The following is a 55,764-nucleotide window of genomic DNA, read 5'->3' as shown; positions in this document are numbered from 1 at the left end:
GTGGGAACCCTTCACCCCTGGTGGGGGAATATTCATGAAGCTGTCAGCTTATGTCTAATTATATAGGAATATATAATCCATTTCTTACTTTCGAACATACAAGGTTCAACAAAAATGAGAAAACTTTTATATCGGACTTCCGAAGAAAAAATAAAAAAATAAAATAAATACATGACCGTGTTTATTATATATAGAATTCCCAGTCACGCCCCCTTTTCAGTTTTATTAAGAATAGAAGAAGAAGTAAAGAAAAGAAGAGGAAAATAGGATAGGAGGAGAGAAAGGAGGGAAGGTGTGAAGATAAGGAAAGAGGGAAACTGTTACTGGATATTTTGAGAAATGTGGTAAAGGAAAGTGAATAATTATCGAATTGGGATTACTTCCAATAGCTATTGGGTGAGTATTTGGTATTAAGGTGATCAAAGGTAGACACATGTTAACCCATACCCCTCAGACCTAGATCCATTTAACCCCAACTACCTAATTATCCCAATCTAGCTCTGAGATAGATAACAAAGTTTAATTTGACAGTTTATTCAATACTTCCGAAAGTTCTTGACAAGTATCCAGTACTTGAAGTATAAATGAGGAAGTTGACGGCATGCTATAATTGACCACGGAGAAGAACAAAAAAATCATAGTAATACACATATTTGTCGAAGATTTTGACTTTCAAATTCTCCCATGATGATCATTCGTTCAGGCTATTTCTGTCCCTTTTTGCTTCCTTTATAGAGCCAACTTAAATTGAGTTAGTATTGACTTTCAACGACTTTAATTGTGAACTATCATTAATTACAGTAAGTCACACATATATGTCAAAAGAATTGGTGCACTTAATACTTAAACCTACATTTCGCTCACACACACATTCATACAGGACAATGTATACTTCAGGTTGCATTTAGTTGAATTAAACTAGCCTAACTACATTTCTATAGACATTTATTACATTCCAAGAAAACTTAGTTTGACATAACAGGAAAAAGTTTGATACAGGAATTAAAAAAATGTAATAATAATAATATGGTTCATAGGCATGCACAGAAAATCTGTTACTTTCAACAATATCGAATAATACATTTCTCTTTGTATATACATTAAGAGTTGCATTACATTTAAAAAATCGACAGAACGAAAGGCGAAGAAAAAAATCAAAGATCAACATTGAACATATTTAAGATTCAGTACAAAGAATACATATCAATGTGGAAGAAGAAAAGAAAAGAAAAAATATAATTTGTTAATCATTTAAAAAACTTTAGCAGCATTTTTATTGTGTCTCTGTCCCAAGAGGAGAAATTTCGACAATTTTATGAGTCCTTTTCTCACGTCGATAATAACTCCTTTATCAACTCTCTTTATGCACTATGATTGGCGTCCATGAGAGTAGTTAGTCGTTTATCTTAGCTACAGACAAAAAATAGTTGCTTCACATTATATATATTTTCCATTTAGTAACTTAACGCACTTGGTATGAAATTTCCAAATTCCTTGAGATTTAAAATAGTGAATCTAGTCCCCAAGCATTGGGAACATATGTCTATTATATGATATTTCCCATGGAGCCAGGTCTCTGGACCTATCCTAGGTCCTGTATTTACGTTACGAAATTATTAATCAAATTTCAGTTCAATTTAAGATCAGTAAATTTTATTCCTGGTCTAGATCGTGGAGTCAAGAGATTCGAGTCACTGAACTGGCGACTGACAAATAGTTATGTTCTAGTCATAGTAGGATGATTTAGGGCACACTGTTTCATAATTCACTGATTTTGTTAGGGTTTCACAAAAACAACTTTAGATATGGATTAGGGTTATTTTTTTACGACCTGTTACTTGTTCTATTTACATGCAACATTTATCATAGTATTAAAAATTTAATAGTTACGAACATTAATAATAAATCCGTAAGGTGTTATTTATTACAAGTTACGCGGTAATACTCTACAATCACAACTAGTTGGTCAGTATCGGGTGTCAAAAATCTATGGCAACCTAAAACAACCAGGTTAAATACCGAGCCCTTTACGCACATAATCGCTCTTATATATATATATACATATATATTCATATTACTCAATATAATAAATTTTATTCTAATATCAATCTTAGTATTTCGTCGACACTTAACTTTCTACATAACCTTTTCGTATTTAATAAGTATTCACATTTTCTTGGCTCAAAACAAACAAAAAAACCCTGACTAACAAATTTCTTTTTCTTTTAATAAGGTTGCAACATTGAAATGTATATGTATATATAAATTGTATATAATCAATAATAATTCAATTTACTAAGATCCGCGTATAGAGAAATTGTTGATATTATTTAATAAGTTGACACAACAAGTGGAAATACAACAAATAGAACAGGCACGTAACCTTTCAAACTATGTAAGCATACATATATAAATGTATATACAGAGAAAGAAAAAAATCAAGATTATTTGAAATTAGTGGGCCCAAACTACTAATACATACACACTATATAACCAATCAATAGAAAGAAACCAGAAGTCAGTAATCAATGGGTATAGTTTGTACGATCGATGAACAATAATCAAGTTTTTGGGAATCTGAAATCGTAGTGTACCCTCTCGTCAGTCCTTCCCATGGTGGGTTGAGTATCGTGAAAAACGGTCATTAGTTGTTCTGAAATACCGGGAAATACCTCCACGAATTGTATCCCTCGATGTCTCAGTTAGTAGATACGATCGAAATAAGTGATATGAACATTGTATGTTTTCATGAGTTTCAGAAACAGTGGGGGGAAGGTTCAAAAAATTTTGAAGAAAGAAGGAAGAAAAAGACAAGACAGAGAAAGTGGCGTCAACGAAAGAAGGAAAATTAAGGTACTACTCACTACACAGACAAGTGATCGAATTTAAGTATATAACAACTCACAGCCAAAAATATTCACATATGCCGAAAGATGGTGACTTACTTAAATACGTAGTCTCGGGGGCGTCCTGCTGCCAAGGATGCAAGTCTGTGTCCATCAGATCCCAATCCCACAAGAGTTTCCTTGTAAGATTGAAATCTGAGCCCCGTATCCGGCCCAGACCAGCAGGATAAAAGGAGAGGGGAAAGGGACCAGGTAACTGTGCCCCCAATTTTGAAATCTCTAAGAAAAAAATATTCGACCCCTCTGAAGAATTAAGAAGTTTCAAAGACAGTAAAGAAACTAGAGTAAAAGTAATAGCTAAGATATCCCTAACTAGTTATTTGCCAAAATAAAAAAATTAAAATAAACTAAATTTTGGATCGGTGATTTCATTGACCAACATCACCGATGGCTACCCTGCGCAGACATGCCAAGGTCTGGGACGTCGTTAATTTCCGTCATCTAATTAAACTAAGAAAAGAAACGAAAATACTTAAGAGACTAGGGGTCGACGTCCGGGTACGCAATGGACCTAGATATTAATTTAGTAGCGGTTGATTTAATTGGATAGCCCTATCCGATCCATTAGCTATATGAACACTGTACGGTAAATAATGTAAACAACGTAGGAAAAAAATCTCGGAGAGTCAATGAATGTTAAAGGTACAAATGACCAAACCTGTACTTCTCGATGATTCCAGGATATAGCAATTATTTTTCTTAATTATCATTTCTCTAAACCTTCAAAGGTTATTCCTACATGATGCTACCCTATCTGATGAATGGCTTAAGAACCGGGGCTGTTAATATGAGGTACTTAAATGTGAAGTAACATATAATTCCCAACTACACATTACTATCCAATAGCAAACTCGGTTAAAGGAATGCATTGGTGTAGAAGTCAAAACGCGAGAGATTTTCAGTAAACCAATTCATATTCTCGATATATATATATTATACACTGGGCCTACCCATTTAGGTACAGGTGTCTTATAATCTCATTCATTTTATATTCTAATCGTATTATTACTATATCATTACATTTATTCATTATTTACTCATTTGCACACGAAGTAATATTTTACGGACACCCTATTACATACATTTACACGCAGGCCATACACATATTACATTATGCACTAATAAATCTATAATTATCACAATCCGTCACGCTTAAACTGCTACACGATAACATTCATCCACGGTACCACGGACTCTTTGTTCCGAAACACCAAATTATATTTACTTCGCAGTTTTGAAAATAAAATTCATAAGTGCATTCACTGAAAGGTAATTGTCAACGATTATTTTATTTCTGATTTGCTGATAGAACGAAAGCAACAATGGAATATCTCTACAGCAACGGAAAAAGAGGATTTAATATTGCATTTTGAAACAAACAATAACATCATGTATTCTTACTTCTATTAAGAAAATAGGCATTCTTGATTTCAGTGGATATTTCGGTTTCTAATTGACATAGCAAGCTGTAATTTTCAGAACAGTAAGATCTCATGCTATTTCATTGAAATGTGTACTCACATGAATCGAAATCCATGTCCACGGGATGCAATTTGAGAATAAGGGGCCAAAATCAAACACCCTAAATCGCTAACTCATGCAATGACGTAATGTCAACAAACAATTGATTACCGAAAACGGACACGATGGCGCTGTAGTAGAGAAATAATTTACTGTGTACTAAAATATACCCTTACACTTATTAATCAGAACTCTAATATTTACTCTTGTTTAGTATACTTCGAGTTAGACAAATGGTACTAAATTAACGCATGTTAAATACACTGTCCTCGCAGTAAAATCACGCATTCACACAGAACTACTAACTACATACACCACTATAAGTACTACACATACAAACTACTAACTAAACAAGCACCATTTATTTTAGGCATATTAAAGGTAAGTGCCTTCAAACACATTACTCCTTGTCGGTATCTAAAGTGGGCTCAATTGAACTTTAGGGGGACAAAATGAGAAGGGTAACCCTAGATCCAATTGACCTGGCCAATTATTCAAAACATATTTACTAGAGTTTGACGCCCTGGGGGCACCTTAACAAGGTTTATTGAGGGACCTTTCCCCTGAGAGGGGAAAAGGCCCTAAAACAAACAATAACTAACATATTCCCCCGCTAGAAATGGTTCAATTCGGAAAGTGAATAGGAGCCCTTTTAGTTAGCTTAAGCTGCCATCATGATGATTAATGTTACGGGTATGAAACCTACTATGTACATGCAGTTATTGATTAATAAAAAAAATCGCATCTACCGAATACACGAACAAAATGCACTAAACAGGTTGTATTGTCCCTAATCCCTAACTGAATGTGAAAGGATCAAAAATCACTCTCCTTTCTGTCCATTCTATCTTGGCAGCAACATGGCGTCCTGCAAACCGAAATCCTGATCTTTCTTATTTCTTCTTGGTTTTACAGTTCTTTCAACAAGAATGTAGGTTTGCTGGCTCCTAAATAATCATGTGGCGTTTATTATGAGATTTAATCTAACTTTTACCTGGTTTTCACTCGAAATGGAAATGGTCCTGGAAATGGAAATGGAAATGGAAATGGAAATTACCTGGAAATGGTCCTTCTCAGCAGAAATGGAGCAGTTGATGTCACAAGCTGTGCTGGTAGAATCGTACGTGATGAGAATGATAACATTGCGCCGAAAACGACAGGGATAGGAGGATTCCTCCAATCAGGGCGAAATCTTTCAGCCTCGGAAATTACAAAGCAAATATAAATTGGTGAAATCCAGATATAACCGGATCTGAAAGTGACTATGGACTAGTGAGAGGGGGTGAGGGAAGGTTTAGTTACCTGGCCAAATTCTACATTGGTCTGAAATTAAGAAAACGTATATCCAATGGCGGAACTATGTTTCGATATGACGTCAGAATGGTAAACCTTATAACTATTCAACTTGTATATGCGAAAATGGAATTTACAATTAATCAAAATATAAATAAATATGTTATTCCGTGAAAATATGATTCCTAATGAGACCTTTCGATTCATTACATTTAATTTGAAGTAAAAAGGATAAATACATCGTGTGATTAAACCGAAAACGAATAAAAAAAATTCACTAGGTATGGGGTGAGTAAAAAAAAGTTGCCATTACTCTCAACTGTAGTGGTACATTACATATGACATACGTATTACTAGAAATGCCGTCTTTTACACGAACTAAGTTAGTGTAACAGTTTACAAAGGTCTGCTGTCCCAATGAATAATGTGGACTACTATGGTCACATTGATATATAAATTCATTCTTTTAACTACAATTGTATTGTGTGTAGGTTATAACATAATGTCATATTAATAATGCTATATACAGAATAAGTCAAAATGATGGACCTGATTTCAGAAATGTATTGTGTGAAATGTAATAAACGTATGTTATTACGAAACATGCTAAGAATGGTAAACTGTCAAAATCTTCTTGGAACATATTCATAAATTCTTAAAACATATTCTTAAATGTTCTGTGTGTGCATCTCGCGTAACACGGCACACATAAAGGTGATAGTCCATCTCCTGCCAAACCTTTTCCAGCATGTTGCGGTCAATATCAGCAATGGCTGCCGTGATGCGGGCACACGGGACATTCAATGTTGTTGGAAGTAGTGGTACGTAAACATGATCTTTTACAAAACCCCACATGAAGAAATCACATGGAGTCAAAACTGTACACCAACCACAGATTTGTTTACATGATAATGAAGCACACAGAGAAAGCTCTTTGCGCTCCATTGAAGGCCATTGTCCTTACCTGCTCGCTGCTAACTCTTAGGGGTAGAAAGTGGAAACACTGCATGTAAACTAAACTTTAAAAGTTAACCTTTCGAATGTATATTAGATTTCATAGAATACATTTCTGAAATCGGGTCCATCAATTTGACTTGCCATGTTGCGTAACATATTGACATATCTAATTTCATGTTATAGCAATCTTCCAAAGACTAAATTATGAGTCTGAACTTCGTGTTTGTAAAGAGTTTTGTAATGTGTTGTTAAAGTTTTAAAATTATAAAATGCTGTAAGTTGATCAATATGAAGTTAATAAACGTATTTAGATATATATTAGCTCCATAAAGTTATATATAGCCTATATTAAAACTCCCAAAATGGAGACATTTTTTCGCTGAAAAAGAAAGCTAGACATATAAAGGGCGCTATTACTTTCAATAGCTTAAGTGTCCCATCAAGCCTGAATCCGGTACTGAGTCAGCTGTTAATTATATCAGATGACATCCGCTCAATCATAGTTTCGCGAGTTTATTGAAGATATTGGAGAAAATGACTTACCATATTATATTGCAGTGTGTTGGCTTAGCTGTGGGAAAAGTTTCAACATGTTTTCTTGAAATCTGAACAATAATTTAAATTTTCTTGAATGTAAAGAATCATCTTCTGGCTGAGTGGTTATTTTTTTTTGGCAACACCAAGCCTGGTTGCCTCCATTTCATGCTGGAGCGCTTCGACTCCGGAGAGTAATGATGTACCCAGTGTATACACATTACTCATTACCACAGTGGTTATCTTTGCAAGAAAGTTCTTGCCTTCTCTATGAAATTGCTGCAAATACTGAAACGAGACGTTTTCCCTACACCGTTTCTGGTCGAACGTGAGCATTTTTGGGGCTCATTTGGCTGTGGTTTTCCTGAAGTGCAGGTGTACGTGGATGATAGTTTCCACACTTCACACACTCATGTTTGTTTCTGCACTCAAATCTCTCATACTGATAAGACGATTACTCACAATGAACTGCTCCACCTGTCAAATGTTGGTTTCGTTGACTACAGTCGCTTGGTGTGGAGTACGGGCCACGCTGAGATGGATTCTCTTCCTGTCTTGAATTTTGAAGACTATTCGTACACTTGCGACTGAGAGAGAGTTCGTTCGCCATATTGCGCACTTAATCTCCTGAAGATTCCAGCAGGTTTCGCACCTTCCTTCAGGAGAACCTTGATTATACAATGCTGCTCCATTGTGGCCGCCACACTGCCAGGCTTATTGTTATAGTCCGTCGCCGCTCTCTGAGATTCTGTTTTTTCAGCTGCCATCTGTTGCAGAATAGTTTCAGGACTACCTTATCACAGGATGGGACATGGACGCCAAGATGCACACAGCAGCACCTGAAAAAAAGGAAATTGCTGTTATAAATTGAACGTTCCTCGTATTAATTGCTATAATCCATTGTAATTTCATACCGTGGAACGCAATTCGACGTTGCTGTGGAGTACAAAAAGTCTTGCAGGATTTGTCCAACTTTAAACAAGTCAATAAATTGTTTATAAGGGAGACAAAAGAAAGGAAAGAAAAAGATAAAGTATATGTAACAGGAAAAGCACACAACAAAAGGAAAGGTATTGCTTACGCAACATTGACTGAAAATATTATTGGTCTTTGAATGAGAAACCCATAAAGCTTCTTTTTTCCCTTTCGAACAGGGTTTACGAAACGATCTTGCGGTTCTTCCGAACTCAAGACAATAAATTATGCGTTGGTCATTGTTTTAATTCAATACATATACGAACTCACATACACACGCGCACAAAGCCATGCGAGGTTTAAAAAAAATAAAATGGAAACGTTACAGTTAGAGCCTTATTTACTGAGATGGTCGTTTCCGTGAGACTTTATTTATTGTTGTGTAAGAGTAGTTGTTCCTTCCTTTTATGTGCTTTCATTGTTGTAAATGGGGAAAGTTGTATCCTATTGTCTGTGTGATTTTCTTGCGAAATCCATACAGCTTTGTTTTGTTTTTGTTGTTCTTTATGATCGAACAGTTGGCAACTGTATTCAATGTATTTTTGAAACACTATTCTAGGTATAGATTAAAGCAAATTCTTTGTTTACATACCGGTAACGCATTTACACCGTGTGCGTGGGTTTTCTCGGGGTTCTTCCGTTTCCTCCCACTTTCTTCATTCCACCATTTCATTCATTTCTCATAATCACCGTCTCCTTTAGCCTAACCGGCATAACCGTGGGACGTAAAACTCAAAGATTTCATTTCATTTCCGGTAACGCATTAAACATAATCCAAAGTTAGTTTAGAACTAGGATGTGCATCCAGTGATGACATTAGAGGGGGCAAAGGCGTAGGTGCCCCCCTGTAGCTTCGACTGCCCCAGGCACGTAATGTAATGCAAGTTTTAGCTGTGGCATAACTAGGGAGTCAAATGGGACTTGTGCCCCGGGCGCCGGATCGGGAGGTTGCAAAATTGGGCAAATATTTGGGGAAGCATTTTGTCTTGGTTGGTCAGGGGCGCGCTAAGGCGAGTTCTTGCTCCGGGCTATAACTAGCGTATTTATGTCATTGAAGTAGAGTAATATAAAACTTATTCTCTCTATACAAGAAAAAGTTACCCCCAAATTCTCTGCCCCCTTGTTTGTCTTCTTCCCGAAAGAAATTAAAGCTGGCGTCGTCACTGTGCGCATTAGTCTTACGTAAAAACAAAGCGATTAGGATTAGGAATTAGATCCCCGCACTTTCGCCATCCATGGTCATATTAACCGGTCCTACATATAGTTGGGGGGCATATGTAATTCCGTGGGATTTTGAATGAAGCAATTCTATGATTGGTGGCGATCAATAGATAATGAGCTGTAGAATCATGTACTATCGTGTGTTTTGTGTCAAAGTGTGGCCGAGCCCGTTTATGACGTCATACTTCTAAGATGGCCGCTAAAGCCTACATTGATGTCTTTTTAGCGCTATATAGGCTAAAGTTCTCAACCGATTTTCATGGGAGGTGTCTCAATTTATTTCTTATGGCTGCCGCATGTGCCTTTTGCATAGATATTTGCCAAACAAATAGTTTCACTACTTCAAAAATTAAGAAAACTATCAAAACTATAGTAAAATTAAATAGCTTTCTCTAACTTCAATGAGAATACAGATTAAACTAGCGAATGGGTTTTGATAAGTGTCTCATTTTCCTCCATGGCTGTTATTTATACATATTGCATTGATATTTGCTCAATAGATAATTTTATTTATTGACAAAGTTAATAAAAAATAGGCAAATTGATTTAAAATTGAGTCTTTTTTTGTGAAAGATATGCAGTCAAATATTAAAACTAAAAATGATGTGATGTATAAAATGTTAACAAATCATTATACCGATAAATACGTTAAATTAAACAAAAGTTTCCGATTATAGGGTAATTCAAATATTTTGGATTTTAAAAGCAATTGCAGTTTGTATTCGTACAGAAAAAAATCACTGACAATTGTCTGTTCTGCAAGGTGTACTTTCATAAATCTTGTTCAGCAATGAACGTCTGACTGTCTTGATACCCCAGTCTGTTTGTTGGACAGGTACAACATTTGTAACGTTAAAGCTGACCTTACTTACTCCATCGCTATGCTGTATTGGTGAGGTGAATTTCCCACTAAATGTCAAAGGGAACATTTCACTAGCACCAACATAATACTATTTGAAATGTATTCAACAAGTTGAAAGTTGATACACTACATATTATTAATTTATGAATATTACATTCTCTATCGCAACTAACATAGCTAGATAATTATTTCAACTTATCGCAAGTAAGAAGTAATTTAGTAGAAAATAAATTTAATCTATATTATAAAATTGAAAGTGACTATGTTTGTGACTTAATCTCTTGAACCGCCCAACCGATATTGATCAAATTTTCAACGTAGATGCGGCTCTGGCCTGGGAGTGTTTCTAGCTATTTATTTTGACGTTACAACTTAGGGGAGGGGGAGGAGGGGACAAAAAATAAATAAAACTTAATAACTCTTGACCGATCTTGATCAAATTTTCAATGTAGATGAGGTTCGGAACTGGAATGATTTTTATCATTTCACTTTGACGGAGCAACATAAGGAAAGGGATGTAGGGGAAGATATACAAAAATCAATAAATATAAAAATAAAAGTGACTATGTTCGTGAATTAATTACTTTTGAACCACCCGATCGATCTCAATCAAAATTTCAACATAGATAAGGTTCGGACCTGGGATGCTTTCTTCATTTCACATTTACAATGTAACGAAGGGGAGGAGGAGGGGGAGAGATATGTAAAAAAAAAAGTAAAAATAAAAGTGACTGTCTTTGTGACTTCATTACGCTTAAACCACCCGATTAAAAAAATCAACATACATGAGGTTCGGGAGGAGGGGAAGGGGAGGGGAGAAATCTATAAAAATAAATGAAAATAACTCTTGATCCACCAGACCTATCTTAATCAAACTTTCAACATAGATAAGGTTCGTGTCTGGAATGTTTTCGTTACTTCCTTTTACAGTGGAACCTAGGGGAGGAGGAGGGAAAGATATATATGTAAAAAGAATAATAATAAAGTGACCGTCTTTGTGACTTCATCACGCTTTAACCACAGGACCAATCTTAATCACATTTTCAATATGGATGAATATCAGACCTGGGGTGGTTTTTGTCATATCACTTTGACGGTAGACCTTAGGGGAGGAGGTAGGAGGGGAAGATACATAAAAATAAATAAAACTTAATAACTCTTGAACCATCGGACCGATCTCGATCAAATTTTCAACATAGATTAAGTTAGAACATGAGATGATTTTTGTCATATCACTTTGACAATGTAACTTAAACGAGGGGAGAGACATTTAAAAATGTCCGATATTAGTGTTGAATGTATAGTTTTTAAGGTCGCTGAGATGAATAATGACACTTCTGATGCCATTTAAATCCAAATTGAGCCCCGCAAAAATTGAGGGAGGGGAGGGGATATATATATAAATTACCAATACCAGTGTCAAATGCATACTTTTCGGGGTCGCTGAGATGAACAATGACGCTTCCTGATGCCTTGGCCCGCAACATGGGGAAAAGAAACAATATAAAAAATCATCGAAAATCATCAAATATCAGAGAGCACATTTGTAATAGTGAAAAAACGACTAAGGAAATATATTACTATTTGATTTTAATTTAACCAAGCGATGCCGGTAATTGGCACTACTAACTGCTAAACTTCCTGCGACTAGTGTTCATAGACACAACTCGTATTCAATTTCGATCAGACAATTTAAATTAAATTTTTGATTGGAGGAACTTCGAAAAAAGTGCAACACCTTATATACTAACAGCTAAAGTTTTCTTCGTAATTAAAAATAATACCTGCCCTAAATATACCAAGAGATCAGCGGCCATCTTGTGAGCCCATTTATCGTAATCTCTTGTACTACAATACCTGTGAATCCTATAATTTCCATAATAAAATTGACAGTAATTATTTTTAAGGAGTTACTAACTGCAGAAGCGGTATTAGTGCCGTATCGCCGGACTACTTTGAAAACTGAAAAAAAACCCACCAAAATGCACTGCATTCCTTTGTATTTTGTTGGATTACATTAAGTTACTTTAGAGGACGTTACTTTATGTTAGTGGCATATAAACTACTGTCCAAAAACAAACCAACCTGTGCTAGGTGGCCACTAAAAGCACGAATGCTATCTAACCGAGTCAGGCCAGGAGAGCAGCAGACGGGCCCGAGTTGAGCGAGGGCGGTGCGTTCGAAGGAAGCAGGCGCGTCAACGACGGTGGGTATACGCGTAAACGAGGATAGTGACAACATGTGGGTTTTGGCCGTCATAAAAATTTTAATAGTACCTGTCATGGTTTCATACTTGCAACGCTTCACTGTTAGCATACAATACAGCTTCTGTACACTGTGCAGAAATACATTCCCGTTCAGTTAGAAGTCACTTACCTTCAAAACTGAGGCTTGTAAACTTTTCCAATTTCAGGGAAAAAAATCATGTACAACAATTTCCTCGGGTTTCTTTTCCTTTAATAAATACTCCGCTAAATAGCCCTCGAAATGCTCTTCCTTCTTCCCCAACGCCATGCCTTTCGTGCTACTATATCATAAGAAATGTACCTCTCCGCGAAATAGTCCTTGACCCGTAAATTTCCTAAAATTGGTCCGGCGATACGGTACTTAACCCGCAGAAGCTCACCCATGGATGCCCTCTGGGTCCGGACATCACCAAAAACTTGATAACTCAATATACATTTGTACACTTTCTCAGTAAAACTATATTTGTTTAACAGAGAAATTATGGATGTAGTATAGACATTTGATCTTACACTTCATCTGTTTTGTTTCTCTTATAAAAACAACCCAGTTCTATTATTTTGTTTTTAAAATATAATTTAAAGTATGTTACAGTTACTTATATTTTTTTTGGGTGCAGAATAATAGACCGGGCAAGCCAATGTATTGCACAGCAATCCCCGATCCAAGCCTTGAGAAATTGTTGCTCAACCACCGGCAAACGTTCACACTAAAGTGCGCTGGATCCCATCATGCGTGTACCACTTGTTGCGGCGAAATGCTAGGGGAACATTTTCGAGTATTTCGTGCAGTGTATTCTGCAGAAAAGTCAAATATTTTGCTCCAGTCAGTCTTCGGGGTAGCATGTATCGAACAATCTGTAGAGCATGGTCAATACCACACCATACATTGAGTACAAATTGGTGTTGATGTTGAGTGACAACCGTACCATGGGGGTGTTCATCTGCACACATGTGTGTGGTATCCATCTTGCTGATACCATCCCTTTCTAACAGTACTGATGCTTGAAACAGCATGATGATAGCGGTCTGTTGGATGAATGCTTCACGTCTTAGGAATTTCGCTTCTGTTAGTCCTTGTACCCTATGTTAATGTGAGTACAAATCATTTTCAAGTAACACACGCCACATAGTCATATGACTAACATGCATTTCACGGCTAAGTTCCCTCGTACTTCCATCTGGCTCATTGTCTGCAGATTCTAATATACGTGTGTCCATAACAGATGTTCGTACACAACGGATTCGACCAACATCCACATGAGTAGCTAATACGATCCCTGTTTCACACACGCGAACATAAAACGATGATAACATCCACAACGATAGTTGGCGTCTGTTATGACCGTATATGAATAGCATTTCGGCTGTTCGCAGTTTGAATAACGCACCATGCTTTAGTAGAGCATTGCCACTTGTCTTATTCAGTGCTTGTAGCACAATGACCGCACTCTTGTACTGTACCGTCTTAAACACAAGAATCGTCTGCAATGTCACAATGTTGTTGGTCACCAGCACAAAGGTAATGTTGAGTGAGACGTGATTGCGTGGGATGTGGTATATAATATATGGGTCGGGTTGTAAAATAGGAGGTGGAAAGGCACAATGAATTTTGTTTTAAACTTGGAAATACAGCTACAGATATGTACGAACTGTTGCAAATAGCTTTCGATAATACACCAATGAGTCGCAAAACGATCTATCAGTAGTTTGCACATTTCCGAGTTGGGAGAATGTCTGTTGAGCACGATCGCGGTGCTGACAGTCTGTACATGAGTCGGAATGAGCAGCAAATTGATCAGGTGAGTGCACTTGTGAGATCCGATTTTCGACTGACTATTCACGAAAATGCGAGGGAGTCAATTGATCCGTTACTAAATATTACTCAAACACTTAGAGAGAGAGAGAGAGCGCGCATTAGAGAAATTCGTGGACATTTCGTTGGACAGTTTAAAGAGAGAGAAATTAATCTTTCTTCTGTACAACAGGGTATTTCAAATTTTGGGAGGAATAGTGATGTGATAAGAAAACAAACTGATTATGACAGAATGAAGGAAGTACAGACTACAAAGAGAGAATCAAAAATGGGAAAAGTGACTGCACAATTACAATAGAAAAGTATACTAAAAAGTGCGAAGCTAAAGCCCTGTTTAAGGTCACAGCACAGTTTGTGGCAAATGTGTTCTTCCTAGAGAAACCGTAAATAAAGTATGCTTAAGTTACAGGTTTTATTGTTTATTATTTTTTACATTTAAAAAATGATATGATACTTAGTGTTTCATAGTTAGAGTTATATTGATTAGTATGTGGGTCCAGTTTCTACCTTCTATAATCCGATATATATATATATATATATATATATATATATATATATATATATATATATATATATATATATATATATATATATATATATATATATATATATATACTAATGTTTTTGAGTAGAGTCAATGAAACGGTCTGGGATAAGATCTTCACCAATTTTATTATTAAGTTTATAAACTATTTACAAAATTTCCTTGTAAATACAATTTATAAGTGTTTCCAAGTTGAGTTTCCTTAGCTCATAGAAATGGTTTAGGATAATTAAGGTTTTTAGTTAGGTATGTATGGGAACCCCATAACCCATACCAGCCTCCAGAGGTATGGTTGTAATTGGGATATCTCCTTAGCCCAGCGCAGACTCCAGAGATAAGATACGACCTCAAGAGCAGGTGCTGTAGATTAGTTGATCAATTATGTACTGATCACTCGGTCCTCTTTTATAGGTTTCTTCTGGGAGATTTGTCCATCTTCGGATTCCACCGTATCGGCTTCGTGTCTTCCTGTTTCCTTCTACTATTGTTTGCTTGTAGCTTTGTTGACAAATAATAGCACGTGCTTACAGTTTTGACGTGTGTTCGTAGAAGAAACATACACTTGAATGTCGGGATCCATACAATATATATAGGATGTCCCACCAAGAAAGTGTCATATTTTGAGGAATGAAAGTATGGGTCACAATAAGCAAAAAAGGTCTATGTAAACCGTGGGTCCACTCCGTTTCCTTTTCGAAATATCGATGAAAAGATCACTCTATTTCGTATGCATTGCTTTGAAGGCGTATATCTCCGGAGTCATTCAAAAACAGGTAGGTAGCACACGTAATAAGGATTAGATATGTATCACATTCGTTACATTGACGTACCCCAGTATCCTGGGCAAACTCCCGAAATCCAAAAATAAATCTGGGTATCGAAATCGAATATCTTAGAATGTAACGAGAAAAACTGACCAATTTCACCATTTGATATACGCTGTAATGTGCAGGGTGGCCCAAAAGTAGGTATACAGTACCGTACTGATCAGCGCATTGCATTTTATATAATTTCTTACTGTTATCCATCAGGTAGACTTAGTTTCTTTCTTATTTGTTCTTAATGTATTTTTACTTAAATTTTAAGCTCGGAAGAGCCAAAGAAAATAAACCCATAAACTAGAATGTTATACTTGATCAATGCAGGAGTGTATACCTACTTTTGGGGCATCTTGTATATAGGGTCTAAAGTAAATAGTTAAAATTGTATTGTAATACGACTAGTATTGTAGGAGATACACTCATGTCCAAAATTATTGTCGCATGTCTATAAGTATATTGTTGTAGAATATAATTTGATAACAAATTCGGCCGGTATTTCTTATAATGTTAGTAGGTGTATAATCGGCAAAGAACATTTATTGGCAAATTTCATGTCAAAAGAGCAATAAATAAGAACAATAAAACGAAAATAAAACTTTCTTGTCCATTTAGCTGCATTTTGTTTTACTCACTCTACTTTTCGTATTTATAATTCTTTTCCTACGAAATTTACAACAAATATACATTTGCCGATTATACACATAGTATCAGTATTAAAAGTACCCTGCAAAATCATTATCAAATAATATTCTTACTAGAAGACAGTTATAGGTATGCGACAATCATTTTGGACACAAGTGTACATCGAACTATTGCATCATTTGAAAAGGTAGTGTATCAAAGGAAACGGAGGGTTGTAAGGTAAACAGAATTGGCTATCAAGTGTATTAACATAATATTATTCAATGTGTAGTGTTGGGAGACTTTTTATCATCAATAACAACACAATATGTTCTCATCCATACATAGTTTCTCTTGGTTCCCAAGATAGGACGAAGCTAAGAAATATATAAATATAAAGTATATTTCTTATTTACCAGAAACGGAATTTTAAGAAGGAACTATTCTCACTTCTTGGAATTCAACTGTCAGTTATAAAATAAATATTGGTAATTCCTATAGTTTTAGTTTCCTTCATCTGCAGAATTAATCATTAATTGTTATGAATAATAGTTAATGATTTTTCATTTTTCTCATTCACTGTTCATAGTTTCTTCACATCACATTTACATTGTTATAATACTTTTATTCATTCTTTGATTACACTGTTGCTTGTTGACATTAAATGAACGAATAGTCCAACATGAATCGAATTAGACTCAATAAGTTAATGTTCAAACAGGAATTGTAATTCTGAAACTTAGGGGTGGGGGCAATTGCCCCGTACCCAGTGATGAAAATTTTCCGGAAAATTTTGAAACGGAAAATTTTCCGATTCATAGAAACATACTCCACTTATTCCTACATGGTTGTATAGCCGTGATGTGAGGTGGAAAATTTTCTTCTATACTTTTCCGGAAAATTTTCCGTTCTTAATAAATATCAGTGATCAAGTAACAGTTCCTCAGTATTCATAAAATTGATTGAAATCATGTATAGAAATGTTAAAAAGTGAACGATCGTTTAAAGAATTTGAAAATTTTCATGGCTCACACAATTTTCAGTACTATTTAGGAACAAGTGAAGTAATTTTTCATGAATCGAAGAATTGTCTGTCCTGTACAGCGATGAAAATTTTCAGAAAAATTTTGAAACGGAAAATTTTCCGATTCATAAAAACATACTCCACGCATTCCTATATCGTTGTTTAGCCGTGATGTGAGGTGGAAAATTTCCTTCTATATTTTTCGGGAAAACTTTCCGTTCTTAACAAATATCAGTGATTAAGTAACAATTCCTCAATATTCATAAAAATGGTTGAATTTATGTATAAAAATGTTAAAAATTGAAAGATCGTTTAAAGAATCTGAAAATTTTCATGGCTCAAACAATTTTTAGTACTATGTAAGAACAAGTGAAACACTGTTTCATAAATCGAAAGATTTTGTGTCTTGTATGGAAAAATTGAAGAACTTTTTATGAGTGGGAAAATTTTCATCATTTTGAAGCAAAAACTAAAACAACTTTTTGTGAATCGGAAAGTTTTATTGCTCTGTAGAAACAAATGTAAGGAATTTTCATGAATCGGAAAATTTTCATCACGATGTAGAAAGAAGTGAAAACACTTTTCATAATCCGTACAGTTTTGGATATTATGTATAGTGATGTTAGGTGGAAAATTTTCCACTATATTTAACTACACACTGAGATATACAATTCCTTTAGAGGAAAATTAGACAGCAACAAATTATAATTTTCCAATTAGATTTCGGGAACCAGAAAATTTTGTAATATTTCAAGTTGGGAAGTAAAAATTTACATAGTGTTTCTCTCTCTCTCTCTCTTTCTCTTTTTATTATATCTACTTATTTATAAATGTTGCAGTATGTAAACCTGTAAAAGTAGTAAAGCTATGAGAAAACCGTCTTATGTGTATTAAACTGACAAAATCTAATATTGTAAGATGAAAGGTGGATTCTGAGGGAAGAACGCATTGAAGTTTTTGAAACATTCTTGAAATGAAGAATTGTTAGATTTTCACTTCATGAAACTTTTTAAGACAATATTTATTACCAATAAACTTTATGGCTAAACAACGATATAGGAATAAGTGGAGTGGTTTTTATGAATCGGAAAACATTCATGACTTTTAGCAAATTGAAATTTTAAATAATAGAATGGTATATTTGTACTCTACGAACTCATGTTCTCCGCACTTGGCATACACACACAAAAAAAAAAAAAACACACACACACACATAGAGAGAGAGAGAGAGAGAGAGAGAGAGAGAGAAAGGAGTTGAATTGAGTTGATTTTGAGTTCAACGTTCCTTTTAGCAGTGATCCTATGTAAGACGGGACCAACTGATTAACGTGAAATCCGAACTACATGAGCTCCCGCTGGGAATCGAAGCCAGGTCTTCCATGCCAAAGGCGAGTATGCTAACCGCTTAGCAACGAAGGAGCTCGCAGATGAAAAGAGAGAGAGAAACACTGTGTAAAATTTTACTTCCCAACTTGAAATATTAGAAAATTTTCCGGTTTCCGAAAGCTAATTGGAAAATTATAGTTTGTTGCTGACTAACTTTCCTCTACAGAAATTCAATTTTGTAGCTGAATGTGCAGTTAAATACAGTGGAAAAATTTCCACCTAACATCACTATACATAATATCCAAAATTGTCCAGCTTATGAAAAGTGTTTTCCACTTGTTTCTACATCCTGATGAAAATTTTCCGATCTATGAGAATTCCTTTCACTTCTTTCTACAGAGCAATAAAACTTTCCGATTCACAAAAAGTTGTTTTACTCTTTGCTTCAAAATGATGAAATTTTCCGACTCATAAAAAATTCTTCAATTTTTCCATATAAGACAGAAAATATTTCGATTCATGAAAAATTGTTTAACTTGTTCCTACATAATACTGAAAATTCTCTGAGCCATGAAAATTTTCAGATTCTTTAAACGATCTCTCCTTTTTTTACATTTCAGTACATGAATTCAACCAACTTTATGATTACTGATGAATTGTTACTTGATTACTGATATTTTTTAGAACGGAAAATTTTCTACCTCACATCACTACCCATACCCTTCCCAAATGACGTCTCTGGGGAAGCTGCAATGAAACTTTCTCCGAGTTCTGGATATGAACCTGCTATCTTCTTGATGAATACACAGCTGAGACAATTGAATACAGAAAGTACAATTAGAACCAGGAGCTGCTGCAAAACTGTGACAAACTGTCCCCATCAGGATCCTACCACCTACAGTCGGACAATTTGTCCATGCCGACCAGATGCCAAACTGGTAGTTGCGGTAATGCACTAATTTTACACTATGTGCAGTAACGTAGCCCGAATTCTGAATTTAAGGGGCATATTTGCAAATGGAAACAGTTTTGACCCCCAAATGTAGTAAGTTTACAAATATATATATATATAGTAAACTCATGACATTTGGGGGCAAGCTAAATTTTTGGAGGACAAGTGCCCCCATGCCCCCTATCTACATCCTTCAGTATATGGGTGATTGCTTCCAAGATCGGGAGAGGGATGATTATGTAAGCGCCAGCTTTTGCTTTTTAGACATGTCCCCTATCACTTTCATACGAAAGTATACTGTCTTGAAATACATCATATCCTGGTACTGTTGCTCTTAAGCAACACAGTTTTCAAAGGCGTAATTACTACTTTAGTAAGTCAGATATTGCCACAATATTTTACATAAATATCAAGTGAACCTTCACCTAGCGTGTAGTCAAACAGCAAAACGAAACTTTATTTCTTCAGTGTTGCACACAATAAAACAAACAAGACGGAAACGCAAGGCGCCAAACGTTGGACACTTCACACAAAAGAGATATTGCTTGTAGGCATCATCACCAATTAGATAACATACAATAATATATGCTCGTGAGGAAAAATGTAGAACTTTCGTATTGCTAAGGAGCAACAAGGCCAAATAAAGGGCTATACTCGTAAACAAACTAAAGACGAATCAATAGCCGTGTTGTAATCGTGGTTCAGTGGTCAAGACGCTTAACTAATAATCAGAAAGTTCTTGGATCGGACCCACGAGGAGCCGATTTTTTTTTTCAGAATTTTTGGTAGCGATTGATCGGCGATGATACACGTTTTATTATTTTAAGATATTTGAATACTCGGATGTTTCAATACTTGAACTATCAAATGTTTAGGAATAATTATAGTAATAATAATAAACTAATAATAATCGATGTAATAATGACATCAATTCAGAAACAAGACACCCAGCGAATGTTCCTCACTGAATGAGTAGCTCTAGATAATGAAGTTCAACACGAACTACAGCCAGTTTCTGCTAAATTCAGGCACTCTGTGGGAAAGAATTGACGGATATTCTTACCAGAAATTGGGGGCGCGGTGGCTCAGTGGTAGAGCGTTCACCTCTGGTGCTTGGGGTCCCGGGTTCAAACCCAGCCCCCACCAAGTGAACTTTGTGGTGGACAAACACCGTGCTCGTGGGTTTTCTTGGGGTTCTTCCGTTTCCTCCCACTTTCTTCACTCCACCATTTCACTCATCTCTCATCATCACCGTCTCCTTTAGCCTAATCGGCATACCCGTGGAACTCAAATATTTCATTTCATTTCTTACCAGAAATTCCCGACTACAAGACAATTGAAGCAATGAGAAGATACCTTGAAGATAAAAGATACGGACTACCACACTCAGTGGCGTATTTACGATTTTGTTTCGGGGAGGGCTTTGCTAGCTTTCGGGGGGCTTTGCCTGAAAATGTGAAAATTCTGCAAGATATTTCATATACTTTACTATAGTAAGTAACATTTCGGGGGGGCTTAAGCCCGGAAGCCCCCCCTAAATACGCCACTGACCACACTTAATTTTCTCCTTTCCATGTATTAAATCAAATCAAGTTATGTTGCAGCTATTACTAAAATGCTCATTTCAAGGGTAAGGGGAAAAAGAAGGAATGTCCCAAAACTGCATTTTCCGAGAAAACGGCGTTTTAATATTGAAAACCGCGTAAAAACAATAAGGTAAACGCCCCTGAATTCGACAAGTACCCGAATTCGACATACCTGTGCTTAAATGTTGTGAAATAAGCATAAGATGTCATCCCTGCAATCGTGAATAGAAGTGGCAACATTATGGGAGTGTCTTTTCTCGTGTCAAAAACACTGTTACAGTAGATGAGTCATATGTATGGAGAAAAGAAGTACATTGTTGTGTGTGTGACACACTCTTCGAGAAAAAACACATAATCTTAAGGAAAACATAAGACTGCAAGTTATTTTCCTAAGATTTTTATTAAAGTTAGGTTTGATTCAAGCAAATAGTAGTACTTTAATGTTGTAAAGGAGTTTCAATCAGTGCGTTTTGTGTTCTTCTGTGAGGACAAAGGTTGTGATGGAACATGAACGAGGGGTTGTCGAAAACACGAGCCTTTATTCGTAACGTGAACCGGATTTCGACAAGATTGTCGAATTCATGTTCAGTAGTGCAAATATAATTTTAACTGAATATCTAAATGTACAAGTATGTTCAAAGTCTTTCATAAAGCTATTTGTTGCATAATTCTCCGATACTTGTAATCTCAGTTCGACATGGGATGTCGAAATCAGGTTCCAGCGTGTCGAATTGAGGATCATCGAAGTAACTACTCAGTTCAGAAAATTTAAGTTGTGTTCTTTCGTTCGTCTGATTGTTTCTGCATAATAATAAAACAATATTTGAAGCTGAGAAAAGATTACTATTACTAATAATACAGACTTAATGTTTTACATGGATATAATTGAAGGTGTCGAATTCAGGTACCGCAACTGTCGAAACCAGGTGAAGTGTGTCGAATTCGGGTTCCATTGGCGAGTTCCAGTTTCATAAAAATTTCTAACATTAACATTTGAACCTTGAAGTGACTTTTAGTATTAGTAGGGACTGTACAGTTCAAGGAAAAAAAATGGGCCAACACCGACCAATATTATGGCCACAATAGGCGATTGATTTTTAAAAAAGTCCTTAAGCTGTTGAAATCCGGTGCGTTTACCTTAGGGTTAATTAAATCTTTTGCCCCTTTTTACATGGACATTTTTACATCTACTCATGTATGGCATATACAGTCAAATACTACCAATAGTCACCAACAGCTAGGACAAAGCACCCGAAAAAGCACATAAATGGAAAATCCTTGTTTTTTCCCCCTTACCCTTCATTTATGAAATTTGCAGAAGGGTAAGGCTTCTTTTGTATCTTTTCTTACTTCAGACTTTTCTAAATCCATGTGTGTTTCGCGCCATTAATAATTACCGTCATTCCACTCGGTTTATTAAATTTACGATATCATTGAGGAACTATCAAGAAATTTGTAAAAAGAAAATACTGTATCTATCTCTCTGTCATGCGTTTCTAGATGCTTACATTTCTTCATCTCATATTTTCTTCAAGGGAACAAACAAAAAACTAAAATAAACAATTTTTTTACATATATCTAGAGAGGATAGTCAATTTTGTTTCGAAAAAGATCTTTTCGAAAACTGTAGTTTTCGAAAACGAAAAATTTTGCAAAAAAATTAAATATTTTCGAAACACAGAAACATCTTCGAAATAACGAAAAATCGAAAAATTGGTATTTCGAAATAGGCCATCAATAATCTAGATTGTATTTGTGTACAGCACACAGTAATGTATTATTTTCTAGGGAGCTAACGAAAAGTTATAGGGGGCTTGTCCACTATGGGGGTGGTCCTGCCTGTATATCAAGTTTTTTTTTTTTTGCTTCATTTTGACAACATTGTGGATATAAATTCATTGTTGTATTCTGTAACAATTAACATGCTTAGTTACAGCGTTAACAAGTATGAGTTTGGAGTGTTAGAATTCAAATTCGAGATGTGAAAATGCCAGGTAAGTATTACTACTTGGAATTTTACAATTGCTTTATATTATACTCCAAAAGTGATACATTAGATTTCCCACATATCATTTAACGTATTAATCAATTGATGTGCTAAAATATACAGCAAAACTTGTCTATATTGGCCAACATTAGTTTCATTGAAACTTGACCAACATATACCGATATATATACATATATATTAAAGTTAAAATAAGTGTATTTTGAGTCAAAAACTATTATAGATTATAAATATACTTATTTCTAACGCTGAGGTACACTCATGTTCAAAATGATTGTCGTATAACTGTCTTCCTGTAAGAATATAATTTGATAATGATTTTGCAGTGTATAATCGGGAAATGTATATTTGTGGTAAATTTCATAGGAAAAGAATTATAAATACGAAAATTAGAATGGGTAAAACAAAATGTTGCTAAATGGACAAGAAAGTTTTATTTTCGTTTTATTGTTCTTATTTACTGCTCTTTTGACATTAAATTTGCCATATACACGTCTTTGCCGATTATACAGATACGAACATTATAAGAAATACTGGGCGAATTCGTTATCAAATTGTACTCCTACAACAATATATTTATAGACATGCGACAATAATTTTGGGCATGAGTGTACATTCTTTATTCATAGTTTCATATATTTCACTTATGACGATAGATGCAAATAACATTGTCAATTTAAGGATATGCTAAGACCATCCATCCATTCTTGCACCGGTAAAAAAAAAAAAAGTATTTTTTTTCGCAAAAATCTAAAGAAAGAATCCTTCACGCACCCCGGAAAGCTGTGTAGAAGAATTAGCACATGAAGTAAACCTTCTTCCCTCAGCTTGTATCAATAAAATATCAATTTGCACCCATGTGATCCCTTTCAAGAGCCGCAATTGGTCTATAATTAGACCAATTAAGTAATCATTTTGTAGACATGTTGTATATGACTTTATTCCTTTATCCTCTGTTGTTCTATATTTCTTTATACCTGTTACCACAATATTCTAATAGATAAATGTCAATGTTGGGATAAATATTTAGCCGCACACCTTGACTGCTCTCCGCCTGAACCAATGATCTATTTTCTCATTTAAAAAATGCGCCATATTGTATTACAACAGATGTGTTGTGTTACATAAAAATTGGATTTCTTTTTCAGCGGAAGTTACTCGGAAATATCGTCTGACATCTGAGATAAACTCACTCAGATATCCCAACTGGCTTCAACTACAAGAAATGGCTTTAAATCTCAACGTTTAAATGACATTAAAATTCGTGCGGTTGGTTGTTCACTGTAACTACTGAGTGAAATCTGTCTATGTTGGCCTCCATCGGTTCCATTGAAAAGTGGCCAACTTAGACAGGTGGCCAACTTACAGAAAATAAGTGTGATTGGTGTATTTTTTAGGATAGGGTTTCTAGTATTAGTTGATTGTATAATTTAAATAAGCAATGGCACAACGGATACTTTTAAATAACTTATATAGAGTATTCATAACAATACCAATACTAGAAAAATTACTACAGTATATTTAGTATATGTATCTTCCTCTTCCTGAAAACTAGTCTGGTACACTGAATTATTCGGATTGAAAACACAATTACATAAACAATCATAAAATCGAAACATATGTACGCAGTTTATTGAAATTGATATTGTAGCACACTGAGTTATTCAGATTGAGAACAAGAAAAGCAAAATTATAGATTGAACAATTTATGTGCAGTTTATATGATTTTTTTCGGCAGTGACAAATATTTTCTGTAGATACCTTTTGCAAAGTAGCAAATCAGTTATTAATAACAAATTTATTCATAGTTGTTCATTCTAGACGTATGTCTTTTATACTTTTTGGTACATATGCACATCATAATTTCGTAGTTAACTACCTTTTGTTAATGAGCTACAAGTGTTCACCTTGGAGAGAAAGATGTTTTGAGAAAATCTTAAAGGAATTCATATCTCAAAACTTCTTCTACCTTTCGACAAGCCGTCAGGTGCCAATTGATGACAATTGAGATGGTTAGCTTTAACTTTGATAATTTTCCGAAATTACTAAAGCTTTCCACTGATGAAAGAAGCCGATATAGCTAATTGTTCTACCAAAGCAGACAGGATAAACAAATATGTACAACCATTTCCTGAATTTCTGAACGTTCCTTTCCTTATTCACATCTTTCTTCACCACCCCTTTATCAGGGTAGTGTTCTGGCCATTGACCTCCAAGAACAAATCGCGGGAATCTATGCTTCTCTGTCTCCAGTAACAAACACAGAACATTTGGCTCTCATATCGGAATACGAAAGAGTTAAGAAAAATAACAGAACGTATTTTGCGTGGCCAAGATACGCAGGTAACTTTGTCATTATCGTCATAGGATAAACATTGTTTCAATGCGGCCAACTTCCAAGATAGACAGGTGGCCAACTTACAGAGTAATAAGTAACGAATGTCTTACGGAAAAATGCAGGTTCAAGACGAACCAGGCCAAGATAGCAGTTGGCCAACTTAGAGATGTGACCAAGTTAACAGGTTTTACTGTAATACGCTTCATACGCCAGAAAATATCGACGAGTGTCCGTTGAAAAAACAGAAGTACAAATAGAAGATTATATATTTTCAAAGTACCATATACAAATGAACTTTTTTAGAAACATACCCAACATCGATTTGTTTTTGACAACAAAGCAGTTTTTTTAGCTACCAGATTTACCGTCTTCCAAGAGATTCTTAACATAATATGTTCATATCTTCAACTACATGGTCCGACTCAAAAAAGTCAATTTCAGCAGTCATATTTGTCCGTCCTAAAGACTTTTCTGAATTTGTACCAGTACTTCTATTATGTAATCCTTCTGTGATTCAAAAATAGGCTCGAGTCGGTAGTGACCAAACCAAGTACATATACCCATATTTCAAAAAGAATAACCTGATTTCGAGCGGTAATAATTACGGAACATGGGAATGAGTGTTGTTTCAATGGGCGTGGCCTAGTTTCAGAAAATCGTCGTTAGATGTCAGTCAATATGTCTAGTCAGTTTGTAGTCAGTCAGAATTAAAATGGCCTCCGTTAAACAGAAGACGTTTTGTGTGCTACAGTTCGCAAAGGCTGAATCAGTAATTTCTAAAAAAAAAAAAAAAAAAAAAAAAAAAACTGAAATCTTTGGGTTTATGTCCCACGATTATGCCGGTTAGGCTAAGGGAGATGGTAATTATGAGAAATGAATGAATGAAGAAACTGGGAGGAAACGGGAGAACCTCAAGCAAACCCACGCACAGGGTTTTTGTCGACCACAAAGTTTACTGGCGCAAGCTGGAATCGAACGAGGGACCCCAAACGCCAGAGGTGAACGCTCTACCACTGACCCACCGCGGTCCCCATAAGTGATTTCGGTCCAGCGTGGTTGTCGTCGGTGTTTTGGCATTGACCAGCCTGCACTCAAAAACATTCGCCATTGGTATCGCCATTTTAAAGAGACAGGATGCTTCTGCAAAGATAAGAGTCTAGGTTGGCCTCGAAATGTAAACTTTATGACTAATTTAGCTATCATCTAGATCTTGTTCGTGCTGCTGATGGTGAACACATAGAGCATTTGTAATAACATAGCTAGAACTTGAAGATTTTGTGAGAAATTTACAATTTATCCCATTTTTGTAGTATGGTTCTATCAATACATATGGACCTTTAAAATCAGATCACTCTTTTTGAAACACTCTGTATAATACACATACATGTATTACTATATGTTTCTCATTTGTTAATACTTTTTTTTTATTTATTTATTTTTTTTAGATTTTTGAAGTACAGCAAGCTATAACAAAATGGTGATCTTCAGAAGTCCTTCATCTCTTCAGGAAATTCTTTACTCTGCTATTTTAGAAACCGTCCGGTCAAAATGTCCCAAGACAGATAAGGAAATGTACTCTTTTTACCAAGGAAGACAAGCCATTCGTGATTATTATACTGTACTTCCAACACCGGTATATTTGCAACTGACTCATATGGCTTTTAAAAATGATGAAAGTGACTTGCCATTTCATTTTTTTTCCCCTGAAGAACCCTATTATTACCCAAAGAATTTGTATTTACTAGAAATATTTCTTCAAAAACAGATTCGTAACATTGATATTATGATAAACACATACATAACTCATTTTCATTTTACTAGAATATTGGAATTATTGAGTGAAAACAGCAATAGTTTACATAGTCAAAGCTTAAGATGTTTTAAGAGAATTACGGAAGATAACAGTGGATTTATGGAGAAAGCACTGTCATCAGCTGTAAACCTTGTTCGACTAAACTTACAAGCTTGCTGTACCGACGAAATTCTCGCTGCTATTGGAAAAGAGTGTCATAATCTCAGGGAACTGGATGTACAAAACTCGAAAGTTACAAATGTTGGTCTTAATTATTTAACTCAAAACATAACAGAGTTGGAAAACGCTAATACATTGAATGATGATAGCAGTAGTGAGTGGGAGAGTACTTTCTGGAAACTTCCCAATGTATTTCCAAAAATCTGCGAGTTGATGCCCCTACGAGATCTAATGCTTGAAGGGAATAGAATCAGACATTATTCAAGAACAAAGAACCGTCTGTGTTCTACGTTACATAAATTAGCAATACCCTATAACCTTAGTCACTTACATAAAGATCAGTTAGCATTGTTGGAATTGTTGGAGAATCTAGAGATTTTAGATACTGATTTAAAAGATACATTCTCCTATTTGGTAAACGAAGGATGGCAACCTCAGGAGGGTCAAGGTCAAGAATTAAAATTGACTGAAATAGAACTGAGCTCTGTGACTATTGAAATGGTTAACTTAATAGAAAAACTTTGTCCAAGATTGATGGCGCTAGATATTATCATGCAAGACGATATAGATATTTACGGTTTTCCACCTCTGGAATCCTTAAGTGTCAGAATTGATGTAACTCATGATAATTTCAACGATAAATTGATTACATATCTTTCTAACAAAGGAGAAAATCTTAAGAAATTACAGATCATATACTTCTTCTGTCGTGTCACAATACCAGGGGAAGAGTTGGATTTGGTACCTGTGTTCAACAATGTTCCATATCTAAATATGCTTTCAATTAACTGTTCAATTGTCGATTTATCTACTCTACTAACATACTCACCTGAACAAAACTACTGTCTAACATATGTTAAGTTAAAATCGTTTGTTCCTGAAGATAGTCTTATAAATTTGTTACGTAGAGCACCAAATATTGAGGAGATTCTTATTTTCCTTCTGCCAAATAGATCTGAAGACTTTATTCACAAAATTTGTAGTGTGCCTCCACGACCACATCTCAAAATACTTTGGGTTGGAACTTTCCCTACATACATTTTAAAAACTGAGGACGAGGTGCTGCTCTTCCTTTCCAACTTTGATCAAATCAAAATTTTGGGGCCCCTCCCTGAGGAGTTGTGGAAATTCGGTTTAGAAGATGAAAAATCCAGAAACAAATACAACAAAATCATCAATTCCTTCGACTAGTTTAATTTTTTCGGTGGTGAATCTAAGAGAGAAGTGTCCTTACTTATTCAGTCTTTCAGATATACATGTATACATTCATCACGAACTAAATAATTTGAACTTTTTGTCTGTAACGTTCTGCTTTTCTGTTCTCTTAAGAAATTTCATTAACATTGAATAAAATACATGTTATAGTATGCTGTGTATATTTCATGTATTTACCTCTAGTGAAATTGTTTCTTCGTATTGTCGTTTACAAGAAGCGGAACTTAATAATTAACTTCCGAAGGGGTATAGAACTTAAGTTTTTCCATGATTTCTTACGTGCCTGGGAAATTTTTGGGACTTTTTGTTTCTAATATTTAAATCTAAATTAAGAAATGAGCAGCGTTTGATCTTTCGTTTCCATTTATAACAAACATACAAATTACTATATTCTGAAGAAAAAGATTCAAAACTTTTCAAGAATCAAGAACTATTTTGTCATGCCCATGTACCTCGGACATGGCTAAGAAGAAATCCTCCGCATGACAAGTGATGCTGAAATGGAACTGGGGAAAGACGCAAAAATTAAACAGGCGATCAACTCATCTGAATAGCCGCACATTGATCGGAGGATCGCACATTGAAAGTATGATCGAGATCGGTCGGGTGGTTCAAGAGATATTAAGTTTTATTCATTTTCATATATTTACCCTTCTCCCCTTTCCTCCCCTAAGTTCTACCATCAAAATGAAATAATAAAAACTTCCCAGATTCAAACTTCAGCTATGTTGAAAATTTGATAGAGATCGATCGGGTGGTTCAAGAGTAACTCACTAACATGGTCACTTTTACTTTTATATTTATTCATTTTTGTATATCTCCCCTTCCTCCCCATCCCCTACATTATTTGGACAAAGTGAAATGGTAAAATACATCCCAGGCACGAACGTCATCTATGTTGAAAATTTGATCGAGATTGGTCGTTTGGTTCAAGAGTTATAATGTTTTATTTATTTGTTTTATAATTCCTTCTCCTTTCCCTATAGAATAGCTAAAACACTCCCAGATCAGAACTGCATCTATGTTGGAAATTTGATCGAGATCGGTCGGGTGGTTCAAAAGATTAAGAGTCACAAACATAGTCACTTTCAATTTGGATCCGAAGGTTTTTGTTCACAGACACCGCTATTAATATATAGATAATAATGTTCAGTAGCATATCAGTGCAGTCTTGTCACTAAAAAACTCTTACCTACATTATAAAGTTGCTTTAAAGTGCCTGATTCTTAGATCTTAGAAATATTGATTACCATGAAGTTTTTTAGTATTATAAAATTTTGTGGTTTGTTTCTTGCTTTTTTTCCTCTTTCTGTAAACGGGCAAAAGTAAACTGCTATTGTTTGTTTTTAAAAGGCATCAAGAGATCCACAAATACAGAATTTCAATGCAAACACACATAAAGTACATTGTTCACATAATGTTCTTCAGAGTACTAGTCGTGCTACAAAAATTATCTACAATCGTCTAATGAATTAATGGATAAGCTTTGCGGAAAAAAAAATCTACGGGATATTTACACTTAACCTTCTTCCTAATGATGATAAAAAACAATTAATTGGATACATTAAAATGGAAACTGAAAAAAGGCTTTTCTGCGGAGAAAATACAGAGGTGGAGTCTCAACAGAAATTTTGTACTGGCTTTCACTTTAGTTCAGTTTAGTTCAATTTAGAAGAGGAAATATTCTGTTCTCATTAAAAAGGTGTCGATACGTCGTACCGTTGCGTACTGCCAGAAATAAAACACTATATATCTATTGTGAAATTTTCCATAATCCTAAATGATTTTCCCAGTTCCCTTACTAACCATTACGTTTTATTTACTAACCCAGTAATACTAGATACAAAATTAATTAATAATATATCTTTTTTTTAAAAAAAAATAGTAAGCACAGCAATTAATCAACAATGTTTTCACCCAATGAATTTAAATATCGTGTGTTGAAAACCTAACTTTCGTCTAATCTTGTATTTTTTTTTCACGAGTTTAATCAAATAACCTTCGAAAAATAGTGTATTGCAGTGCGTGAGAGATCGTGAGTGAAGTTACATCGGTAAAAAAATAATTTTATTGCAAGAAACTAAAGAAAGAAACCTTAATGCACCTCGGAAAGCTGTATAGAAGAATTAGGGTCTAGTGCATGAAGTAAGCTTTCTTCCCTAGCTTGTACCAATAAAATATCAATTTTCACCCGTTTGACCCCTCTCAAGAGCCGCCATTGGTCAATTATTAGACTAATTAAGTAATCATTTGGTAGATATCTTGTATATTACTTTTCTCTTTTCTTACTCTCCCCCGTTGTTTTATTTTCCTTTACACCTGTAACCACAATATTCATATAGATCAGCGTTTCCCAACCGGTGTGCCGCGAATGGGCCGCTGGTGTGCCGCGAAAAAATCGAAACAAATTATTAATTCTATACGAACCAAATTGCAAGACAGGGGAAAATGTATATTTATATTTCACATTACTATGAACCTCTACTATAAATCTACAATTTTAAATTTCATACTGTGTTACTTTTCTGTACATTTTTAATGTTGAAAAACGTATTTATCATTGTCATGACCATTATTACTTCTTTATTGTTGCAGACTATTTCGTAACTTGAAATTTTAACATATCTTTCAATAAATTCAACAAAGCAAGCATGCATACAAATTACCTACATTTGTGTTTTAAAAGTATAGGAGATTTGTTTATTTGTTCGTTATTTAGTGATCTTCTCTTTTAGTTAGAGGTTAGATACAGCTTTCGAAAGAGAATCAGTGATCGAGCTTTCTTCTCTGTAAGAAGGAAATTAGTAATCACATTAAAATACCACGGTAATTATATATATATATATATATATATATATATATATATATAGAGGAAAGTATATAAATATGGAATACCATTTACTAATTAAGTAATTACTCGTCACCAAAACTGAAAATATCAGCAAAATATACTTTGAAAGGTAAAGTAGAATGTTTACTACAGCACTAAGGAGTTACAATCGTCACATGAATAAGACTAAGATAGATATTAATGATTTACTGAAAACATGCGATATTTTCTGTTTACGTAAATGGGTCTAAATATGGAATACTTGTAATAATCTATTTACAAAACTTACAAATATAACAACATCCTCGGTCATATCCAAAACATTGTACGTGGCACCATAGTTCACACATAAAACACATTACTCATTGCTCTCCATGATTATCTTGTGAGAATTTTCCACCGCAAGAGACATTCGGCATCAGGACTACTGGGATAACTTCATCGTCTGGCTGAGAAAAGTCTAAAGACGAGTCTTCGAAATTGATTTCACATTCTTTTGATGAATTGGAAGAGCTCTCTCTGTGTTGTTTTAGACGTTTGTACTTCGTTCACGATATCTTCAGGTAGCTGTGGGCTCATTTGTACTGTTCTCCTTGCCCTATACGTGTATTCTGTTTGTTGTCTGTTGGGTTACTTTTCTCCTGCTGCTGAAGAGTATTCTTATATGGTGAAGATGTCAGAACTGCAACTAGTTCTGGCTTTCTTCCGATGCTGCCCAACTGCTTTCTAGGATTTCGAAGTGGTATTACTTCCGCAGGACTAGTCAGGCATTTCATTTTAGACCTCTTCTGCCATATTCTTAGCGTTAGTCTTCGTGAAGAACTAATATTTTTTTCCATTAGCAATAAATATTCCACTAATTTAAATTGGCGGATTTTCCAACTCTATAGGTAATACAGTTTTGCGTCCAAGTATTGTTTCGGCAACTTCCTAAAGTATAAAGTGCGGATTTTAATTTACAAACCTAAATAGAGTAGATCTGGGAACATAATAATATTTGGCGTACCATTTACTTACTTCTGACCTAGAAGATGGCTGCTTGCCCATTGTCTCTGATGACACTCTTTCTTTTTGGATGAAGGATTGTATGTATGATACAAAATAAAAAGGAAAAATACAATAAAATAGTGAGAGATACAATTATGGAATACTATTCCATATTTATCACCCCATTGGTATTCCATATTTGTATCCTTGCCTCCTTGGAATGTCACATGATGTAGCAATGTGCAAAACACTTCAACTCTTTTCTACTTTGTACGAAAATGATCGTTGACATTTGTCGAAATTCAAAATACAAAGTGACAACAATTGAACTTCATTAAGAATAAAATTTACTCCACTGAAAACTTACCTACAGAAAACTCAGTAACAAGAAAAAAGTATCAACAGCTGTATCACACTGGTTCTTTCGTCTAACACCTTCTACTCAGCTGTGGCGTAATATCCGTAACTCTATAACAGTCTGCACCTATCACCCCTACGCGGTAGCACCATATATCCGCTATAGGTCGGTATTCCATATTAGTAGTACTATTCCATATTTGTATACTTTACTCTATATATATATATATATATATATATATATATATATATATATGGGTGTGCCGCGAGAGTTCAAGTTACACCTGTAGTGTGCCGCAAGTTGAAAAAGGTTGGGAAACGCTGATATAGATAGACATATATATTGGGATAAATATTTAGCCGCACACACTTGACCAGTCTCAACCTGAAAAAATGATCATACTTTCTAATTTAAAAAGAAAACAAAGCCAAATTGTATTATAACACGTATGTCGTGTTACACAGAAATTGTATTTTTTCAGCGGAATTTACCCAGAAATATCGTCTGATATCTTAGGTGAATTCGCTCAGTTAACCCTACTAATTTCAACCCACAAGAAACAGCCTTAACTCTTAACCCTCAAAAATAATGTACGTTAAATGACACTAATAACTCGTGTGGATTTACTTGTACTATTGTAACTTCGTTTGACAATGATTCATATGCCTCATACACCAGAGAAAATCGACAAGTTCCCGCTTAAAGAACAAAAGTACAAATTGAAGCTAATATTTTTCCAATGAATCATATTTAAATGAATTCTTTCATACACACTTTAACATCAATTTGTTTTTGACAACAAACCGGATTATGCTGCCAGAGTGCATCTCCAGTGACTCCCTATTTTATTGACCATTGAGTACCAGGGTCGATATGGGTAAGTAGAGAACCGGTAGGCTCTGTAGGTCACGAATACGTTCGTCACGATGTCGCAAAGTGAGGTGTGTACGAGCTGGAGTCGAGAAACCGATCGACCGTCCCAACAGTGTTGTGGTCAATTCTCGGGTCACCCGGTGTCACTGGAGAGGCTTCCGGGGGAATCTTTGGGTCTATCCTCATCTCCGGACTCTGCTGTGTAATTCTATGCCGCACACTACCCATGAAACCATAGAGATCCAGCAAAACCCTCACAAGAAGTGGGGAAAAGCGGCTCAGGAGCACGGATTGTTTGCTTGTGGTAGTTCTTATCTCCGGTGACGGACGGGCCTCTCGGTCAATGTGGGTATGGGAAGAACGTACGGACACGCTAGCTTCCGAACATGCAAACTCGATGTCATACTTGAAGTTGTTCAATGCCAGGGCTCAAAACAGCCAGACACTGCTGATCGCTCTCGGTTATTTCGAGTCATGCTTCAGCTGAGCTTGGTTTCGTTCCACTTGGAAAACATTCTTGGGCTTGGTTGTAATATCCAGCAGGCCCTAGCTAGAAGTGTGTTATGTTGCAGGCACGGTTCACTTTGATCCCTGACACATACATACATACATACGCACACACACACAAACCAAGCTTAGCTGAAGCATAGGTCGAAGTAGCCGAGAGCGATCAGCAGTGTCTGCATATTTGGAAACTAGGGTGTTTTCACGTTCTTCCCATACCCACATTGCCCGAGTAGTCCGTCGGTCACCGGAGAAAGCGCCCCCCACAAGTAAACAACCCGTTCTTCTGGACTGATTCTCGTCATTTCATGTGAGGATCATGCTGGATCTCTGTGGTTTCATGTGTAGTGTGCGGCATAGAATTACGCAGCAGAGTTATATCATGACGATAGCTCAAAAGTCTCCACCGGAAGTCTCTACAGTGGCACACGATGGCCCGAGAAGTGACCAAAACGCTGTCGGGACCGCTGATCGGTTTTCCGACAATTGTTCGAACACATCTGACTGTGCGACATCAAAACCAGTATATTGGTGACCTACAGATCCTATCGGTTCTCTACTTACCAATATCAACTCTAGTGCTAACCGGTCAAGAAAGTAGGGATACAACAATGCATTGGGTTGAGATGCTCTTTACCGTTTTCCAAGAGAGTCTTACATAGTATGTTCATCTCTTCAAGTACATGGTCCTACTCAAAAAGTTCAATTTCAACAATCACATTTGTCCGTTGTGAAGACCTTTCTCAATTTCTACATTTACTTCTGTTATATACTTGTTTTTTGATTCAAAAGGAGTCTCGAATAAGTATTGAATGTAACAAGTATATATATATATATATATATATATATATATATATATATATATATATATATATATTACATGATACTCATTTGTTAATATCCTTTCTTTTTCTTCAGGTTTCTGAAGTACAACAATCTATAACAAAATGGCGATCTTCAGAAATCCTTAATCTCTTCAAGAAATTAGTTACTCTGCTATATTAGAAACAGTTCGCTCAAAACGTCCCAAGACAGATAAAGAAATGTCCTTCGTTTACCAAGGAAGACAAGGTATTCGTGAATATTATACTGTACTTCCAACACCGGTATATTTGCAACTTAGTGATATGGCTTTAGAAAATGTTGCAAGTAACTCTCCATCTGAAGACATTTTCGTAAAGAACCCGATTATTACCCAAAGAGTTCGTATTTACTAGAAATATTTCTTCAAAAACAGATCCGTAGCATTGATATTATGATAGAGACAAACATAACACATTTCATTTTGCTAGAATATTGGAACTCTTGACTGAAAACAGCAATAGTTTACATAGTCAAAGCTTAAGATGTTTTAAGAGAATTACGGAAGATAACAGTGGATTTATGGAGAAAGCACTGTCATCAGCTGTAAACCTTGTTCGACTAAACTTACAAGCTTGCTGTACCGACGAAATTCTCGCTGCTATTGGAAAAGAGTGTCATAATCTCAGGGAACTGGATGTGCGAAACTCGGAAGTTACGCATGTTGGTCTTAATTATTTAACTCAAAACATAACAGAGTTGGAAGACGTTAATACATTGGATGATATTAGCAGCAGCGAGTGGGAGAGTACTTTCTGCAAACTTCTCAACGTATTTCCAAAAATATGCGAGTTGATGCCCCTACGAGATCTAATGGTTCAAGAGAATAGAATCAAACATTATTCAAGAACAAAGAATCGTCTGTGTTGTATGTTACATAAATTAGCAATGCCCTATAAGCTTAGTCACTTACATAAAGATCAGTTAGCATTGTTGGAGAATCTAGAGATTTTGGACACTGATTTAAAAGATACATTCTCCTATTTGGTAAACGAAGAATGGCAACCTCAGGAGGGTCAAGGTCAAGAATTAAAATTGACTGAAATAGAACTGAGCTCTGTGACTGTCGAAATGGTTAACTTAATTGAGAAGCTTTGTCCAAGATTGATGGCACTAGATATTGACGTGCAAGGCGATATAGATATTTACGGTTTTCCACCTCTGGAATCCTTGAGTGTCAGCATTGATGTAACCCATGATAATTTCAACGATAAATTGATGACATATCTTTCTAAGAAAGGAGAAAATCTCAAAAAATTACAGATCAGATTCCACTATTATGCCTCAATACACGTGGAAGTGTTGGAATTGCCACCTATGTTAAAGTATTGTCCATATCTAAATATATTTTCTGTTAGCAGCATGATTAGCAGTTTATCCGTGCTAATAACGTATTCATCTGAACAAAACTACTGTCTAACATTTGTTAAGTTACAATCGTTTGTTCCTAAAGATAATCTTATCAATTTGTTACGTAGAGCGCCCAATATTTAGAAGATTCTTATAAGTTTGTAGTGTGCCTCCACGACCACATTTCAAAATATTTTGGGTTCGAAGTTTGCCTACACAAATATTAGAAACTGAGAACGAACTGTTGCTTTTCTTCTCAAACTTTGATCAAATCAAAGTTTTGGGGTCCCTTCCTAAAGAATTCTGGAAATTTGGTTTGGAGAATGAAAAATCCAGAAAGAAATACAGTCAAATAATCAGTACCTTTGACTAGATTCATTTTTCTGCAGTGAATCTTAGAAGGATTTTTTACTAATCTAGAGTTTATATTTGGCTATATTGATTACGAACTAGATCATGTGAATCTTTTTTTTTTTTTTGTATCATGTTCAAAATTAATAACTTATATTCTGCATTTCTTTTCTGTTAGAAATTTTAATTCAGATTCAATAAAATAAATTGTACAGTATGCTGTGTACAGTATGTATTTCATATATTTACGTGTAGTATAGTTAGCCTGATCAACAGACAACTTCTCTTTCCTACTCGATTGCAAGTAGTGTTCCTAGCTGATACGTCAAAAATATAACTGTAGTTGCGTGATAGACCTATTCCAATATCTACAGTTACAATGGTCACTCGAAAGCCAGCAACTGGAAGTGCCCTTTGGGAATAGTATTTCCGAACGATATGGTTACCATTGCAAGGTGTATATTGAATAGTTATCGACAAGTAAAAGTTCCCGTTAGCTTAGGGTTACCATACCAAAATTATCCAATGCCCTGACATTCTTGCAGTAAAAGCATGACTCTTCAGGAAAAAGCATATTTTACTTTTGAAAACAGCTTTGTTTCTGCCTTGGTGTTGAAGCTTTTCATTTTAAACAGAAAAATCCTTTTCTTCAGTCCTTGTCCAGGTTGTCTTCAGTTGTGTAATCTACGAGTTCGTACTACTGCTGACAAGGGTGTGTCTGTACTCCTATCACGATTACGTGACGTCACGTACAGACATCTGTATGGTGTGGAGCTAACCCAAAATTGCTGAAGGGTGTCTGTACAGTCGCGCAGGGGTAGTGCTCCTATCACGATTACGTGCCCATCTGCACGCGTGCTGATGGGTATAGTAATATTTTCGTGCACATCCCCACGGTGTTTTTTATCTTCGAATCTCATCGTGCTCATCCCCACGCTACCAGCTGTCAAGTGCGGACACCTGGCTTCGTGTCTTGAGGGGTGGGAGTGGAAGCTTTGTTGTCATCTCGACGTTCCCAGAGGCCAGGTGTGCACACATGATTCCGTGGCCTTGGTGCTGGGGTGAGGGTGAAGAAAACTATGAAAGGCCAAAACATGATACTGGAATTACAGTATCACATTGATCTGTAATGGAGTTCACAAGGACCACTATTGGCAAAGAACTGTTACTGCATGAAGGATATCAGTATCATTTCCAGAGAAAGAATAGAGATTCTACAACATGAGTAAGTGAAAATGGGTAGTATTTCCATAAACCAATTTTGAAAGTTGTAAACAGAAGGCTTGAGAGTTTATAGTATGCCTGAAAGTTGTAATTACATTTATTTTAGAAAAAACTTTATTAATAAAATCCATATGTATTATTATTATTTGGGTTTCCTCTCCCGAAAAGCCTAACAGCTGAAAAGATCGTGGAATGGTCCTCTGGACCCGAAGAGCCGAACAGCTTTACCAGATTCTGAAAGGAGAGTCTTTCCATATGTATTATTATTATTATTATTATTATTATTATTATTATTATTATTATTATTATTATTATTATTACTATTATTATTATTATTATTATTATTATTATTATTATTATTATTATTATTATTATTATTATTATTATTATTATTATTATTATTATTATTATCATTATTATTATTTGGTACATTTATGAAGTAAAACGTAATTAATCATATCCGCATCTTTCTTTCAGTTGTGTGTGAAGAGAAGGACTTCGAACTGTCCTGGCAAAGTGAAGTTGGTGGAGGAAACAGCAGTTGTAAAGAGAAATCATACATGTATGCTAGACGTCGCTGGGAGATAAGAAAACAACTCGCAAATTGCAAGAGAAGAGCAGAGGATGAAATATTTACACCGGTAAGTAAGATCTTCAAAGATGAAATGACAGTGCCAGTAAACCAAGGTTAGATTTGGTAGCAACAATTCCAATGTTCAGCGACAAGAAAGGCTATTTGAACAAAGCAACGAGAAAAGCTCTCGGCTTGAAATAGGACACACCAGCGCCTAGCAACATCTCCTTCCCTGACGATATTCTATTTGAGGATGGATCCTCATTCTTGCAATACGACAGATTAGAAGAAGGCAAAAGGATTTTGTGTTTCGGTTATGAGGGTTTAAGAAGAGCACTGAAAAAGAGTGAGGAATGGTTCTTGGATGTCACTTTAAAGAGTTTCTGTAAACATTTTGCACAACTATGTACCTTACATGCTGATATTGGAAGAATACTTAGCAGTACATTGGTCGTCCCCGTTCTTTATGCATTGCTGCCCGACACACGTGACGTCACGCACATACATCTGTTTTCATTCTTAAAATCATGGTGTGGAGCTAACCCAAAATTGCTGAAAGTCGACTACGAAGCAGCAGCTGTGAATGCTCTGAAGGCTGTATTCCCCGCTGCTCAGATTTCAGGGTGCAACTATCACTTTAACCATGCAATTTGGCGGAAGGTACAGGCTCTCGGCATGGTGGAGGAGTACACAAGAAACGAAGATATACGCAACCATGTGCGAGTGTGTGCTTTGGAGTGCGTTTACGATAGTTGGTCATCATCGAGGACTGTCCAACAGGAGAAAAGGTTGAGGCGTTCAATGAATATTTATTGAACAATGGCTGGAGAATGCTAACGCACCTAGAAAACTGTGGAACTTCAGTGAGCAAAGGCACAGAACGAACAACGTCGTTGAAGGTTGGCATTATCGGTTGAACAGAAACATATCAAGAAATTCACCGCATCTCTTCCCTCTTATAAAGGTGTGGAAAGCAGATGCCACATCCAGTTTTCATGTCCTTAACAGACAGGAAGTGTTTGGCAACAGCCAAAAGAGGAGAAGGATGACATATATGAAGCTGGATGACAGGATAAATCAAATACTGGAAAATTTTGGAGAAGATGGTGACTTGAAGAGATGTCTCAGGAGATTGAGGTACATGCATAAACTCGAGTAGGCTAGATAGCGTAAATATTCATAAGTATGTAGCTATGTATTATTTTCGACGAGGTGCAGTTATTACGGATATACTTGACTAGGCTCCTATCGGAGCCAACTAGGGGTATGGATCGAATGCGTTGTAATTATGTGGTCATTGCTTTTTTTCCATGCTCTTGAGCGGCATGTTATAGGTCGTCCAGACGTATCAACACATATTTTTCTATGTTTTGCATAAATGTGTTTTGCATAATTTTGTATCCAAACTAAATTTTGTAGCTGTGAAATGTTGCTTGAATATGCGTAACTTTGTACTGATGTGATTTAATTGTAATATTTCATAAGTTTGTAGCCAATTGTATGTAGCTATTAAGTTTTGCATGAATGTGCGTAATGTTGCATTGGTTTTGTCTTATTTTCATATTTTATAAGTTTAAACATAACTTTCTTACAAGGCTGTCTATATTCTTTATTATAAACTAACAAGAAATGTTACAGTTTCAGAAGTATATCACTTCCTTCTTCAGACTACTACTTCAGTTGGAGTAGTAGTCTGAAGAAGGAAGTGATATACTTCTGAAACTGTAACATTTCTTGTTAGTTTATAAATAAAGAATATAGACAGCCCTGTAAGAAAGTTATGTTTAATTTGTGTTTAAGACGGACACAAGGCCTTTTTATAAAAATATTTATAAGTTTGTAGTCAGTTTCTTATAGTCAGTTCCCTTTTCTATGAAAACAGGTTTCCACCCCTCTGCGCACCTCGCCTCAGGTAGCATGCGGATTAGCACGATGATAAATAAAGATAAAAATACCGTGTCGATGTGAACGAAAATTGTACTGTGCGTATGTGCACGCCTGACGATGTGCACCACACTCCTATCACGTGTTCGGTGAGCTTCATAATAAATTCTCAATAAAATTTTACTACAGTATATTTCTTACTGTCGTTTACAAGAAGCGGAACTTCGTTACTAACTTTCAAAGTGGAATATAAACTTAGTTTTTTCATGGCTTCTTTCTTAAATGCGAAATTTTGGGTATTATTATTATTATTATTATTATTATTATTATTATTATTATTATTATTATTCTTTTAATATCTCAATAAATTAAAAAAAAATAGTTGCCATATTTCAAAAATGAAAATCTGGGACGCTACTAAACTAGGAGAATTCCTGAATTGCAAAAGCCCCCACCCAAAATTGTGAAAGTTAACGCCCTAAAGGCAAGAAGAAGTGGACTGAAGTGAATGTAATTGTGCACAGATATTCTATTCGTAAAATGAGGCAATAAGTGCTTCTTATTTTCCTTAAAAAACAGTTGGGTGGCACACAAATCTTTCCAAACATTTGATTACGAATTATCAAAAATGCTAATAAGTATACATCAGAAGTGCCTAAGGATATGGAGAATTACAACGAAATTTTGTGAAGGGACAATACGCGAACATGTATTTTTAGTTTGTGTGGAGAAGCAGTGTTGGGGCCAAGGCCTCGTCCGAAAAAAGTAAGTATTATCCTAGAAATACAGGAAGGAGTGGCTCGAAGCGAATGAGATTATGTGTAGATATTGTATATGTAAAATAAGGCAATTCGTGTTTCCTAGTCCATCCGATTTCCTTCAAATTTGGCACATCAAAAGTAAACAGAAAATAAATCGACACAAGGGCGCCCATAAGGGGGGTAAGGTGGGACGCTTGCCTCCCCCTTTAGAGGAAATTGTGCTTCGGAAGATCGAAAACCCAATAGATATTTTATAATAGTTATCGCAAAATTTGAGACTACATTTGAAATGTCGCTTATACTTACCCTCCTTGGAAACCACAACATCGGCGCCCTTGAATCGACACGTGTTTTTGTTTATGTGGCAATTGCTCGTTTGTCTGTCTGATTGTACCACGCTAGAGTGCGCAATGTTCAGTTTTTGAACTTGAACTTTTGATAGTAGAAGAAGGACACACTAATATTCACTGTATTGATTCTAACTTTTAGGTCATCTATCTATTGGTAAAAGTTCACTATTTTTACACTGGCCGTTTCCTACCTATGGCATATTTTGTAGTATTTCAGGGGGCGCCATTAAATCTTACAATATTTTTCCACATAAACAAAACCACGTGCTGATTTCTGTTTACTCTTGGTGTGCCAAATTTGAAGCAAATCGGATCGGAAACACGAATTGCCATACTTTACATATACAGTATCTACACACAATTTCATTCGCCCTTCCTGTACTTCTACAACAATATTTACTTTTCTTCGGAGGAAGCTTTAGCCCCAACACTGCTTCTCCACACAAACTTAAAAAAACATGTTCGCTAATTTTTTGCGTATTGTCCCTACAAAAGTTTCGTTGCAATTCTCCATATCCTTTAGGCACTTCTGACGTATAGTTATTAGCACTTTTGATAATTCGTAATGAAAGGTTTGGAAGGATCTGTGCCCAACCCAACGTCTTTTTTTTTTTTTTTTTTTTTAAGGAAAATACGAAACACATATTGCCTCATTTTAAGTATAGAATATCTGTGCACAATTACATTAACTTTAGTCCGTTTCTTCTTGCCTTTAGGTCGTCAACTTTCACAATTTGGGGGGGGGGGGGGCTTTTGCACTCTAAAATAGTTTTTCCGCTTATAGGACTTATACTACTACTTGGCTTTCAGGACACACAGCCTGTGAATTTCTAGAGGAGCTAACTACTGAAAAAAAAATACATTTTTGAATCACTTTAACACATAAATTATTATATAAAAATGGATATAACTATCATTTACGGCCAAATTGCAAAGTCAAATGAAATGACCTTTTGTATATAGTTAGGCCTTAATCCAAACTGGGATGATATCATATCACTTTCATTATAATAATATCTTAAGGGGTAGTGGGGATCCGAAGTTTTGAGAAAAAATTAAGTATCTCAAAAGCCGTTAAATTTACAGAGCTGAAATTCAGTATATTAAGTCTTTATTGAAAATGAACAGGACCTCTCATAATAGCATTTTTAAAAAAAGATCTTCCTTATTAGGGGGCGACACGTTCTATATATGCAAACTTGGTAGTGGGTTGGTTTGTAAAAATAATCGAAAACGATCGATATTATTTGAGAAACAAAAAATACAATGCTTCGCAACATATATCCAGGTATGGATACCATGCGCTTTCTACTATAATAATTGCTGAAATTTATGTTTATTATATGGAGCGCTTAGGGCACAGGGCAATCAAGAAATAAAGTTGTGAGAAAAATAGACATAAAATTTGCAATCTACCCTTAAAAGTTTGGGTTGTACCTTGGTCTACTTACCTTTATTTTTGACTTTCAAATTTCGTGCGTTTTCCACTGAAAAGTATCGACATCAACAAGGAAATAATTATACCATGATAATTTAATTGAAATTCATCGTAATTTGTACCATGACAAAAACTTTACCATTTTATATCGAAAGGTCAGATCCGGCGTTATTGTAACAGAGCAGTGCTTGTGTGGTGGGCCGTAGAAATTCAAACTCCGATTAGTTAGAATTTCACAACCTGCTTTTATTACAAGTATAAACTCCTTAGTCAGTAACATGCTCGTGGGTTTTCTCGCGGTTCTCCCGTTTCCTCCCGCTTTCCTCATTCCACCATTTCATTCAATTCTCATCATCACCGTCCCCTTTAGCCTAACCGGCATAAGCATGGGACGTAAAACTTAATTTTGTGTTTTTTACGTGCTTCTGGACCCCTTGTACTAAACATACTCCGTTGCAAAATAATGAAGGTAAATGTCTGATTGAAATATTTTAATTTAACTCTCCTAAAACTTGTGGTTCATGGACATGTAATATTTAATTACAAAAGCTGCACATATATTTAAATGAAAATAAAATTGTAAGCCTTGTAAATAACTAAAGATAATTAAATGCATTCTATAGGATAAAGTAGTGGCTAAAATATCCTTTCTTCGAGGCAAAAGCGCATATTTATGTAAATTATTTTAACACTCTCCGTCTCTTACGATATGTATTTGAATCAAAATGAAATAACAAGAAAGCTCACCCCAATCTAAGTGCTATCTATGTTCAATATATATATTTCATACAGTGCAGCCACTCTCCTTTGCGAAAAACTTTATTTCCTTCTCCTCTTTAGTTAGGACATATTTCTCAATCAAATAGATTTGATAAAAACCCAGGCCACACCAAGTAATAATTTTATGTTCATCCATTAATTTTAAACGGTCGCAACTTCTTCTCACTTCGGCAGTTTTATGAATACAAAATATGAAATTAGAATATTTTAGATATTACTCTCTAATCCCCTTTGAAAACGACGTTTTCGAAATCGCTACAGCACGTGGCGACTAATTTTTATTAAGTAGTTTATACAGGGTGTTTCAAAACAACACCGACAACGTTTTGGAGGCGATTCCTGACACCAAGATAAGACGAAAAGTATAGCCCAATCTGAGTGCACAAATGCTTCCTTTCGGAGTTATAGGCTGCCGAAAACATGAAAAGATGAACTTTAAAGGTCCGTAGTTTTAAAACTATGGGACCTACCGTAATCGGGTCAAGACTTCACTTAGGAACTAATATGTGCACTATCCAAAAATACATGTTTCAGAATCCTAAGGTACTCACGCAACAATTTCTGTAGTGGCTGTTTGGCTACGCGCATATAATTTGAAGTACTCACCAACTACCTATATAAGAATTGTTGCAGAAGTACCACAGGATTCTGAACATGGATATTTGGAATGAAGTCCTGAATGAAGTCTTAACCCGACTACGGTATGTCCGATAGTATTGAAGCTATGGACCTTTGAATTTCATGTTTTCGGCAGCCTATAACTCCGAAAGGAAGCATTTGTGCACCCAGATTCGTCTATACTTTTCGTCTTATCTTGGTGCCAGGAATCACCTCTTAAACGTTGTCAGTGTTGGTTTGAAACACCCTGTATATCAAGTTCCATTTCCATAGCTGAAAGTTTCGTAAGATACTCAGTGGCGTAAATGTTTAAATCCCACTGCTCCTTTAAGATACACACTTCAGCTAAAGTGACATGATAAAAACCTGACCTGAGTTAATCAGGAATGATTTCCAACTGTAAAATGGGTTTTGCATAACCTGGAAGCGTATTTAGATAGCTCCTCTAAAAGGTGTAATATGTTCCAAAGGTTTAGCTGCTAATGGGAATTAATAATAAAGTTAGGTCATACACAGATGAAACTATTGGACAGTATCAGTTCCGATTTAGACGAAATCGATCAACTATCGACTAGATATTTACCATTCGACAAAGACTCCAAAAGAAATGGAAATACAATACCCCTGTATATCAATTACTGGTATTTACTGTTTTTAGAAAGCCTTAGGACTCAGTTAGGAGAGAAACATTGTATATACAACTTTCTTAGAGAATTTGGAATACCGAAAAAGCTAATTAGATTAATTAAGATATATTTAAATGAATCCCAAAGTAAAGTCCGGGTAGATTTTTTTCTACGAGCTTCCACGTCGAGAATGACCTGAAACAAGGAAATGCGCTGTCGACACTATTATTCAACTTTGTTCTGCACTATGCTATAAGAAAAATCAAAGATAGCAAAAAGAGACTAGAGCTGACTGGTATTCATCAGGTTATGGCGTACGCTGATGATGTAAATTTAATAGGGGATGATAGGAGAACAATAGAAAGAAATGCAGATTTATTAAATGATTTCTGGGACATGAATTTAGACGTAAATGGAGAAAAAACTAAGTTCATGGAAGTTCGTTGGGATCGTAATACTGAAAATTATGAATACATCAATGTATCAAATAATACTCTCGATAAAATGGATACTCAAATATCTAGGATCAATATTAACAGACTAAAATCTTATGCACGAAAAAATTAAATGTCGAGTGAAAGCAGGAAATTTTATTACTATTCAGTTCAAAATCTTTCGTCGTCGCGAAATCTGTCGAGGAATTTGAAGCTGTGTTGTATGATTGAGAAACATTGTGGCTTAATTTAAGGGAAGAACGCAAACACAAAGTGTTTGAAAATAAAATGCTAAGGCGAATATTCGGACCCAAGACGAACGACAATGAGAAACGGTACAACGTCATAATTTATACCGTTTACCAAACATTGTTAGGATCATCAAGTCTAGGGGGCTCAGGTGGGCAGGTCATGTAGCTAGAATGAAGAAAAGTAGGAGGAAGCTACTACAGTGAAACCTGTCAACTTGGCCACCTGCTTATCTTGACCTAGTTCGTCTTGAACCTGCATTTTCCCATAAGACATTCGTTACTTACTACTCTATAAGTTGGCCACCTGTCTATCTTGAAAGTTGGCCACACTGAAGCAATGTTTGTACTATGGTGATAATGATAAATTTACCTGCGTATCTTGGCCACGTAAAATACGGTTTTGTTATTTTTCTTAACTCTTTCGAATTCTCATATGAGAGGCAGATGTTCTGTATTTGTGACTGGAGAAAAGAAACAAGGATTCCCGCGATTTGCGCTTGGAGGTCAATGGCCAGAAGACTATCCTGATAAAGGGTTGGTGAAGGAAGATGTGAATAAGAAAAAGCACGTACAGGAATTCAGGAAACGGTTGTATGTATTTGTTTACTCTGTCTGTTTTGGTAAAACCATTAGTTATATCAGCTTCTTTCATCAGTGGGGAACTTTAGTAATTCCGGAAGATTCTCAAGGTTAAAACTAACCATCTCAATTGTCAACTATTGGCACCTGTCGGCTTGTCAAAAGATAACGGAGATTTTGAAATCTGAATTCCCTCAAGATTTTCTCAAAACATCTTTTGCCCCGAGGGAAACACTTCTAGTTCATTAACAAGAGGTAGTTAACAACAATATTAGAACGTGCATTACCTGCCAAAAAGAAAATAAAACAAATACGTCTAGAATGGACCACCATTCAAAAAATAAACACACTGCTGAACAAGACTGCACTTATTTAATATAAAAACACATTTACACGTGACGTTTCGATCTTCTAGCCAAGATCCTCATCAGACGTACACTGAGTGATACAAAAAATTACTCAAGTATATATACACAATCTAGAATTTGATTGTGTCACCTTTCTGAATTTGACAAAAGAAGAAAGAAGAGGATATGATAGCATTAGGAAAAGGAAGGACATAGTGGTAGAGAGAGCTGACAAAGGGGGGGCGACAGTGGTAATGAATAAAACGTGGTATGAGGACAAGGTGAAGGATTTGGTGGATGGACAATATGAATTAGTTGACAAGAAGAAAGAAGAAATTATAGAAGAATTAAAAGAAGAATGTAAAAGGAAGGGACTTAAGAAATGGATGAATGAAGATGGAAGAGTGCCCGTGTTAAAGGGTTTTCCAAAAATACACAAAAAGGAAGTAAAGCTTAGGCCAGTTATGGACTGTAGGAATAATTATTTGGAACCGCTAGAAAGTGAATTGAAACCAGTGTTAGAGTGGGTAAGAGACAGACAAAAGACTTTGGCAATTAAAGACTACAGAGAAGTAATAAACTACACCAGTAATACTGAAATTAATAATGATTGTATTTTGTTTAGTTTAGATGTTAAAGCCATGTTCCCTAGTCTAAAGAGAAGTGCTATACTTGATACGATTAAGAGAGTTATGGGAGGAGAATGTGTTAAAGGCTGGAAATGGGAGAAAGTTAGAAAAGCCCTCAACTTAATATGGGAGTTTGGTTTCTGTAAAGTTAAGAATGACATATATAAGATTAAGGATGGTTTAAGTATAGGATCTAAGATAAGTCCGGTATTGTCTGATATCATTATGAATGTGTGGGAGAAGGATGTGATAGAAAAGGGGAAAGAAAAGATTCGATTTTTATGTAGATACGTTGATGATTGTTTTGGGATATGGGAAGGATCAAAAGAAGAGTTGATAGAGTTCGTTGGCAGTATTGAAGATAAGGAGAAGGGAATAGAATTAGAACTAGAGACAGAGCAGGGAGGTGTATTATGTTATCTTGACATTTTAATGAGTAAGGAAGGGAAGAGCATTAAGACTCAATGGTATCAAAAAGAATGTAGTGCTGGTATTTATTGTAATAAGAGAAGTAATGTAGATAGAAGTACAAAAGTTAATTTCATAAGAAATATGTTAGAAAGAATTTCCAAAATTTGTAACAAAAATGTAGAAGAGAATGTGGAAATCTTTAAAAGACAGCTCTATGAGAATGGTTATAGTAAACGAGATATCGTTAAAGCATCTGTGGTCTCGGGGAAAGGTAAAGCATCTGTGGTCTCGGGGAAAGGTAAAAGTGGGGAGGACAATGAGGGGGTATGGAAAGGCATTATAGGGTTAGGAGAAGATACCGAGATTTTAAAGAAGATGTTAAGAAAGCAAGGGGTCAAAGTGTATAGAAAAGGTAGCAGAACGTTGTTGGACATGGTCAAAAGCAAAGGGAAGAAAAAAGAAAAGAGAGATCAGAAAGGTGTCATTTATTGTATAAATTGTAAGGATTGCGATATGAAATATATTGGTGAGACTGGGAAATTATTGAAAGAAAGAATTAAACAACATAAAAGTGATGTGAAATATGGCAGAGAAACTAACGCAATCTTTAAACATGTAAAAGAAAAGGGACATGATGTTAACTGGGAAGAAGTTATTGTACTGGAACGGGAAAAAAGATTGTGGCCGAGAAAGTGGAAAGAGGCCTGGTGGATAGAAAAGGAAGGGGATATAAACTTAATGAATTGGACCAAAGGTATCACCATTAATAAAGAATGGAGAAATATTATTGATAAATACAGAAATATGTATATGAATTAATGTATTCAATGGTTGTTTGCTCCTTGTTGTTTCTTTCTGGTAAAATGTTATGTTGTCCCATTGGTCAGTTCAGATAGATTTCCACGCTTCTGATTGGCTGTTTGAACGGGCCAATGAGAGAGCAGATAGAGAGATGAATTGTGTATATATACTTGAGTAATTTTTTGTATCACTCAGTGTACGTCTGATGAGGATCTTGGCTAGAAGATCGAAACGTCACGTGTAAATGTGTTTTTATATTAAATAAGTGCAGTCTTGTTCAGCAGTGTGTTTATTTTTTGATTTCATTCGCAAGACGTTGACTATGTTTGTGTGTCACCACCATTCAGTAACAACTGAAAAGAAGTCATATATACTTTTTTTTCAAAGCTAAACCAAGTTTTCTTATCAGCAGTAAAACTGTCATATGGTTGTTAGCGGCCACGTGCGGTTTGTCAACCAGTTGGATGTTGCCGGTATTACAAAAGCTTAGCCGCTATCCCTGTCGCCAGGGCAAACAATGAAGTCTCGAACTATTCATTCTCTGAGTGTTGCAAACCAATAAGGCATACCCCCCTCTTCTATTTAGATCATTGCCTTTACGTCACTTATGGAGGAAACATAATGCAAAGGCTTAGATCGGGAGTAGAGAAGTTTTGCTCTATTCTGTAATATTTACATGCTTCCCGACATAGTTTACATCAAAGTAATTTGTATTTTAAGCTAAACAAGTAGAATAAAATAGCTTTATTCTATTTCATATGACGTGGGCTGATTGCAAAGCCTAGTAAAAGCTACGGATGCCAGACGGAGGAACCGCAGTACAATGCTACTATGATAACCGTAATGGGGTTAGCCATACTGACAGCTGAAAAAAGTTCAATGTGAGTTCGAGCGGCAACGCCGGATTCTAGTTACAAAGAAGGATTTATGGTAGGGACAAGTGAACCCTTAGATCTTGACCTTCGAGGAAAAAGTTGGCGATGTTTTGTCGCGTACTCAATTCATAACTTAACTTTGGATAGGTGCTGACTGCCACGGGTGCTGACTGCCACAGCCAATTATTGGTGCTGACTGCCACGACTTGTTCTGATTACCGATAACAAGGTGCTGACTGCCACGACGGCGTGCTGACTGCCACGAGCCTGGAGAAAAGTGGGCAGTAGCTCCCCCCCGCTTTAAGTTACAAAGTTCCTCACTAGGTGGAACGACATAAGCTTTGATGTTTATAAAGGGATTATTTTTTCCGTTATACGTATAATTTAAATATTTCGTTGTTTATATTAATTGTTTCATTGTATTATTTAATGGATAGAGTACTGTAAAGAAAAAAATGATATGTATATATTCACTCTAATAATGTTTTTTAAATTCTTGCAAATCTTTTAATAATCAAGCGACTACCTGCACAATGAAGAAGTGCGGCTCCACATCCGTATGTGTGCATCACTGGCACTTATACCTATTGAATTTGTTGATGATAGTTGGTTGCTTATCATGGAGCAGTGCCCACGTGGAGAAAAAGTTGAAGCCTTCAATGATTACTTCACGCAACAATGGCTAGAAAACGCTACCATTCCTGTCAAGGCTTGGAACTGCAGCGGCCAGAGGCACCGCACGAACAATGGTGTGGAAGGATGGCACCATCGGCTAAACAGTGCAATTTCCAAGAACTCCCCACATGTTTTCACACTGCTCAAGACCCTAAAGGAAGATGCAAAATCAAATTATTTTACTTACAACAAAGTTAAATTACAAGTTCCAGCGAAGAAGAGGAAGCTAGCCTACACAAAAGTTGACGACAGGATCCAAGTAATTCTACAAGATTTGCAAATACATGGTAACTTGCGAAAATGTCTTAGAAGTTTGGGCTACATACATAAATTAGAGTAGTCGTCAGTGTATATTAGTCATTTTTGTATATAAGCCAGTATATATTAGAGGCATTTTTGTAATGATTTTTATTTTCTTTTTTACTTCACGACGTAGTATTAAACAAGTCTCCTGGACGACGTGCGTACTGAAGAAAGCAAGTGACAAGGTTCCTATCGGAGCCGTCTGAACGTATGGATTAAATGTGGTGTTAAAATTCATCGCGTTTCTCTCATGCTTCTTGGCGTCCGGTAACGTTACGTCTAGCAACTTTCTCTCAGGATCGTGGCAGTCAGCACGCCGTCGTGGCAGTCAGCACCTTGTTATCGGTAATCAGAACAAGTCGTGGCAGTCAGCACCAATAATTGGCTGTGGCAGTCAGCACCCGTGGCAGTCAGCACCCCACCCTTAACTTTTCTTGTTTTCAATCTGAATAACTCGGTGTTCTATAATATTAATTTCAATAAACTGCGTACATACGCTTCAATTTCATGGTTGTTTGTGTTATTGTGTTTTCAATCCGAATAATCCAATATATCAGACTAGTTTTCAGGAAGAGAAAGGTATGCACATATATTAAACATATTATAGTAATGTTTTCTAGTACTGTATATTTTTATGATTACTCTATATACATTATTTATAAGAAGCTGTCGTGACACTGCTTTTTAAAATTTTACAATCAAGTAATACTAGAAATACTATTCTAAAAATACACAAATCACACTTATTTTCTGTAAGTTGGCCACCTGTCTAAGTTGGCCACTTTCGATGGAACCGATGGTGGCCAACATAGACAGGTTTCACTTCTCCGACAACAGCCAAACTCCAGTCTTTCTGTCTGATCTCTATTTCGTTTCTACCTCATGTGATATTATCATTCCTTCTTTCCATGTTGTAGTCATATAGTGTGTTCAGAACGAAAATTGGTACATTTGATCTTGGTTAACAATATACGGTTGGCAGTTCTGTATTCAGTACAGGTCACTAATATCTGAGCTTCGTATTTTCTGCAACTGAGAGGCTCTTGGTAGAAAATTTTCTTCTTTACTAGCATATTTTCTACATATGATATTCAATGTCCGTAGCTTCTTTTATTGTTAAACATTAATTCCTCGAAATAACTAATGTATATACGGAATAAAATATAGTCCTATAAATGATTATTGGCATAAAGATTACATATAAATGTGAAATATTTAAAAGAAAAAAATATATATGAATTGATAGGCAAATTACTTGATGTTCACGTAAATAATATTTTTTTTTTATAAATTTGAATAATAAAGACTGCATGCCACACATCTAATGGCCAGATGTGTAACTTTTACTATTTTTGTTTCAATAGTAAAAAGTAGAATAGGCTATAGATAGGTACCGTTAGCACCGTTACTCGTAAAGACGTTAACGAATTGTCTCCATTATTAAATTAGCCGTGATTATTGCTCTAGCTTCCTATTGCAAAAGATAATTAAAAATTCACTTTTATTCAAGGGATATCGTATTGAGTAACAGATGAACGTAAGTTGCCGCTTCCCATTAAGATATAAAAGATTGACTCCATTATCGATCTCGGTCGAGTTAATCGTTGTAGCTATCGATTATAAAAAAATAACTAAAAAATTCATTTTTGTTGGAAGCTATCGTGGGGAATAACGGGCGAACGTTTAGATATACTTATACTAAAATATTTTAACCTCTACGGTCCCCTAGTGCTCATTTGAGTACATTCATTTTAATACTATGTAAATATATGTTGTTTCATTTCAATCGCATCCTTACCCGTTTTGCTACTCAAGTACTTATTCGAGGACACATTTAGTGCACTCTGGGTCTATTGGATGACAGCATTGAGCACACAGTGTGAGATTCTGAAGAATAGCTGCAGCACAAGAGGAAAGGATTGAAGATCCTGACAAAAAAAAAAAAAAAAAAAAAAAAAAAAAAACGTGAGTATATTCTTTTATTTACCTTCGGCATAGTTCAAAAAAATATTTTCTTGTAATTTAATATCAACTTCTTGATATAAAGATATTATTTGTAGCAGGAACGTTCTCTACATTTCAGAACTGAGTAACCTCACCTTATTCAACATCTTGCAGACCTCCGTTTGAAATATATACTCTCTCGCCTACCGGTCTCCCACCCATTACTCCTAGATACTTTAGAAGCTGATGCTGAAACTGATGCACCGCATAAATATCTGCATACACCGTTAAACGTTCTCCTTACGTTATACCTAAAATCTATACATCCTACAGCTGAAGAACACGACATATTTCATATATATCTTATACCAGATCATCTTCATCATTTGTTTCCATTTTAGCACTATGTCTCAATTCAATACTAACCTTGGGCTTTCCCCGTGTTTCCATCAGTCTCGAGTCGCCCCGAGACAGAAGAACTAACATGCATTCGTGTATCTAACACTATGTTTGTGATTGTGGCGTGTACGCACTGCATTTCATTTTATACTATCATGTTTATTTCATAACAACTCAATGCACTGCTTCCATGCCAAAGTTCCATTCTGTTTCTACCTGCACCAATTATATATTTATTTTGTTTACTTATCTGCACATTTAAATTTATTCACTCACTTATCGTTTGGTTTATTGTTACTTTCAGCACTATTCGTTTATAAAACTGCACTTAGACCATCTTATATGCTATACACCCACCACTGTCGTCAATTCTGTGCCAAAGAGAGGGCGTAACCCTCTAATGGCTAGGGTTAGGAGACACTCTACAAGCATACCATTTTGAAATGAAAATAGATGAATAAAGTTTAAAGTACCAATCCCTAACCCTGTAACCTTAAAAAAAAAATAAAAAATAAAAACAGTAAAAACTACCATGTACTCAAATGAGTACTTTGGTACTTACGTATACATATTATTCCACTGTACTCATTTGAGTACTTTTCATATTGGTAGATATTTTTTATATCTCAAAAGCTATTTTAAGTTTAGTTTTGTTTTTGAGTTGCATTTAGAAATAAATATGCATTAAATGCTGGATTAAGAAGATGTATTAAAATCAGTTGAGATATAAATAAGGTAATAAAATAGGCTTGTATTGTAATATTCTCTTTATAAAGTTTTACATCTCTTTATGCTACGGGCGTAAGCCCTACTTGAGGTTGCTGACCATCCTTATCCTTTCTCTGTTTATGCTTTTAACCTGTTTTCCGATTAAGTAGTGTTAATGAAAGTTTTAAACTGCTGGAATATCATGAGAGGTGATCGCTACTATAATTTCTAAATATTTCTATATTAAATCGCGCTCTTTCTTTGTTTTACTTTTACCAGTTTTTCTTTGCTTGCAACTAAATTCAAGTAACTTCGTTTTACGGAGTAATGTTCAGCAGTAGCTACTTAAATTCTAAGGAATTGTTCTTAATTTATTTCAGCATCTTATAGAAGAAAAGTACTGCATAATCCTGATCACATTCTACAAATGTAGGTAATGTCCTATTCACATTTCAATATCAGACGACAATGAGGCCAGCAATAGTGACTTCACATTGAATGAAACCAGCACCAGTACTGTATCAGAGTATGATGCTCAGCAGACTAAGATGCAATTAGATTCCATTTCTTGTTTTCCAAATGAAGCACCAAAAAGAGACATGATATGGGAACACAGCATGTATGAATTAAATCAATGAGATAGGTAATGACAATAAGAGTGTTCTCGTTAAAGTAATTCTCGTGATGTAAAATGTATGATTGTTCTAATGAAACATTGACGGTACATGATAATTATAGCAGCTTATCTTATAAGGTACTCAAGGTAAATATACAATTAATACATTTTTCTTTGTTTCTGATTTTGTTAGGATACATCACAACAATATAGCCTACTTTGTTCTTTGTTGTAAACACTACAACAATATTTTTGTCATTATCATTCGATTTTTCATTTAACATTTGCAAAAAGTCGTTTATGGTATGGAGTGAATTCAACCAAATTCTCAGGAGTAATTATACGCATACTGAATGGATCTTGAATTATGTTAAAAGAAAGAATTCTGCTTGAAAACGAAAGCAAATAAATTTTTATTGGTAACTAGCTGCTAATATTTGCTTCATTCCTAGCAAAAACATCCTTTATTTATTTTTATATTTAGAATAAATACATGTAGTACGCCCCAAAAGTACTCAAATGAGCACATGCCCTCCCTGTGTCCCTGTGGCACATTTTAATAAGAAATTTCTTTTAATACACCGAAATACATACATTTAACTAGAAAATATTCAGAAATAAATTTTTGGTGCAGTAAAAAAAATTCAGGTCTGTAGAGGTTAAGTCCCATCTCCGTGATCCTAGTAAACATTTCCTATATTCACTATACGTATATCTACAAAAATCACGCTTGTCCTAAAAGAAATTAAAGATCCACGATTATGCCCTTTAGGCTAAGGGAGACGAATGTTGATAATGATAAGCAAGTAATAATGGAAAAATTGGTGAAGTGAGAATGTGGAAGGAAACGGGAAAATGAAATGAAATCTTTCGGTCTAATGTTTGAGGATTTTGCCCGTTAGGCTAAAAGAAACGGATTATTAAGAGTCTCTATCACTGCGAAATTAAAATACCGCTAGTTTTACAGTAATTATGTGATATCTTCAAATAGATAAAAGATAATCGAAAAGTGGATCAAGACCTCCCTAGACGATGTTATTTTGCATGAGTTACTGTTATCACGAGTCACCTAGTAGCTTTTCGTTTGCTGTTATTTAGAAATGCGAAAATAAATGCCGATTTTCTAAATGGCTGGAAATCGAAAGCAGATAAATGAGTCGTGATAACGGTATCTCACGCAAAATAATATTGTCTAGGGAGATCTTGTTCCACTTTTCAATTATCTTTTATCTATTTGAAGTTTATCACATAATTACTGTAAAATTAGCGGTATTTTAATTTCGCAGTGATAAGACCTCTTAAGGCAAGTGAAGTGAATGATGACGGAAGAATTGGTGAAATGAAATTTTGGAAAGAAACGGGAGTACACAGAGAAAACTCACGGGCACGATATTGTTCACCACAAACTAACTTGTCCGGGGTTCAAACTAGGAACCCCACGCACCAGAAGTAAACGTACTACCAGTATTTTTTCTAAAACTTAAGAGGCCTCATCTCGGCGAAATTAAAATACCGCTAATTTTACGGTAATCATATAATATCTTCAAATAGATAAAAGATAATTGAAATATGGAACAACAGCGCCCTAGACAATATTATTTTGCATGAGGTACCGTTATCACAAGTCACCTAGTGGCTTTCCGTTTGCAGCCATTTGTAAACGCGAAAATAAATGCCGATTTTCAAAATGG

General features: G+C 35.5%; 1 protein-coding gene across 2 annotated transcripts; it reads left to right on the top strand.

The window, feature by feature from the left end:
- Positions 1 to 23,123: 23,123 nt before the first annotated feature.
- On the top strand, positions 23,124 to 37,063 carry LOC145672144 (uncharacterized). 2 transcript variants are annotated; one of them, XM_081741468.1, is made up of 2 exons: positions 23,124 to 23,196; positions 26,991 to 28,876. In XM_081741468.1, exon 2 carries the CDS (start codon positions 27,020 to 27,022, stop codon positions 28,706 to 28,708), a length of 1,689 nt encoding a protein of 562 aa, XP_081597594.1. In that variant the 5' UTR covers positions 23,124 to 23,196; positions 26,991 to 27,019; the 3' UTR covers positions 28,709 to 28,876. The 2 variants fall into 2 exon arrangements, with proteins under 2 accessions (XP_081597594.1, XP_081597595.1); XM_081741469.1 differs by lacking the exon at positions 26,991 to 28,876 and adding an exon at positions 35,203 to 37,063 and having other exon boundaries at positions 23,134 to 23,196.
- The last annotated feature ends 18,701 nt before the right edge of the window (positions 37,064 to 55,764 follow it).

This window comes from Thermobia domestica, chromosome 15 (assembly GCF_964235325.1).
Source record: "Thermobia domestica chromosome 15, izTheDome1.hap1.1, whole genome shotgun sequence".
NCBI lineage: Eukaryota > Metazoa > Arthropoda > Insecta > Zygentoma > Lepismatidae > Thermobia > Thermobia domestica.
Note: the sequence above shows the minus strand (reverse complement) of the source record. Positions and strands in the feature narration are given on the sequence as shown.

Excerpts from the sequence above, each read along its gene's own strand:
- LOC145672144 (XM_081741468.1), top strand. The coding sequence starts at position 27,020 with ATGGTGATCTTCAGAAGTCCTTCATCTCTTCAGGAAATTCTTTACTCT.